General features: G+C 39.8%; 3 protein-coding genes, 1 long non-coding RNA gene and 2 pseudogenes across 4 annotated transcripts in view; all 6 read left to right on the top strand.

Annotated features, from left to right (window-relative positions):
- Positions 1-2,839, top strand: part of LOC101723812 (olfactory receptor 2V2) — a 3,992-nt gene extending 1,153 nt beyond the window's left edge. The window contains exon 1 of the mRNA XM_087181880.1: positions 1-2,839. This exon is cut by the window's left edge and continues 1,153 nt beyond it. Within this exon, the coding sequence (XP_087038006.1) occupies positions 1-237 (237 nt within the window). The 3' untranslated portion in view covers positions 238-2,839.
- A 32,172-nt stretch (positions 2,840-35,011) lies between these two features.
- LOC101724184 (elongation factor 1-alpha 1 pseudogene) lies at positions 35,012-36,621 on the top strand (annotated as a pseudogene).
- A 5,615-nt stretch (positions 36,622-42,236) lies between these two features.
- LOC101726628 (vomeronasal type-1 receptor 4-like) lies at positions 42,237-43,207 on the top strand (annotated as a pseudogene).
- Positions 43,208-57,759: 14,552 nt separating this feature from the next.
- LOC101696492 (putative vomeronasal receptor-like protein 4) lies at positions 57,760-58,680 on the top strand. The gene is given in 3 exon segments (XM_087181082.1): positions 57,760-58,249; positions 58,252-58,321; positions 58,323-58,680. Coding segments are annotated over 3 exon segments (903 nt in total). The 5' UTR covers positions 57,760-57,774.
- Positions 58,681-60,911: 2,231 nt separating this feature from the next.
- Positions 60,912-68,724, top strand: LOC147826258 (uncharacterized). The gene is made up of 2 exons (XR_015439401.1): positions 60,912-61,646; positions 66,798-68,724. It is a non-coding gene; the product is annotated as an uncharacterized LOC147826258 (long non-coding RNA).
- On the top strand, positions 61,645-68,724 carry LOC147826257 (uncharacterized). The gene is given in 3 exon segments (XM_087181879.1): positions 61,645-63,506; positions 63,509-63,724; positions 63,727-68,724. Coding segments are annotated over 3 exon segments (4,398 nt in total). The 5' UTR covers positions 61,645-61,988; the 3' UTR covers positions 66,391-68,724.
- Positions 68,725-69,268: the final 544 nt, after the last annotated feature.

Genomic DNA, 69,268 nt, shown 5'->3' with positions numbered 1-69,268 from the left:
GCTCTGACCACATGCTCTTCTCACCTGACAGCTGTCTGCTTCTTCTACGGTGCAGCCATGTTCATCTACCTGAGACCAAGATACTACCGGGTCCCTAGCCAGGACAAAGTGGTCTCTATCTTCTACACAGTTCTTACTCCTATGCTCAATCCTCTCATTTATAGCTTGAGGAACAGGGAGGTGTTGGGTGCACTGAGGAAGGGGCTGAACCACTGCAGGATCAGCAACAAGCACTAAACACCAGGGCAATTGGGGCCTGGTCTCAAATTCCTGGGTTCAAGTAATCTTCCTGCTTCAGCCTCCAGAATAACTGAGATAAGCTACATCCCCTGGGCAGTAAGAGGGGAGCATAAGCATTGGGTAATTCACTCTTTTTAGGACTGAGGTTTATCAATAGTAAGAATCATGACACCTGCGGGCTGGGGAAATTCTTTAAAACCCTAAACCAATCTCTCTCTCTCTCTCTCTCTCTCTCTCTCTCTCAAAAACAAGCTTTTTTCTTCAATCTGCCTCAGACTATCTTGTAAAATACATTAAAGAAGAATGGAGGAATTTTTAAACTTAAGTACTGTGCAGAAATAAGAGACTGGGATTATTAACACTTATTATGTAAAATCAGAATTACTTTCGTTAATAGATGGGTCTCTGAGCAGAACTTGCTGATTCTTCTTACTAATGTAGACCATTTATTCAGAGTGTATCATGTTCAGGCACTGTATAAAGCTATGTGCTTTATTTATTTTTACAGATATTACTTACCTTTTATTTATATCATGTCTCACGCTAATATAGACTCTCACTAGTGTCTTGATGAAAAGATTCCAGATAGAATAAAATCAGCCTACATAATTCTCTTTGATGAGTTCCTATTCTTATGCCATGAATCTGGAAACTTTATAAAGACTACTTTAAGCCAGGCATAGTGATGCATACCTGCAATCCTAGCACACTGAGGCTGAGGTAGAAGGACTGCAAATTTAAACCCAGTCTGGGCAGCTTAGCAAGACCCTAGCTCAAAATAAAAATCAAAAAATGGCTGGAATGTACCTAGGTGCAGAGGCCTTGGGTTCAATTCTTAGTAGAGGGGGAAAAAGACTACTTTCAAGAATAGAAATGAAAAGTCCTTTAGATTCATAAGGAACAGGATAAAGGCTTATTTATTTGTATATTCAGTGTCTGGCACACTGGAAATACACATGAGAGCTGTGTATACATACAATACTCTAGGAAAGTTTGCCATTCTGTATCACTTGGGTTTTAGTTTGTTGGTTAGTTTATGTTTTTTCTTTTCTCCAGATCTGGCCTAGCTATGTTGTCCAGGCTGGCCTCAAACTCCTGGGTTCAAGTGATCTTCCTGCCTCAGGGTCGAGAATAGCTGAGATAAGGTGTATCTTCTCAGGTATTAAGACTGGAACATAAAACTAGGCATGGTAGTACATGCCTCTAGTCCCAACACTCTGGGAAGCTGAGACAGGAGGATTAAAAGTTCTAGCCCAGTCTTGGCAACTTACTGACTTAATGAGATCCTGCCTCAAAATTTAAAAGTCAAAAATGTCTGAGGATATAGTTCAGTGTGAAAGCTCCAGGTTAATCTCTAGTACCAAAAGAAAAAAAAAAGACTGAAATATAGAACAGAATTTAATCTTTTATTTGAAAAGTTATCTTCAAATATTTGTTTTCAAACCATTTATATGGTTTGTATGTAACCCATTAAGCTTAGAAACAGTCTTTCATGCACAATTCCAATAAGATTACCTTTTCTTAGATAAAAAATTATCTCCATTGAAAGCCTAGAGAAAAGGAGGAGCAGAGTTGGGTCCTGGGAATTAGGCTAAGCCACAGGAAGGTGTTCACTTGGTTTCAGGATTTGAGATTTACCATGGAGGGTTGTTGAGCTGTAGCTAAGTGGAAGTGTGCAAGCTTAACATGCATGGGGTCCTAGGTTCAACCTCCAGCACTGCAAGAAAGAAAGAAAGAAAGAAAGAGAGAGAGAGAGTCTTACAATAGGTGATGACTTTAGATAGTTAACTTAGTTTAATTTGCACAACAGACACTCTGTAGTGAATACCATTACTAACTTACTCACTACTGGGACTGAGGAAATCAAGACTTGAGTGTAAGCACCCAACAAACAAATGCTTACTTTCCTTTGCCTTAATTAGTCCAAAGATAGCACATCCATGTTTGATTTTATTTGGGGTTTTTTGGCATGGACTTTGTGTCTTTAACTCATTTCTTGAACAAAGGCCAGGGTTTATTGTTTTGGCAATACTAGGGATCAAACCTAGGACCTGGTGCATGCCAGAAAAGTGCTCTACCACTGAATTGCACCCCCAGCCCAAAGCCAAGGTTTCAATTGGCAAATACCTGTGAAGCACCTGCTACTGCTCAGAAATGTAGTGCATTCTTGAGCACAAAAGAGATCTCCCTATGTCCAGGCCCATAATTTAGTTGCCTAACCAATGATCCTTATGAAATAAGATTTGTGTTAATTTCATAGCTAGTGTTAATATATAGAATTAAAACCTTAGGAATTTGCTAAAGTAAGGAAAGAAGAGAGAAATATAATATGTATCAATGCATAGGAAAATAGAAGAAATAAGAATCTTGCCAAGATGTACAGAAGTTTGTAATACTTGTTTCAGTTTTGTATATGCTTGAAATTTTCTATAATAAGCAGTTTAAATTCTGACAGGCCGTGCTAGCTTCGGTAGCACATGTACTAAATTCTGACAGGCCACTATTATTTGCCAACTACTTTATTATATATTTTTCTAGCTCAGCTCACTGGGGGATTTTTGTACATACATGTGATAAATCTCTATTGTAATCATGTCAACCCAGGTCAAATTATAATGAATATTTTTTAAATTGCTTTATACCTGCAGTTGCAAAGACTGTATATGTATTTGTGTAATTTAATAAAGCTAAAGTGAAATCGTCATAAGAATAAGGATTGTATCTGTTAAAGTCACATAGTATCCCGTAACCTGGCCTTCCAGGAAAAATATCTGCTGTAGTGGAGTTCAGAGAATCAGATTAACCTTTCCCACTCAGAAAAACAAATAGCCACAGGAGGGCAGCAGAGAGCCAAGCGCACAACCTGTCCAGACAGTAAGGTTTGGGTAAGATCTGGTTTGGTGAAGGGAGGGGAAGGGGAAAGGAAAAGAGGGAAAGGAAAAACTATAAGAAAAGAAAAAAAAATGGAAATGAAATCTATGTAAATAGGGAAGGGTGGATGGGACGAAGGGCGCACATGTAATGGGGAAAAAAATAAGAACCAAGATATATCATGTACAGGTACAAACACCGAATGATAAATGTAAATGAATTGTTGTAGGGAACAGGGGAAGGGGACGTCACCAGAACCTCTGCAGTAAGTCCTAGTCTCCTGCGAGCCACGGCAGCACACGGCGAATTACAGGAAAGGTAGACAAATGAGACTGAGAAGAAGCTGAGTTTTGGTTCTGATCAGTGCTGCTCTGGGCGGCAAAGACAAGAAGCCCTAGCTTGCAGCACCTTTTATTTAGTACATCCGAAGAAACAAATGTAACAAATGAATAATGTAGATGTCAGTATCACATTGGGATGAACAAGGTGTAACAAAAGACTGGGTGGGGGCGGCGGAAATCTAAGAACAATGAGGAACTCTGCAGATGAAGATTTAGTTCCTCCCAGGAACTACACAGATGAAGATTTGGTTCCTCCCAGGGCGTCTCCCGCAGGTGTGGTCTTGTCCTGGAGCATTATAGCATCATGGGATCATTGAGATCTCCCTTGTGACCTGAGGCCAAAATGGAATTATGTCTTGGAGTGTTATAGCTGGCCTGTAGGCAGGAGAACTAGGCCTACTCAAATGATTTTTCCCTAGAATTATGTAGCATTGCTCCTAACAAATTGTATACCTAAAACGTACCAATAAAAGAACTAAAAAAAAAAAAAAAAGATCTGGTTTGGGTTTAAGGGTAATATTACACACAGAAATAGAGTTTTTGTTAAATATATATTTTATCTAATATGAGAGATCAAAAGTATAAAAATTTAAAGACCAAAATAAAAAGACATGTTAACAAACTGAGAGGCAGACACTGGCAAGACAGAAAAAGAATCGGGAGGGAGAAGAGGGGTGTGGGGTAGGGGCAATAAAAATAAGCATGATGTTGGGCCGGGGATTTAGCTCAGTGGTTTCGCTGCCTGCTGCGCAAGCTCAAGGATCCGAGTTCGATCTCCGACACCAAAACCAAAAAAAACCCAAAAATAAACATGATGTGATATGTATCTGTATCAGTCCTCCAAGCTGAACATAATTGTTATGCATCACAAACATATACCAATAAGCATTTCTTTAAAATAAAACGTATTTATGGAAATCCATACGTCTGCAACTGGGCGGGGGGGGGGGTGCGGGATGATGAGGGGATGAAAACAATCAAAGTGTGTTATATTGAATATACGAATCTGCCAAAATGAAACCCGTTAATCTGTATAATCAATATGCACTAATTAAAAAAATAGATGTGAAACAAAAAGAAAGGAAGTTTGCGTTTGATTTTTAAACCTGATATTAAAATATGACACTTATCTCTGAAATATGCAGGGGCAATTTTCATAGAGATTAGAGCTTGACCTTGAAAAATAGATGCTGTATTAGGTGGAAAAGTGAGGAGGGCAGCCTAAACTAGTCTACCTTTCTTATCCGCTACCCTTGGCAAGTTCCAGAATATCTCTGTGGCCAATGTCCTTATCTGTAGAGCTGGGTTACTAGGAGTTCCAGGGATGAGTGTGTAGCTCAGTGTTGGTGCATTCACCAGGTATGCATGGGCACTGTAAGGAACAGCAGTAGTAGTACCCACTTTAGAGGGTTGACATGAGAATAAAAGCAAAGCCTACGAATGTAAGCATAGGTCCAGCACACAGAAACTCTATGTTGTAGTTGTATTTTGTTTTGTTTTGTTTGCTTGTTTGTTTGTTTTGATGCTGAGGACTGAGCTCAGGGCTCTGTGCATACTAAGTATGTGCTCTGTCACTGACTATGTCCCCAGTCCTATCTATTTTTATAGATACATATGCTCCTTAACTTATGGTGGGCTTATGTCTAATAACCCATTGTAAACTGAAAATATACTAATTAAAATGTATTTACAGCTAGGTTGTTGGAGCACACCTATAATTCTAGTCCTATGGAAGGCTGAGGCAGGAGGATGACAAGTTTGAGACAATATTGGGCAACTTAAGGACTTAGCAAGATCCTGTCTCAACATAAAAAAATAAAAAAGAACTGGGGATGTAACTCAGTGAGAAGGCCCTGTATTCAATCCCCATTACCACATAAGAAAGAAAATATGTTTAATATACTTAACCTATAGAACACAATAGTCTAGCCCACTTTAAACATGCTAACTTACATTTGCCTCCAGTTGAGCAAAATTATCTAACCTACAGCCTAATTTATTATTTATTTATTTTTGGTACCAGGGATCAAACTTGGGTCCTTGCGCTTGCAAAGCAGGCGGCAGAACCACTGAGCTAAATCCCCAGCCCCTAAAGCCTAATTTATAATAAAATGTTTCAGATCTCATGTAAAAATGCTGGCAATAGTACAAACAACTGTGCACCCACATGATCACATGGCTGACCCAGAGCTGTGGCTACCAGTATCTTGAAAGGTTCATACAATGCACTAGTAGCCTGGGAAAGGGTCAAAATTCAAGTTTTAAGTACTATTTCTAAAGAATGGATGTCACTTTTATACCATTGTAAACTTAATTTTAAACATAGTGAGGACCAGGGATTTAGCTCAGTGGTTCCGCCACCTGCCTCACAAGCGCAAGTTCCCAAATTCGATCCCTGGTATCAGAGAAAAGAAAAAAACAGTAAGTGAAACCTTCATAAATCTGGAACTGTCTGTCATTATCAAAGGTACAATAGTTGTATTTGTATATCTGTGAAAGTGGCACTTTGGGAGGTAGTGGTAAACAAACGTAGGCAGATAGAATGAATCACAATTGTGGGGACCAAGCACTTTGGAAAGTTGAAGCAGAAGGGTTGCAAGTTAGAGCCCAGCCTAGCCAACTTACCAACTTAGTGATACTTTGTTTCAAAATCAAAAAGGACAAGTTTAAATAGTGTGTGGTGTCTCTTATTTGAGAACCCTAATACATGAATAAAGTGCAAAATAAGCAATAAATAGTAGGAAACAGCAAGATGGACCTTTATATGGTATATGGGAAGGGAACTGAAAGATGGAGGGAGAGAAGGGAGGGGAGAGAAAGGAGATTAATTTAAAAAGGAGGAGGGAGATTGTGAAGGGCTGTACACATGCATCAAGTTCTTATGATGAATGTGATCATCATGTACTACAAACATATATGAAGGGGTCCAAGAGGTACAATGAGAGGGAGGGAGGAAAGGATATTAAAAAGAAGAGTTGAGATATGTCATATACATGTATGGACTCCCCATTATGAATGTCATTAGAATGTATACAAACATGGGCCAGGAAAAATTTAAAATTTTTTAGCAAAAGGCCCTGGATTCAATCTCCAATACTGCAAAAGAAAGAAACACACAAGGAGCTTGTTCAGGCTAGTGGAAAGGAAGCTGCCATGGGGAAACTGCAGAGGGCCCCCTGAGGATGAGAATGTCATATCTGGCCAAGGCTCTCAACAGCCAGCACCATGTCTGCATCTCCTGGGGGGCTTATCTACCTGCCTCCTACAGACCCACTGCATAGCTGTCAGAGAAAACCAAATCTACTGATGCCTTAACCTTGGGCTTCTAGCCTGGAGAACTATGAGAACATGTCTTTTGTAGAAGCCACCCAGTCTGTGGCATTTTCTTCTGGCAGTTTTATGAAACTAGAACAGGTGTTTCCACAGAGAACTAAGCATTGTCAGACTCATTCCCAGGGTGAAACCTCAAGAGAACTGGAGCCTAGCACACATCTCAGGCACAGTTCAAGGGGGTACCATGCTAGCTGGTGGTCACATGGTCTGGGGCTGGACTTTTATCTCCTCAGAAGCCACCTCCTCCAGAAAGCTTGCCCCCACCACCTGCAAAGCTCTCAGCATCTTCTCTGTCCCTTTTCGTTTCTGCTTCACCATCTCAAGGATACTGTGTTTACATTCCATTAAGTTTTGGGAAACTAGTGAACATACTAAGCTCTCTCCCATCCCCAGCCCCGAAAGGGGATGATGCTCCCCATTAAAAAGCATACCAAGAAAAAAAAAAGCATACCAGGGCAGAAGTGAAGGAGGAGGTGGCATATAGGGCACAAATAGGAGCTGCTAAAGGAGTAGTATACACACGCACATGCACACACACGCACATGCACACACACACACAGAGGAAAAGTCCTACAGAAAGTTCCTGCCTGTGCAATGGAGATAGCACTGCTACCCTGCATCCTGGAGTATCTAGCAGGTCTCCTTGGAGTTGTTTCTGAGATGGTAGAAGGGACACCTGGCTTCCAGCCAAAGGCAGTTGGTTGCTCTGGGCACTCCCAAGTCTTCCCACTGGGAAGAGAAAGTGTGCTCATCCAGAATCATCCAGGGGAGGGACTCCCTCAAGCTGACTCAGGCTTAGGAGGCTTCCAGGGGGATGTGCTTCCTTGAGTAGCCCAAGAGTACTCATTAAATGCTTATTAGAAACTTGCCCATTAATGAGTCCTGGAGGAAGGCGTGCAGCACAGAGCAGGCAAGGGACAGAGAAGCTGGGTCCCTCAGCAGGTGAGACTGAGGACCAGGGACTGGCTGAAGAAGGAGCCAGGGATGATTTTGATCCACCTCATACTGTTCCCCTGTCTTCACCCAGCTCTGAGAGCACCTGGCCTTGTATCACATGCTTCCATATGCTTTCTTCCTTCATAGAAAAATAGAGGAAGCCCCACCATGTCACATGCCTATAATCCAAGCTACTCTGGAAGCTGAGGCAGGAGGATCAAAAGTTCAAAACCAGCCTGAGCAAGATAAGAAGAATCTTTTTCCAAGAGAAAAAAGAAGGAAAAAGAAAAAGAAAGAGCCAGGCATGGCAGCACATGCTCATAATTCCAGCATTCTGGCAGAATGGGGGAGGATTGCCATTTTTGGCCCAGGCTGGGCAACTTAGTAACTTAATGAGACCCTGTCTCAAAATAAAAAATAAGTAAAGTGTTGGGCAAAGGCCCTGGCTTCAATCTTCAGTACAAGGAAGAGAGAGGGAGGGAGAGGGAGAGGGAGAGGGAGGGAGGGAGAGAGAGAGGGGAAGAGGAAGGAGGAGGAGGAGGAGGAGGAGGAGGAGGAGGAGAAGGAGGAGGAGGAGGAGGAGGAGGAGGAGGAGGAGGAGGAGGAGGAGGAGGAGGAGGAGGAGAAGAAGAAGAAGAAGAAGAAGAAGAAGAAGAAGAAGAAAGAAGGAGGAGGAGGAGGAAGAAGAAGAGGAGGAGGGGGAGAAAAAGAAAAGGAGAAGGAAAAAGAGGAAGGAGAAGGAGAAGAAGAAGGAAGGAGATAGAAAAAAGCAAGGAAGGAAGAGAGAGAAAGAAAGACAAAAAACAAAAGAAAGCTGGGCATGGTGATAAACATCTGTAATTCTAGCACTTTGGGGGGTTGAGTCAGCAGGTTCACAAGTTTGAGCTCAGTCTGGGTAATCCTTTTTTTTTTCTTTGTGGTACTGGAGATTATACAAGTGCCTTTGCACCTAGCTACATCCCTATCCCAAGACTTTTTAAAAAATACTGAGACAAGATCCTAAGTCACTAAATTGCCCAGGGTGGGCTGAAACTTGTGATTCTTCTGTATCAGCCTCCCTTATTGTTGGAACTAGAAGCATGGCCCACCATGCCCAGCTATTTTTCCTATTTTTTTAAATAGTTGTAGAGTGCACATAGTATGAAAGCACCAAAATTATTTTAAAGCTAGGCATGATGGTACACATCTGTAATCCTAGAGCAACCAACTTTCTTTCTGGGCTCTTGTCCTGAGTATGACAAAGAATGAAGATGACAGGATAGCAGTGGGGAATGAACAAGATGTGATTTATTAGAAAGAACAAAGAGAAGCCCTTGCTATACAAGGTGGGCTCTAAAGGAGGATGTCAAGGAAACACCTAAATCTAGGGGCTATATGCAGTTCTTGGCACACAAAAAGGGCAAATAGATGTGCAAAAATGAAGGAAGCCAGATCCTGCTGTGGTCAGCAGCAGATTTTAAGACTTCTTTGTCTTTTGTTCTCCAGTTTCCAGAGGCTTATCTCACGTTGCCTTAACTTTAACCAGGCCCTTGCACTTTGTCCTTTTATCTCCTGATCTCACCAGTACTCTGAGATGCTAAGGCAGGAGGATCACAAGTTCAAGATGAGTCTGGGCAACTTACAGACTCAGTGAAAGTCTATCTCAAAAAAAAAAGATTGGGAACATAGATTAGACCAGAGGCCCTTGTTTCAATCTGTAGTAGCTCCAAATTTTTTTTGATAAAATTTAAATGAATGTAACAAAATAAGTGATTCACAAACTATAGCAGAACTAGAAGAAAATACTGGAAACTGCTTTTATAATCATGCCTCACAAAACCCCCAGAAACAGAAAGGGAATATGGCAAATTTTTGTATATATAAAACTCAAATCTTTGTTGTTAAAAGGTAAGGGACAAGAGCAAGGTGAGGTGGATCCATCTCAAGTCCCATCTTTGAAGGCTGAGGCAGGAGAATCACTTGGGCCCAGGAGTTTGAGGCAACATAGCAAGATCTTGTCTCCAAAAATAAAAATAAAATAAATAAGGGTCATTTCAACATGGTTGGATAGAGGAGGAGCCAAGTTGGAGATACTCAGAGAAAATCAACTAAAAACACAGGCAATTGGAAGAAAGGGAGGGACATATATCCTGATGCCAAAATCAATCTGAAATAAGAAACTTGTAGATCAAACAAAACATAGGCACAAGCTTCATAAAACAGTGTACCAGCCCACGGGGCTACCAGTGGCACTGCCACCTGCATGCTGAGCAAGAATCACCATACTGGAGGGTCTCTAAGAAACTGATGGACTGAAAAACTGTGGCTAATTCAAGCTGCACAAGATAAATTTGGGATATAAAGCCCTCTATCTCTTTTGTCTTCCTCCACAGAGGATACTGCAGCCTAACAGAAAATTTTTTTAAATTTTATTTTATTGGTACATTTTAGGTATACAATATAATGACATTCACCATTGGAAATTTGCACCTTTACATAATCTCTCTTGGTTCTTATTTTTTTCCCCACTCCCCTGCCCCCCCTTCAACCTCTCCATCCCTCCCTATTTACAAAGACTTTATTTCCATTTTTTCATTTTCTCATATTAATTCCATTCCCTTCTTTCCTTTCCCCTGCCCCTCCCACTTCCTCTTCCCCTTTGGCCCTTTTCTTCCTATTTCACATTATCTATTATACCTTTTAGTCCTTATTTACACTTTCAGGTTCTCATACTAGAGAAACTATTCAGTATTTACACGTGTGTCCTATTTATTTCACTTAAGAGTATCACTTCAATGTGCATCCATTTAGCAATAAATGTCTCTAATTTCTCATTTTTTATGGCTGAGTAGTACTCCATTTTATAAAACGATCACATATTCTTTATCCAGTCTCCAGCTGATGGGCAATCGGTCTGTTTCCAAGTTTTAGCTATCACAAACTGTACTGCTATGAACATCGGAGCACATATATCACTGTGGTATGATTCTTTTAATTCTTTGGGGAAGATACCCAGCAGGGGAATAGCTGAATCAAATGGGACTTCCAGTCATAGTTCTTTGAGGTATCTCCATACTGATTTCCATAGTGGTTGCACCAGTCTACACTCCCACCAGCAGTGGAGCAGTGTTCCTCTTTCCCCAGAGCCCTGCCAGCATTTGTTATTGGTTGATTTCTTGATAGCAGCCATTTTTCCTGGGGTGAGGTGGAATCTCAGCGTTGTTTTCATTTGCATCTCTCAAATGACCAGTGATGTGGAAGATTTTTTCACATGTTTATTTGCTATTTCTACTTCTTTGTGTGAGAAATGTCTGTTTATTTCAGATGCCCATTTTTAGATTGGGTCTTTAAATTTGGGAGGGCTGATTTTTTTAAGTTCTTTATAGATTCGAGATAGTAGACCTTTGTCTGAGGGGCCACTGGTGAAATTTTTTTCCCACATTGTGGGTTGTCTCTTCACACTGCTGGTGGTTTCTCTTGCTGTACAGAAGCTTTTTAGTAAGAAGAGATCCCACTTGTTGATTGTTTGTGCTAGTTCACAGGCAACTGAGATTTTGTTCATAAAATCTTCTCCTACACAAATGTCTTCAAGAGTTCTACCTAACCTCTGTTCCAGCCAGTTCACTGTTTCTGTTGTAATATTTAGATCTTTAATCCATTTAGATTTTAGTTTAGTGCATGGTGAGAGATATTGCTCTAGTTTCGGTCTTTGGGGAGTGGAAACCAAATTTTCCAACCCCATTTATTAAAGAGGCTATCTTTCCTCCAGTGAGGGTGTTTGGCTCCTTTGTCAAGATGAGGTGGCTGAATGTGTCTGGGGTTGTTTCTGCATCTTCAAATCTGTTCCACTGGTTCTCAGGTCTATTTCTTTGCTAGTACCATCCTGTTTTATCACAGTAGCTTTGCAGTTTAGTTTCAAGTTGGGGGTTGTGATACCCACTGCCATGTCTCTGTTGCCTAGGATTGTTTTGGCTATTCTAGGTCTCTTCTTGTTCCAAATCAATTTTTGGATTTTTTTCTCAAGGTCCATGAAGTGTGCTGCTGGGATTTCAATTGGGATTGCATTGACTCTATATAGCAGCTTTGGAAGTATGGCCATTTTCACTATGTTGATCCTTCCTATCCAGGAGCAGGAGATGTCTTTCCATTTTCTGATATCATCTTCCATCTCTCTTTTCAGAGTGCTTTGTTTTCAGAGAAGAGATCTTTGATTTCTTTTGTTAGGTTGATTCCTAAGTATTTCAGTTTTTTGGATGCTATTGTGAAATGAACTCTTTGCCCTATTTCTCTCTCAGTGAGTTTGTTGTTAGTGTAGAGGAAAGCTATTGATTTTTGTGTGTTGACCTTGTATCCAGCTTCTTGACTGAATTTGGTTATTAAGTCTACAAGACTTTTGGTGGAGTTCTTGGGGTCTTCCATATAGAGTATCATGTCATCTGCAAAGAATGACAATTTGACTTCTTCATTTCCTATCTTTATTTCTTTTATTTCTTTCTCTTGTCTAACTGCCGTTGCTAATGTTTCCAAAACTATATTGAACAGGAGTGGTGATAGTGGATATCTTTGTCTTATTCCTGATTTTATTATGAAGGGTTTCAGTTTTTGACCATTTAGTATGATATTGGGTGTTAGTTTTTCATAGATGGCTTTGATCAGATTGAGGTAGACACTGTCTATTCCAATTTTTTGTAGGGTTTTTATCATAAATGCATGTTGGATTTTGTCAAATGGTTTTTCTGCATCTGTTGAGATGATCATATGGTTTTTGTCCTTGGCTCTATTGATATAGTGTATTACATTGATTGATTTGTGTATGTTGAACCATCCCTGCATCTCTGAGATGAATCCCACTTGGTGAGGTTGTATGATGTTCTTGATGATCTTCTGCATTCTATTTGCCAGTATCTTAGTAAGGATTTTTGCATCTATGTTCATTAGTGAGATTGGCCTATAGTTCTCTTTTTTCAGTTGGGTCTTTCTCTGCTTTGGGGATCAAGATGATGCTTGCTTCCAGGAATGAATTTGGGAGTATTGCTTCCCTTTCAATTTCATTGAAGAGTTTAAACAGTAGTGGCAGTAGTTCCTCTCTAAATGTCTTGTAGAATTCAGCAGTGAAGCCATCAGGACCTGGGCTTTTCTTAGTTGGTAAGTTTTTAATTATATTTTCAATTTCATTGATTGATATTGGGTTGTTTAGAATTTTTAGGTCTTCTTTGTTCAACTTTGGTAATTCATATTTATTTAGGAATCTGTCCATTTCTTCTGTGTTTTTCATCTTATTGGCATATAGGTTCTTGAAGTAGGTATTGATGAACCTCTGGATTTCTGCTGGGTCCACTGTAATGTCATCCTTTTCATTCCTAATTGCATGGATTTGGGCCTTTTCTTTCCTTTTTCTGATAAGGTTGGCTAAGGGTTTGTCAATTTTGTTAATTTTTTCGAAGAACCAACTCTTGGCTTCATTGATTTTTTTTGTATTGTTCTCTTAGTCTCCATTGGATTGTTTTCTGCTTTGATCTTTATAATTTCCTCCCTTGCATGAGCTTTGGGTTTGTCTTGCTCATCTTCTTCTAGAAGCTTGAAGTTCAGCATCAGGTTTTTTAATTGGGCTCACTCTATTTTCCTAATATGAGTATTCACTGCTATGAATTTCCCTCGTAAGACTGCTTTCATTGTGGCCCATAGATTCTGATATGTTGTATTGTCATTGTCATTTAATTGAAGGAACTGTCTGATTTCTTCTTTAATTTCCTCTGTGACCCATTGGTTATTCAGAAGTGTGTTGTTCAATTTCCATGTGTTTGTGAAATTTTTGTGGTTTCTTTTGCTATTGATCTCCAATTTCATTCTACTATGGTTTGATAATATACAGGGGATAACTTCATTTCCTTTGCACTTACCTAAATATGTTCTATGAGCAAGTATGTGGTCTAATTTGGAGAATGACCCATGTGCATCTGTAAAGAATGTGTATTCTGATTTTGTGGAATGGAACACTCTGTAAACATCTGTTAAGTTCATTGGTTCAAGAGTTTGATTGAATTCTAGTATTTCGTTGCTTGTTTTTTGTCTAGTTTATCTATTTTTGACAATGAGGTATTGAGGTCCCCCACTAGTATTGTATTAGTGCTTATATGATTTTTCATGTTCGTTTGTATTTGTTTTATATAGTTGGGTGCTCTAGTGTTTGGTGCATAGATATTTATGATTGTCATCTCTTCCTCTTGGATTGTTCCCTTTACAAGGATGTAGTGTCCTTTTTTGTCTCTCTTAATTGGTGATGGTTTGAAATCCACTTGGTCTGCAAAGAGGATAGCTACACCTGCTTTTTCTTGGGTTCCTGTTGCATCGAGTATTGTTTTCCACCCTTTAACTTTCAATTTATGAGTTTCTTTTTGAATTAAGTGTGTTTTTTGTATGCAGCATATTGTTGGATCTTGCTTCTTGACCCCTTCTGCCAATCTATTTCTTTTGATTGATGAGTTAAGACCATTAACATTTATGGTTATAACCGATACATATCGAGTTATCATTGTCATGACTTTTTTGTTGTTGTTGGATTCTCCCCCTATGCTTTTAATTTCTTGTTGTGCCCAGTGGATTCATTCTGCTGGGCTTCCTGGGGTTGTGATCCTCATTGTCTTTTCCTAGGATATTGTCTAAAATTTTTTGGAGTGCTGATTTGGTATTTATGAAGTTCCTAAGGTGATCTTTGTCATGAAAGTATCTTATTTCACCATCAATTTTGAAAGATAATTTTGCAGGCTACATCAATCTGGGTTGGAGGCTGTTTTTCTTTAGGGCTTGAAATACATCACTCCAAGCTCTTCTTGCCTTGAGGGTTTGCATTGAGAAGTCTGCTGTGATTCTGATGGGCTTTCCTTTGTATGTGATTTGTTTCTTTTCTCTGACTGCTTGGAGAACTTTGTTCTTCTGTTGAGTTTCTGGGATCTTAACAATTATATGCCTATGTGTAGATGTTTTTTGATCAAGGCTAGCTGGAGTCCTATATGCCTCACTTATCTGTATGTCAAGTTCTCTTCCGCTGCTTGGAAGTTTTCTGTCATCACTTCTGTGAACAATATTTTTATGTCATCTGCACTCTCTCCTGTTTCTTCATTGACTCCGCACTGTCTTATGTTATTCTTCTTTGCATTGTCTGGCAGCTAGTGGATTGATTTCTCATGGTCCCTTACTATTTTAAGGCAATTTTTCTTTTCCTGGTCACTAATTGCCATCCTATCTTCTATATCTGAATTTCGATCCTTGCACTGGCTCATTGTGCTGTGTGAACTTTCAATGGGGTTTTTAATCTCCTGGAAATCTGTTTGCATCTGTTTTATGGATTCCATTTGTTTCCTATGTTGGGATTCCATCATTTCCTCAGCTCCTCTATTTTTTTGGGGGGGGGGGTACTGGGGATTGAACTCAGGACGTTGCACTTGTGAGGCAGGCACCAGAACCACTGAGCTAAATCCCCGGCCCAGCTCCTCTATTTTTTAATCTGTGTCCTCTCTAGATGTATTAATCATGTCTTGCACTATGGGCACAATCTCTGCTGTTATGTGGGAAATTATTTCTGATTTCATTTTTTCCAGATCCTCTTTGGTTGCTAGTTCAGGGAGTCCATGTGGTTGAGTATCAGAGTGTTCCATCTCGTTTCCCTTTGGGGTTGCTGTAAGTGATCTGTAAGTCAGGTTCTGAGGCTTGTTTATGTATCTTCTCATTTCGACGGTGGGCATGGAGGGTGGTTTCACCTCCTCTGTGCTGGGAGCAGTGGTAGGTTAGCCTGAAAGCCTCCTATTCTGCACTGGGAGCTGTGGCATGTTGACCCAGAAGCATCCTCCTCTGAGCTGGGAGCTGTAGCACTTCAACCCAGAAGCTTCCTGGCAGAAAATTTTGCCGGCACACACAAAGGCAAGCAACCAGAAAACTGCTCCCTCCCTGGTGAACAGGCTGGCAGGTTTTTTTGTTTGTTTGTTTTTTTCTCTGTCATGCATCCTAGTGGCTAACTGAAAACCCTGGTGACAGCAAAGTTAAGGACCACAGTGCAGCAGAGATGGTGCAGACAAGAGAGATTTAAATAGCCTTGGAAGGTCAGCATTCAACCCACTGGAGAGGAGGACTGATCAACATTGGACTGTATTTGAGGCAGCGGTAGCACACCCCTCTGCCATGCTACAACAATTGTTGGGACAGGATTGAGATGTGCCAGTAGGGGTGGAACAGAGGAGACTGTGCAAAGCCCAGGAGGAGCCAACTCTACACAGACTGGGAGCAGCCCCAGGCTGTCCCTGCCTGAGGGTGCCACAGCATCTCATGGCAAGGAGATGTGGGTGGGCCATCAAGGAACATCCAAAAATCAGCTTGCTGAAGACTGGCCCAAGCTCCCACATCTGGAGGCCAAGATCAGGCCCATACCCAGCACTAATCCTACTCCAGACTCGGAGGGTTACACGAACACTTTTGGGACACTACCTACCGTGGACAGTACCTCAGACCTATGGACACCAGAGGAATATTTTTTCTTGTTTGTTTCATTTTCCTTTTCTGTCTGGTTGGTTTTTTTTAAATGTTTAGGTGTTTACCTTTATTTTTATTTTATTCTACTCATCTTTCTTTCCTCAACTATCTCTTTTAATTTTGTGATATTTTCATGTGAATGAAAATTATATCTTGTCTTTCTGGTTCACTTTGATATTCTTTTGCTTTATCCCTCATTCTTTCTTTCCTGCCCTCTTCTCCAGTTTCCAAAAGCTTGGGTGATTATCCTTTGTCCTCCAGCCTTGCCTCTACTATACTTCCCTCCATTTATCTCTGTTTTGTTTTGTATCCCTCTTAAATTTCCCCCCATAGGGTAAAATCACTCCACTAAGGGGAAACTCATTGCATACAAGTTCCAGGTTTATGTTGGATGTTGTTATATTACTGTAGATCTTGCTCCTTTGGTTAAAGGTGCCAAATTAATAGTTATCATAATTTATCAGTTTCTAGGCTGTATTTGATGCTATTGTTATTGCTAACTGTACTACTTTAACTAGGATATCATACCTGTTGTAATCAGTTGATCTCCCTTTATGACAACACTGAAATTGTCTGGGGTCATAACTATCACCATGGTCCAGTACCAAAGGACTGGGTCCTTAGCCAAATAGATAGTAAATTCTCATACTTAACAAATTAGGAAGGTAGGATCTTGAAACAGACACAAAGACCAAGAACCACACACACCCAGAAGACATCTCTGAGGAATAGACATTTACTAGGGAAGCCTCAATGCTAGTGATAAAGCTATCTGCCTTTTAAAAAATTTACAGGCATCAACACAGAAAACAAAAAAATTTTAAAATAGAAAATGACAAGATGTAGAAGCAAAATGTAATCCCAGACCTCCACCCCACCCAGGACAAGTCCAGGGGACAGTGAGATAGAGGAAATTGGAAGACACCCACTTGAATTTTCTGAAATGATAGGAGTAGAAGTTAAAAACAGATGCATGAGGCTATAGAGGAAATAATTTCTCAGGTAAAAAAACAAATGATGATCAAAATAAAGGACATGCTCACTGAATCTAGAGTAGTCATAGATTTTAAAAAATAGAGGAGCTTGGGAAAATGATAGAAACCATGAATTCTCAACATAGGAAATGAATAGAATCCCTGAAATAGATTCAAACAGACATCCAGGAGATTAAATATTCCATTGCAAGTATATGCAATTTATTCAATGAAGGAGAAGATAGAATATCAGATCTAGAAGACAGGATTGCAGTTAGTGACTACAAAAAGAAAGATATCTTAAAAATAGCAAGGGAACCATGAAAAATCAATCCTACAGCTGTAAGATGGTGCAAAGGAGAATAACATAAGACTGATCAGCATCACTGAGAAAGCTGGAGACAGCAAAATGCCATAAAAAACCTGTTCACAAAAGTAATGGCAGAAAACTTCCCAAACATGAAAAAAGAATTTGATATACAAATAAATGAGGCATATAGAACTCCAGTTAGCCATGACCAAAATAAATCTACACCAAGACATATAATTATCAAGATTCCAGAAATTCAATATAAGAACAGAATATTAAAAGCTGTTAGAGAAAAGAAACAAATAACCTATAAAGGAAAGCCCATCAGAATCACAGTAGCCTTCCCAATGCAAACCCTTAAGTCAAAGAGAGCTTGCAGTGAAGTATTTCAGGTCCTGAAAGAAAATGATCTCTTGGCCGGGGATTTAGCTCAGTGGTTTCACCGCCTGCTGCGCAAGTGCAAGGACCTGAGTTCTATCCCCAGTACAAAAAAAGAAAAAAGAAAATGACCTCTAACCCAGATTGATGTACCCTGCAATACTATCTTTTAAAATCAATGGAGAAAAAAGAAAGTTCTATGACAGAACAACTGAAGAAATTCATGACCACCAAACTAGCTCTACAAAATGCCCTGAAGGATATTTTGGAGAGTGATAACAAAGACCAAAGACCTAGTGAATAGCTACAAAGTATTTCATCCCACAACATTAGAATACACATTCTTCTCAGCTGCCCATGGAACATTCTCCAAAATGGACCACATACTAGTCCACAGAACATGCTTAAGTAAATACAAAGAAAATGAAATTATCTCATGCATATTATCTGACCATAATGCAATAAAATTGAAAATCAATGGCCAAAGAAACCACAAAAACTCTATAAACACATAGAAATTAAATAACATCCTCCTGAACAACCAGTTGGTCATAGATGAAATTAAAGAAGGAATTAAACAGTATTTACAATTAAATGATAGTGCCAATACAACATACCAAAATTTATGGGACACAATGAACACAGTCCTAAGGGAAATTTATACTGGTGAATTCTCATCAGGAAAACAGAATGAGCTCAAATAAGCAACCTAATGTTGAACCTCAAATGTCTAGAAAAAGGAGAACAAGTCAAGCCCAAAGCTCATATAAGGGAGGAAATTATAAAGATCAGAGCAAAAGTTAATGCAATTGAGACTAAGAAAACAATTCAAAGAATCAATGAATTGAAGTCAATGAATAAATCAATGAATTGGTTCTTTGAAAGACTAAATATAATTGATAAACCCTTAGCCAACCTTATCAAAAAAGGAAAGACTCAAATCCATGCAGTTAAAAGTAAAGAGGGTTAGTTGGGTTTTCAAGCTAGGAATATACTTTCTTCCCCCCCCCCCCCATTAACTTTATTGGTACATTTTAAGTATATAACACAGTTACATTCATCACTGGGGTCTTGTACCATTACATGAGTATCTTGGTTCTTATTTTTCTTCCCCTTCCCTTGCCCTCCCTTCACCCCCTCCACCCTTCCCTATTTGCAAAGAACTTGTTTCCATTTTTTTCCTCTTCTCATATTTTTTCCTTTCCCTTTTTCCCCTTCCCCTACCCCTCCCAATTCCCCTGCTCTTTTAGACCTTTTCTTCCTGTTACACAATATCAGTTATACATTTTTTAAATTACAATATTAAGATCTAGGAGACATTGTCACAGATTTTGCAGAATTTAAAAGGATATAGAAAGCATACTACAAAAATCTTTTTTGACATAAATTTGCCAACTTCTAAGAAGTACCTTGGAAGACAAATTAATGAAACTAACTCTGGAGGAAATATAAAATTTGAATAGCACCTATTAAAGAAAGTATATTCCTAGCTTGAAGACCTACCTATATGACAACAGCAGGCTCATAAACATTTTAACTGATCAATTATATCAAACAATTAAAGCAGAAAAAAGAAGGAACACTTCTCCCCTCATTCTAGGAACTCAACATTGTGCTAATCCTAAAACTGGATAAAGACAATAGAAGAAAAAAGTATGAACATAGATAGAAATTTGTTTAACAAAACAAACTATTGGAAGTCAGATCTGGCAGGATGTAGAAAGTGGTTTTGTTATAGGGATGGCAGTGTTGGTTCAGCATTGGAAGATCCACCCCCAAAAGTCATCATTTAAACAGAGGAAAGGAAAAAGCCATATGATCCTGTCACTAGTTGGAGAAAAAGTATTGGACCAAATTCTACAGCTGTTCATGGAAAAACTATCAGGAGACCAGAAGTAGAACAGAAACTTCTCAACAAATTAAAGACATGTACTCCATACTTCCAGTGAGAATGCCTTGTATGAATGGAGAAAATACAATGCTTTCTCCTTAAGGTGGTGAACAAGGGCAGATATGCTTACTCTTTATCTGTCCATTAAACTTTGAAACCTAGTCCCCACCAAAATAGTCTGGCAATAAAACGACACAACTAGGATAGGATTGGCACAGCAGAAGCAAAACCTTTATATGTAGATGAAATGATCATCTACAGAGAAAATACTAAGAAATCTCTAGGAGCCCCTAGAACTCGTACTTGAATTTAGCAGGATTAGAAAACACAAGGTATATATAAAAATTCAGGTCTGTGTATACTTGCTATAAATGAAGAACTGGATATTGAAATTTTAAAGTTATGTAGGAGTACAAAGGACCCAGAAAAGCCAAAAACAAAAACAAAAACAAAAACAGTGTTGGAAGACATTTAACACCCAATTTTAAGACTTCTTCTAAAGCTACAGTAATAAAGGCAGTGTTGGTGTAAGGAAAGACATATAGATCATTGGACTAAAACAGAGAATCTAGAAGTAGAACCACACATATATGGTCCACTGAGTTTTGAAAGATTATTTAACATTAGCATTTTATAGAATATAAATTCAATTCAAGAGCCGAGGAAGAGACAGTGTTTTCAGCAAACGGCACTAGAACACCTGGTATCCATATATAAAAAATTAACTTCAATCCTTTTTTTCCATACATGAAAATAACTTGAAGGGATCTATGAACCTAAATAAGAAAGCCTAAAAGTATAAAACTTTAAGAAGAAATTATAAGGGAAAATATTTATGAATTCAGAGTAGGCAAGAACTACCTAGGATACAAAAAACTTGATGTATAAAAGAAAAACATTGATAAATGAGATTCCATCAAAATTTAGAACTTTAAATGACATCATTAAAATGAAAAGTAGTCCTTAAACAGACCATATTTACAATGCATATAACCTATGACCAGAATATATAAAGAATTCTTGGAGTTCATTAATAGACAGCCCAATTAAAATGTAGACATAAGAAGATGATAAATAGCCAGTATAGCACAAGGAATGGTGTGCAACTCTAGAATCAGAAAAATTCTAATCAGTACAATAATAAGATTGAATTATACACTCATTAGGGAGATGAAGTTAGAAGTTTAAAAAGCCTTGTCATGACTTTTTCTTTTTGTTGGATTCTCCCCCTTTGTGTTTCATTTGTCACACCCAATGGATTCATTCTGCTGGGTTTCCTGGGGTTGTGATCCTCATTGTCTTTTCCTAGGGTATAGTCTAAAATTTTTTGGAGTGCTGGTTTGGTATTCATGAAGTTCCTGAGGTGCTCTTTATCATCAAAGTATCTTATTTCTCCATCAATTTTGAAAGATAGTTTTGCAGGGTACATCAATCTGGGTTGGAGGCTGTTTTCCTTTAGGGCTTGAAATACATCACTCCAAGCTCTTCTTGCCTTGAGGGTTTGCATTGAGAAGTCTGCTGTGATTCTGATGGGCTTTCCTTTGTATGTGATTTGTTTCTTTTCTCTCACTGCTTGTAGAATTTTGTTCTCCTGTTGGATTTCTGGAATCCTAACTATTATATGCCTATGTGTAGTTTTTTTTTAATCAAGGCTAGCTGGAGTCCTATATGCCTCACTTATCTGTATGTCAAGTTCTTTTCCCCTCCTTGGGAAGTTTTCTGCCATCACTTCTGTGAAGAGTTTTCTTATGTCATCTGCACTCTCTTCTCTTTCTTCATTGACTCCAATCAGTCTTATGTTGTTCTTCTTTACATCGTCTAGCAGCTGCTGGATTGATTTCTTGTGTTCCCTTACAATTTTAAAGCAATTTTTCTTTTCCTCCTCACTAATTGCAATCTTATCTTCTATATCTGAAATTCTATCCTCACATTGGTTCATTCTGCTGTGCAGACTTTCGATGGAGTTTTTAATCTCTTGGAAATCTGTTTGTATCTATTTTATGGATTCCATTTGTTTCCTATGTTGGGATTCCATCATGTTCCTCAGATCCTCTATTTTTTTATCTGTGTCCTCTCTAGATTTATTAATCATGTCTTGCACCATGAGCAAAATCTTTGCTGTTATCTGAGTAATTATTTCTGATTTCATTTTTCCCAGATCCTCTTTTGTTGCCAGTTCAGGTAGTCCAGGTGATTGAGTATCAGACTGTTCCACCTCATTTCCCTTTGGGGTTGCTGTAGGTGATCCAGAAGTCTGTTTTTGAGGCTTGCTTATGTGTTCCCATTTCCACGGGGAGAGGGGGGTGCTTCTGGCACTCATGCGGCTCACCTTCTCTGCCCTAGGAGCTTGGGATGGCAGCAGGGGAGCTTCCTTCCAGGTTCTGGGACCGGCTCAGCTTCTCTGCCCTAGGAGCCTGGGATGGAAGTGGGGAGCTTCCTTCCAGGTGCTGGGACCAGCTCACCTTCTCTGTCCTAGGAGCCTGGGATGGCAGCCCCTCACTGGTTTTTGTACAAAATCGAACCTTTGATTCATCATCTCATCTCTACATCTCATTTTAACATAATCTTTTTTTTTGAAGCAATGGTTTATATATCTGGCTTAACAACATGATTTTTACATTGTTTATGTGTTTGGACACATACCTGGTTATAACCTTTAGCATGCAGAAACATGATAATAAGCACACAATCACAACTATGACCATAAAAAAAAGCTCTTTTAACCATTGTATGTCAGACAACCATTGGGTTAACCAGTGGAGCAAATCCCATCCTAAGTTTTCATTGTGTACTTTTTCTGCCAATTTTTAATTGTTTTTTTGTATCCCTGGTCTATTGTTGGTCATATTAAAACAACACATATTTTTTACTGTTTTACATCTTTGATGATGGAGTAGGAGCAAGTAATCTATGGCTGCCCTGTTGTCTAGTATGGCTTGTTGGTGTTTTTGTAATTTCTGATTAATTAATATCAATGCAGATGAGGCAGCATTTAAACCTTTGACCACCTTACATTTCAATTTTTGTACTACCTTTTCAGCATGAACCCCTATGGAAGGCAGAGCAACCACAGATTCTATCATAGATATTACTTCAGTATTTGTTAAAAGACCTACGTCATCATCACATCCTGGTTCAGTATAGGGTGACCATCATTTAACTCTGTTGGGCACTATCAAATCAGTTCGATATGGCAATATTATGGCCAATCGACTTAAGCAGCATCGGAGCTCAGACAAGTGGGTAGGGATATAATTAAATGTTACTCCTTTACATGTATAAAACCATCCTAATGGTAAGGGTATATAACCCTCACCATATATGATCTCTTGTTTTTCATAACAAGTCAATTTTTCTGATCTTTTTAACCTTAGACATCTTGTAGTACAATTTTTATATAAAGCACATTGAGTATGATTTAACAGAATCACCTGAGGTGTATATAACTAAATAGCATTTTTTGGTTTAAAATAAGAGGGAGTTCCCCAATTGTAACTATCTTTATACATAAGATTTTTTCCTGGGATGTCTTTAAATAGAGTGTAAGCCTGTATCAGACTTAAGGGAGTACACACCAGGATGACACAACTCCCTAGTATATAATGGAAATTTACATCTATATTTAAACAGAACTCAGACAGATTAAGTGATTGTGTCAGCTGAATCCAAACATTACCAGTAACATCCAATTGTCTTTGGGGTAATATTGCCAATGTTTCAGAAAATAACGACTTAAAAATAATGATCACAACAAATGTTGAATTATGGGTCAATACAGCAAGCATTATTTGTCCCTTTTCAGTATTAGCTTTTTGTCACCTGGTTGACTGATGATCTTTCATTTGACCTCTGGGGTGTCTTCAGGAGCTGCTTAAATGTGGCAGTGGTGTATCCATGGTGTCTTTCCTGCGACCTTCACTGTAGATGGCGTCATTAAGATCATTTGGAAAGGCCCTTCCCAATGTGGCTTTAAAGCCTTAGATGAATGTCTTTTTACCAGTATCAGATCTCCAGGCTGAAATTTATGATGGATGACCTCAGGTTGAGGGGCTGGCCTGGCCTCCCGAACTCGATTCTGTAGCTCCTGTTGGATTACCTGGAGGGCTTTTAAAGAATTTAACAAAGTATGATTTTTTTACATTCTGATACATTTTCCAAATTTACCCTCAGCAGTAAGGGAGGTAGTCTCCTGAACATGATTTCATAAGGAGTTAGCTTTTCTATATAAGGAGTGCACCTAGCCCACAAGAGGGCCAGAGGGAGGAGGTCTGGCCAGCTTCCTCCAGTTTCCAAAACAAACTTAGTTAATGTTTCTTTTAAGGTATGGTTCATCTTTTTCACTTGCCCTGAGCTTTGTGGCTGGTAGGCACAATGAAGTTTCCAATCAATGTTGAGGGCCTTGGCCACCAATTGGGATACCTTAGCCATCAGGGGATGAGCTCCTGTAATAACTTTTTACTAACTATTGTAGCTGTCTCTCCTTTAGTTGGGAAGCCTTCTAGCCATCTAGAGTAAGTATCTACCCAAACCAACAAGTACTTATATCTGTGGCTGGGCTTAACTTCAGTAAAATCTAATTCCCAAATTTCCCCAGAATGCTCACCTTAATGTCGGGTTTTCTTGCCTCCAAGCGTTGTCTTGGCATTTACCTGGGCACATGTCTGGCATCGGGCACAAACATCGTGGATCATGGCAGCCAGTTTAGGGGTTAGGAACCTGAAACTTATCAATTGTCTGAGGTTTATTTTCTCTTAGGTGAGTAAACTGGTGTATCTGTTGAATTAGCTGTCAGCCAAGAGCCTGAGGCAAGCAAACTCGGATGACTCCACCATCCATTTTTATCTCATACAGCCCCTGCCTGGGCGTATTGTTTTTTTTTCTGATGAATGGTGTGGCATAGATGGCAGCTCAGGAAAAGCTTCAGGGTGGGGGCTGTCCCCACTGGTTTTCTGGCAGCCAATTTAGCAGCTAGATCAGCCTTCTGATTTCCTATGGCCTCCAGTGTATTGGGCCACTGATGACCCTTGCAGTGTATTATAGCCAGTAATTTAGGCTTCTATACTGCTTTTAGCAGAGCTAGAATCTCATGTTTGTTTTTAATGTCTTTCCCTCCTGATGTAAGCAGGTCCCATTGTTTATATATTTCTCCATGAACATGTACAGTTGCAAAGGCATACCATGTTGACAACCTTCCCTTCACCCAGGTTTAAGGCCTGAGTAAGAGCCATCAGCTCTGCTCATTGGGCTGAAGTTCCAGATCCCAGAGCAGCAGCCCACCCTGTCACTCTCTGGCCATCCACCACTGCTGCCCACACATACCTGACTCCTTGCTCAATGAAGCTGTTTCCATCTGTGAAGAACATCTCCTCAGGGTCTTTTAGGGGCACATCCTGCAGATCAGGTCTGGTCACGGTTATGTCCTGGAGGGTCTCCTGGCAGTCTTGTAGAGGGGTTGTCGGGTCTGAGGCAGGCAGCAGGGTCACGGGGTTTAAGGTAGTGGCCTCTGTGAACTTGATCCAGGGCTGGTCAATCAGGAGTGCTTGATATTGAGTCAGTCTGGCATTTGACATCCATCGCTCAGAGCCTCCTCACAACATGGAGGAGACTGCATATGGGGCGCTGATCGTGAGCCCCTGACCCAAGCTTAGCTTGTCTGCCTCCTTCATGAGGAGGGCTATTGCCGTGATGGCTCTGAGGCAGTGTGGCCAGCCAGTGACCACAGGATCAAGTCTTTTGGATAAGTATGTCACAGGTCTTTTTTAGGGTCCTAAGGTTTGAGTAAGGACCCCTTTTGTCACTCCATTTTTTTTCAGCCACAAACAGTTGGAAAGGTTTTTCAATGTCTGGGAGGGGCAAAGCTGGTGCCTGAACAAGGGCTTGTTTCAGGGTCTCAAACGCCCTCTGTTCAGTCTCTATTCACACTAAGGGTGTGTTTCCTCCAGCCGTGGCTGCATATAAGGGCTTTGCAATCTCTGCAAACCCTATAATCCAGAGTCAGCAGTAACCAGCAGTTCCCAAAAACTCTCACACCTGTCTCTTTGTGGTGGGTGTTGGGATCTGTAATATAGCTTGTTTTTGTCCTGAGACAGTCGTCGGGTGCCCCCATCAATCTCATACCCAAGGTAAGTGACCCAGGAGGCACAGATCTACGCCTTTTTGGCTGACACTCAATAACCCAAATTTTGTAACAATCCCAGCAAGTCCTTCGTACCTGCCATACAGGTGTCCTGATTATCAGCCACTACTACAAGGTCATCTACATACTGGAGAAGGGTCACTTCAGGATGAGACGCTCTGAATGGAGCCAAGTCCTTATTTAGAGCCTCATCAAACAGGATGGGAACATTTTTAAACCCTGTGGCAATCTCGTCCAAGTCAGCTGTCCCGAGTACCCTCCTTCAGGATCCACCCATTCAAAGGCAAAAAGGGGCTGACTCACCTCAGCCAATGGCAAACTGAAGAAGGCATCTTTGAGGTTCAGCCCAGTGTAGACTTGTCATTGGGGGGGCAGGAGGCTCATCAGGGTGTAGGGATTTGGCACAGTGGGGTGTGCAGTCTCAGTTCTTTGTTTACCTCTCGGAGGTCTTGGACAGGCCTGTAGTCAGAAGTACTGGGCTTTTGAACAGGCAGGAGCATGGTGTTCCAAGGAGATTGACATGGCTTTAAGATTCCAGCATCTAGGAGTCAGTTGATGTGTGTCCCAATCTTTTTTCTTGCCACCTTTCTGATAGGATTCTGTCGGACAGAAATGGGCTGGGCATTGGACTTTAGATTTACCACTATTGGAACTTGATGGCCAGCTAACCCAAGGGGATTAGTCTCAGCCCACACATGTGGAAACTCCATTTGTAGGTTTCCAATCAGCCCAGCTGACTTGTCCTCTGGCTCAGAGAGCATCAGGTATTTGGAGGCCAATGGGCAAGTCACCATAACTTTGATGGTCCCCTGTGGGATACCTAGTCTCAGGTCTGTCTTTTCCTCTGTAAAGGTAATTGTTGCACCCAATTTCCTTAGTGGGTCCCTACCAAGCAAGGGGTATGGACACTCTGGAATCAGCAGAAAGGAGTAGGTCACTTGCCTGTGACCCAAGTCTACCATTCATGCAGTTGTCCATTTATAATCTTGAGCACCCTTGCCAGTAGCCCCCTGTGCCAAAGACTCTTGTGTTGTCAATTTTCCCAAAGGTTTAGTCAGTACCGAATGGGCCACCCCAGTATCTACCAGGAAATTAGTTGGTGTGCCCCTGATTTTTAATTTTACCATGGGCTCACGGGGGCTCAGTTTGAATGAGCCCTGACTTTCTTATTCCATATCTTCAAAGGTCAGGACCTCCTGTGTCTTTTTCTGGTCCTGTCCCTCTTTTTCCTTCTTGAGGGGGCACTCATTTTTCCTAATGCCCAGTCTGTTTGTTATAGGCACATTGGTCCCTTCTAAGCTTAGGCCATGGGGGGGGTCTCTCCGGCTTAGGTCTCCCAGTCTGTTTGTCTCATAGTTTTTGAGGGCAGCAATAGTAATTTTTCCTAGCCACTTGGCGATTGTCTCTTTCGGGGAATCCTGGTTGTTAAAAACCTTTTGTGCTATACTCAGGAGCTCAGACCTGTTTTTTCCCTCAAGCCCTTCGAATCTCTGAAGTTTTTTTCTAATATCTGGGGCCAAGTGTGACACAAAAGCCAGATTTATCGCAGCTGTGTTTTCTGGAGCATCAGGATTAATGGGTGTATACACCCTATATGCCTCTAGGAGGCGCTCCAGGAAAGCCACGGGGGACTCTGTCTTTTTCTGTTTTACCTCACTCACTTTAGTTAGATTAGTCAGCTTCCTAGCCACTTGGCAGAGTCCCTGTAAAAGGTGCTGGTGGTAACTGGCCAGGTCTGTCCTACCTGCATCGGTGTTGGAGTCCCAATCCGGTCGTTGGGTCGGCACTTTAGCCTCTGCTCTCTGCAGATAAGCCAGAGTACCCGGGGCTGGGATCGGGGTTGGGACCTAGGGCTGCTTTGATGGCCTCCTGAAAAATTTGGTCCCATTCCTCTATGGTGAAGAGGGTATGGAGAAGTTGTTGACAGTCATCCCAGGTGGGCTGATGAGTATGGAAGACAGACTCTAGAAGATTAATTAAAGCCTGGGGTTTTTCTGAAAAAGGAGCAACTTGATTTTTCCAATTATAAAGGTTACTAGTAGTGAAAGGAACATAGATGAATCCTCCACCTGGTTCAACCTGTTTTAAAGGAAGGACAGTGGACGTTACCTGGCTGGTTGCCCCTTGAGACTCATAGGACTGTCCTGACTGGGTATGAGGAGGGGATAGGAAATCAGGTGGTGCAAAGGGAACAGAGGAATCACAGGGCGCAGAATCAGAGGGAGAGTCGGGGTCTTCTTCAGGCCCTTTTCCATGAGCCTGATAAGGGGGCAGGTGAGGCCGGAAGTCATCCTCATCCTGTGAAGCCTGAAAAACCTTGCACTTTGGAAGGGGCTTGGTGACAAGAACTACTGATTGTCCTCGTCTGTTGTGAATCTTATCTTCCACAAACCTCCTGTGTCTCAGTCCTGGGCAATCAAGGGAGGGAGGAGGGTCCTCTACAAGGTCCATACATACATCAATATAGGGAAACTGGTCAGGATGACGAGGCTCTCCCTTCCCTGTGACCCTGTTCCAAACCTGCTGGGTAGTCTGAATATCGAAACTTCCCACACTCGGCCATCCCACCCAGAATGATGGCCACTCTAGTTGACATACGGTCTGGAGTCCTTTTTTTTGAGAATTTGATGCCATATTCATCTGCCTTCTGTGGGGTATAAATTTGTGAGAAATGTTGTAAAACACACTTAAGGGGGGTTGACCGGGTAGACAATCCGGATCCCATGGCTCACTGTAGAACAAAACTGAAAGCAAAAGGCACACAGCGCAAGGTGACAGACAACAAACAGACAACAGGTACACAAATATTTTAGACAAACTATACCCACAAATATTTCGACAGACAAACCAAGCCCCAGGGTAAACTGACCAGAAGGCTTCCTGTCTTCACAATGAAGCCCTGGGTGGGGGAATTACTATCGCGTCCAACTGTCCTTTCACCCTCCTCTGGATCCACTGACTGATGATTGAGATTCATAAGATTCTTACCTGACCTCCGGAGGTTTTCCAGATAAACTCCTCTCAGTATGGCTAGAATGACCCGAATCCTCCACTCAAGACCCAAGCCCCCAGGGCCCTGACCAAATGGTCAGGGTGGCCTCCCCGGGCCTCTCTTGGGCCACAGCGGCCTGAGACAGGGGCCATCTGCTGGACAGAAGTCAGCGAGTGATGGTGATATCTCACTGGGGCCTCCAAGAATGTTGTACCAAGCAAACTGGTAAATCACCAAACACTGGGACAAATGACAAAGTTAAAACTGAAAGGAGTTTATTCCTGTGTGTGGACTCTACTCCCTAAGTGAAGTGAAGCCCTGAGTCCAGGAACAGCACAGTTTATATAGGATGTTATAGCAGCATAGCTTTTATAGGTGCTATTTTAAGAAGAGAAGTTCAACGGGAGGTTAACATGTTTTTGACTAGTTGAAAAAGTAATTTTTCACAACTCAGCTATCTTGCTGTGTCAGGTACAGTAAAGGGAGGCACCAGGCACTATCTCTTTCCTAGAAGCGATGAAGCAAGTTTACAAAAGCAGAACAAGCAGTTACAAAATCATCTAATTTATAAGGGGAGGGGTATGAGGGGAGTTCATCTTCCAGCCAAGATGGCGTTTCTTGGATTTATCCTGGTCTCACAATCACCTCCCATTTGAACCTGGACTATTTTCAGGGGAAAGACAGCTGGAACCTGTAATAGAACCTTGCAGAGTTTAATCCTGCAGGAGGACAGGAAGCTCAATTTGGGACTTGCAGCCAGAAATCTGCCTGAATCTCACGGGTATGTGACTGGCTTACTGAGACTCATTGATTTCTAACTAACAGTACCAAAAACAAAAATGAGAAGATATTTAAGCAAGGCACAAACTCAGACTTCCACCCCACAAAAGGCAATTTCTGGGGGAAACAAGTGGAAAAGTGTGATAATCAACCACCTGGAAACCCTGAACTGATAGCACAGGAAGTAACAAAACAGATGAATGAAACTCTAGAAAAATTCAAAGCAGAAATAATCTCCCAGAGAACTACAGAGATTGTGAGCAGAATGAAAGACATAATTAGAGGGTCTAGAACAGAAACAGATAAAAAAAAAAAATAGATGAGCTCAGAAACATGCTGGAAGTCATGAATGCCCAGCATTAGAAAGAAATGGAATCCATGACCACCCAACATAAGAAAGAAATGGAATCCATGAAATAGATTCAAACAGATATTTAGGAGATTAAAAACATCATTAAAAGCATGCATAGCAGACTAAGGGAATCTAAAGATAGAATATCAGATATAGAAGACAGGTTTGCAGTTAAGGACCTTGAAAACAGAGATTTCTTAAAAATAGTAAGGGACCACAAGAAATCAATCCAGTAGCTACTAGACGATGCAAAGAAGAATAACATAAGACTGATAGGAGTCCACGAAAAAATACAATTGACATAGAAAACTGTTCACAGAAGTAATAGTAGAAAACTTCCCAGACAGAAGTGGAGAATTGGACATACAGATAAGTGAGGCATATAGAACTCCAACTAGCCATGATCAAAAAAAAAATCTATGCTTAGACACACAATAATCAAGATCCCAGAAACCCAATAGAAGAAAAAAATCCTATAGGCAGTTAGAGAAGAGAAGCAAATCACCTACAAAGGAAAGCCCATCAGAATCACAGCAGATTTTTTTCAACACAAAGCCTCAAATCAAAGAGAGCCTGGAGTGAAGTATTTCAAGCCTTAAAAGAAAATAACTTCCAACCTAGACTGTTGTATCTTGCAAAATCGATGGGGAAATTACATACTTTCAGAAAAAGAACATCTGAGAAATTTCATGAACACCAAACCAGCACTCCAAACAATTCTAAGCAATATCCTAGAAAAAGACAATGAAGATCACAACTCTATGAGGCTCAACAGAGGGAAGCCAGCAGGCAAGGTAAGAAACTAAAGGGAAAGGGGGGGGGGGACAAAACCAAGAAATAAAAGAGCCAACGACAGTAAAACATCATGACAGGGATGAGTCAATATCTATCAAATATAACTCTCAATGTTAAGGGCCTCAATTCACCATCAAAAGAAATAGACTGACAGAATGGATTAAGAAGCAAAATCCAGCAATAAGCTGTATACAAGAAACACACCTAACTCAAAAAGAAACTCATAGACTGAAAGTAAAAGGATGGAAAACAGTTCTCCATAAGATGGGAACCCAGAAAAAAAGCAGGGGTAGCAATCTTATTTGGAGACAAAGTAGATTTCAAACCACAACTGATTAAGAGAGACAAAGATGGTCACTACATCCTTATGAAGGGAACAGTCCAAGAAGAAGAGATGGCAATACTAAATGTATATGCACCAAATATGAATGGCCCCAACTATAAAAAACAAATATTAATGGACATGAAAAACCAAATGATCTCTAATACAATTGTAGTGGGGGACCTCAATACCCCACTATCACAAATACACAGATCATCTAGACAAAAAATTAACAACAAAATTCTAGAACTGAACCAAGCTATTGAACAAATGGACTTAAGAGATGTTTACAGAGTGTTCAACCCCACAAAATCAGAATACATATTCTTTTCGGCTGCACATGGGTCATTCTCCAAAACAGACCACACGTTAACTCATAGGACATGTCTAAGTAAATGTAAAAGGAATGAAGTTACCCCCTGTATATTTTCAGACTGTAGTGCAATAAAATTGGAGATCGATGACATAAGAAACTGAAAAACTCCCACAAACACATGGAAATTAAATAACATCCTCCTGAAAAACCAATGGATCACAGAGGAAATTAAAGAAGAAGTTAAACAGTTTCTACAAGTAAATGATAATGCCAGTACAACATACAGGAATCTATGGGACACAATGAAAGCAGTTCTACAAGGGACATTCATAGCAGTTAATGCCCATATTAGGAAAACAGAGAGAACTCAGATAAATAACCTAATGCAGACTCTCAAGCTCCTAGAAAAAGAGCATAACAAATCCAAAGCTCATACAAGAGAGGAAATTATAAAGAACAGAGCAGAAATCAATGCAATGGAGACTAAGAGTATGATACAAAAAATTAATGAATCAAACAGTTGGCTTTTGAAAGAATAAATAAAATCGATAAACCTTTAGCCAACCTTATCAAAAAAAGGGAAGAAAAGGCTCAAAGCTATGCAATCAAGAATGAAAAAGGTGAAGTCACAACAGATCCAGCAGAAATCCAAAGTATCATCAATACCTACTTTGAGAACCTGTACTCTAATAAAATGGAAAACACAGAAGAAATGGACAGATTCCTAGATACATATGAATTGCCAAAGTTAAGTCAAGAAGATATAGAAATTCTAACTACCCCAATTATAATGAGTGAAATTGAAAATGTAATTAAAAATTTACCAACAAAGAAAAGCCCAGGTCCTGATGGCTTCAGTGCTGAATACTACAAGACATTTAAAGAAGAACTATCACCATTACTCTTTAAACTCATCAAGGAAATTGAAAGGGAAGCAAAGCTCCCAAATTCATTCCTGGAAGCAAGAACTGCTTTGATTCCAAAACCAGGGAAAGAGACAACCCAAAAAGAGAAATACAGGCCAATCTCCCTAATGAATATTGATGCAAAAATCCTCAAAAATATACTGGAAAACAGAATACACAGGGTCATCAAGAAAATCATACACCCTGACCAAGTCAGATTTATCCCAGGGATGCAAGGTTGGTTCAACATTCATAAATCAATAAATGTAATACACTATATTAACAGAGTCAAGGACGAAAATCATATGATCATCTCAATAGATGCAGAAAAGGCATTTGACAAAATCCAACACCCTACAGAAAATTGGAATAGAAGGTCTTTATCTCAACTTGATTAAGGCTATCTATGAAAAGCCAACAGTCAATATCATACTAAATGGTCAAAAACTGAAAACTTTCACCCTAAAATCAGGGATAAGACAAGGATGCCCACTATCACCACTCCTGTTTAATATTGTTCTCAAAACATTCGCCACAGCAATTAGAAAAGAGAAAGAACTAAAAGGAATACAAATAGGAAAGGAAGAAGTTAAACTGTAATTATTTGCTGATGATATGATATTTTACATAGAAGACCCAAAATACTCTGCCAAAAGACTTCTAGACTTAATTGACAGATTCAGTAAAGTAGCTGAATATAAGGTTAACACTCAAAAAACAGTAGCCTTTTTATATACAAATAACAGACTCACTGCGAGAGAAATTAGGGAAACAATTCATTTTACAATAGCATCCAAAAAAAATGAAATATCTGGGAGTCAATCTAATAAAGGAAGCAAAAGACCTCTACACTGAAAACTAAAGCACTCTGAAAAAGGAGATTGAGCAAGATATAAGGCAATGGAAAGACATCCCTTGTTCCTGGATAGGAAGAACCAATATAGTGAAAATGGCCATACCTCCTAAATTATTATATAGGTTTAATGCAATGCTGATTGAAATTCCAACAATAAATTTCACAGAACTAGAGAAAACAATCCAAAAATTCAGTTGGAACCAGAAGAGACCTAGAATAGCAAAAGAAATTTTAGGCAACAGAGATACTGCTGAGGGTATTACAATCCCCAACTCGAAACTATACTACAAAGCTACTGTGATAAAAACAGCATGGTACTGGAAAAGAAACAGACCCAAGGATTAGTGGAATAGTTTAGAAGATGCAGAAACAACTACAGATATGCTCAGCCACCTCATCTTTGACAAAGGAGCCAACCATCCTCATTAGAGGAAAGATAGCCTATTTAATAAATGGTGTTGGAAAACTGGATTTCAACCTGCCAAAGATTAAAACTAGACCAATACCTATCACCATGGACTAAACTAAGATTGAAGTGGATTAAAGATTTAAATATCAAGACAGAAACACTAAATTTGCTGGAAGGTAAGTTAGGTATAACCCTTGAAGACATTGGTATAGGAAAAGACTTTATGAGCAAAACCTCAGTGGCACAGGAACTTGTACAAAGAGTCAACAACTGGGATCTCATCATATTGAAAAGCTTCTGCACTGCAAGAGAAACCACCAACAGAGTTAAGAGACAACCTACAATGTGGGAAAAAATTTTCAGCAACCGTACCTTAGACAAAAGACTACTATCTAGAATATATAAAGACCTGAAAAAAATCAGATCCCCCAAATTCGAAGATCCAATTCAAAAATGGGCATCTGAAGTGAACATACATTTCTCAGACACAGAAGTAAAAGCAGCAAATAAGTATACGAAAAAATGTTCAACATCACTAGTTACTCGAGAGATGCAGATGAAAAGAACACTGAGATTCCACCTCACCCCAGAAAGAGTGGCTGCTATTAAGAAATCATCTAATAACAAATGCTGACAGGGGTGTGAGGAGAAAGGAACCCTTTTCCATTGTTGGAGGGAGTGCAGACTGGTGCAACCACTGTGGAAATCAGTATGGAGATACTTCAAGGAACTAGGCTTAAAGGCCCCATTCGACCCAGCTATCCCCCTGCTGGGTTTGTTCACAAAAGAATTAAAAGAATCTTACCACAGAAATATATGTGCACTCATGTCTATAGCTGCACAGTTCCTAATAGCAAAAGCTTGGAAACTGCCCAAATGCCCGTCAACTGGAAACTGGGTAAAGAAGCTGTGGGCGTTTTTTATAAAATGGAGTACTACTCAGCCATCAAGAATGAGAAACTAGAGACATTTATAGCTAAATGGATGCATATTGAGGCCATCTTCTTAAGTGAAATAAATAGGACACACGTGTGTAAATACCGAATAGTTTCTCTAGTGTGAGAAACTGAAAGTGTAATTAAGGATACAAACTGATGAAATGGCCTGATAACATATTTCTCGGATTGTGTTTCCATCACATGTCATATGACTGTATTGAAATTTAAATTAGGGAGAAGTTTTGCTTATGTGGAGTATGCTAGCTAATTGGAGGTTGTTTCTTTTTTCCAGACCACTATTTGTTCAAGGTTGGTTTTGGGGATCTTTCTGAAACAAATCACATCCTCTGGGGTCTTATTGGTACTTGAGATTTTTTTTAAGTTATATGGAAAAATGTTTAAGTGCTTTTCAGTTTTGTTTTGGTTGAGTTCTACTATATTTGAACATTATTGTAGTTTTTTTCCCTTGCATTGTTCCTCTTTGAAAGGTTGTAATTTATGTATGTGTGTGTTTTGGGTAATAAAGTTATTTTTTTAAAAAACTGGTAATTATATTAAACTAAATCAGCAAGACTAGGACAGATGTCTCTCATATATAATATCTTAAAGAGCTTTTTCACAACAGGTTAGCCACAAGAGCACAGGTGTAGTGAAATCACTACACCACTAAATCAAAGCCAATATGAGAAAGGAAATGACTCATATCAATATTATCATCGTCAGGCATGTGGATTCAGGCAAGTCCACCACTACCAGCCATCTGGTCTACAAATGCGGTGGCACTGACCACTGAAAAATTTGAGAAGGAGGTTGCTGAGATGGGATCCTTCAAGTATGCCTGGGTCTTGGATAAACTGAAAGCCGAGAGTGACCGTGGTATCACCATTCACATCTCCCTGTGGAAATTCGAGACCAGCAAGTATTATGTGACTATCATTAATGCTCCAAGACACAGAGACTTTATCAAAAACATGGTTACAGGCACGTATCAGGCTGACTGTGCTGTCCTGTTGTTGTTGCTGGTGTTGGTGAACTTGAAGCTGGTATCTCCATGAATGGGCAAACCCGTGAGCATGCTCTTCTGGCTTACATGCTGGGTGTGAAACAACTAATTGTTGGTGTTAACAAAATGGATTCCACTGAGCCACCCTACAGCCAGAAGAGATACGAGGAAATTGTTAAGGAAGTCAGCACCTACATTAAAAAAACTGGCTACAACCATGACACAGTAGCTTTTGTGCCAATTTCTGGTTGGAATGATGACAACATGCTGGAGCCAAGTGCTAAAATGCCTTGGTTCAAGGGATGGAAGGTCACTTGTAAAGATGGCAATGCCAGTGGAACCACATTGCTTGAAGCTTTGGATTGCATCCTACCACCCATTCACCCAACTGAAAAGTCTTTGTGGCTACCCCTCCACAGTATCTACAAAATTGGTGGTATTGGTACCGTCCCTGTGGGCCGAGTGGAGACATGTTCTCAAACCTGGCATGGTGGTCACCTTCACACCAGTTAATGTCACAACTGAAGTAAAATCTGTTGAAATGCACCATGAGGCTTTGAGTGAAGCTCTTCCTGGTGACATTGTGGGCTTCAACATCAAGAACGTGTCTGTCAAAGATGTTTGTCATGGCAATGTTGCTGGTGACAGAAAAAATGACCCACCAATGGAAGCAGCTGGTTTCACTGCTCAGGATCCTGAAGCATCCAGGCCAGATCAGTGCTGGCTATGCCCATGTACTGGATTGCCCCACAGCTCACATTGCTTGCAAGTTTGCTGAGCTGAAAGAAAAGATTGATCACCAGTCTGGTAAGAAGCTGGAAGATGGCCCCAAATTCTTGAAGTCAGGTGATGCTGCCATAGATGACATGGTTGCAGGCAAGCCCATGTGTGTTGAGAGCTTCTCTGACTATGCACCTCTGGTCATTTTGCTGTTCGTGATATGAGACAGTTGTGGGTGTCATCAAAGCAATGGACAAGAAGGCTGCTGGAGCTGGTAAGGTCACCAAGTCTGCCCAGAAATCTCAGAAGGCTAAATAAATATTACCCCTAACACCTACCACCCTAGCCATAATTAGTGGTGGAAGACTAGTCTCAGAACTGTTTCTCTCAATTGGCCATTTAAGTTTAATAGTAAAAGACTGGTTAATGATAACAATGCATCATAAAACCTTCAGAAGGAAAGGAGAATATTTTGGGGACCATTTGGTTTTTGTGTGTGTGACAGTCTTAAGTTATTCGTTTTTAAAATCAAAACTTTTTAATGGAAACAACTTGACCAAAAATCTGTCACAGAAATTTAAAAAAATAAAATCTTAAATAAATAAATAAATAAATAAATATATACAAACAGAGAATGATGATGTCAAGGTAGTAGTGAAACTATTAAAAAGGAGGAAGGGAATAAGGAGAAGGAAGAAGAGAGAACAAGAATGGTAATGGGGTAGAAATAATGAAAGTATGTTATATGCAGGTATAAATCTGCCAAAATAAAGTACATTACAGTGTTTAACTATGATGCACTAATTAAAAAGTAAAAGAGAAAAAAATTTCTTATCAAAAAACATTAATACAGAATATTAAGTACATTAAGATATCTATTAGAGACATTGCAAAAGTAAGACAACAAACTTATCTTCTCAACTATACCTACAGGTGAAGTACGAAGACTTGATTATATCATTTGTCACACATAGTTCACCATAAAATCAGCTGCAGGGCTGGCTGATTCTCCTGGCTGTATCAAAATACGAATGAATAAACTTCTCATAACTGACTGAGAGGAGTGTTTTGGAACAAGGTGCCAGGGAACTCCCGCATGACTTCATAAACTTGGAGATTGGGAAGGATGTTCTTGGATGACTGAATTGTGAACGAGGGCTCCAGAGCATTGAGAAAGGATTCCTGGGGTATAGAACTGGAAAGGACATTACTTAGATTCAGAAAGATTTCCATATGATGCAAAAGGGCTAGGAAAGACAAAACTTACCCGTGTGTATCCTTAATTTGGGGGGTTTTGGGGATCTTTCTGAAACAAATTACATCCCCTGGTGTCTTGTTGGTGCTTGAGATGCTTTTTTAAGTTATATGGAAAAATGTTTAAGTGCTTTTCAGTCTTGTTTTGGTTGAGTTCTACTGTATTTGAATATTACTGTTGGTTTTTTTCCCCTTGCATTGTTCTTCTTTGAATGGTTTTAATTTTTTGTATGTGTGTGTGTTTGATAATAAAGTTATTTTTTAAAAAAACTAAACTTGGGCCGGGGATTTAGCTCAGTGGTTCCGGTGCCTGCCTCGCAACCGCAAGGCACCGAGTTTGATCCCCGGTACCAAAAAAAAAAACCCAAAAAACTAAACTTACCCCACTTCTACAGAAAATGTTCAAAAAAAGAGAAAAGAGGATAAATCTCATTTTTTTCATTTTTCTGTTTATATTTAGTTACTTGTATCACTGGGCAAACTAATTAGGTAACTGTACCTAGATTTTCTTATTCAAAATTGGGATTAAAAAATAGTACTTATTTCAACAGGCTATTCATTTTTGGCAAAAGTGTATTTATTGTACATTAAGGTTCAGGTATACTTTCACATAATGAGGATGCTGTTGTTAGAGGGCAGAATTTGTGTAATAACAGGAAACTGTCTGGTTTTTGATCCCATTTGTTTCCTAACAGTCATGGAATAAACCAACCACAATGGCAAAAGACATGAACAGTCAATATGCACGGGGAGATCAGTATGACTATTGTTCTGCCCAGGTGCATGGTTGGTGCCTGCTCAGAAAACAAGTCCATAGTGCTGATCATCATTTACTATGTCCTTTTATTTCAAGAAGGCCTAAGAAGCATAGGGAGGTGACTCATTCTGTGTCTCAAAAGCTGTTTCCTCTTCTGATTTACAGGTTTGCAACTCTGGGAAAGTAATGAGAGGTCTGGAGAAACGGGAATTTCTAGATAAAGAAACTTTGCTAATTACTCACAGTCTTACTTCACATCTTTCCGTTAAAATAATTACATCACAATTAAGCCTGAGATAACTTCTAAGACAAACAAATGCTATAATTGTGGAGGGAGAGGGAAAGAGGTACATCAGGGACTGAGATTTTGCAGAGGGTTTCCTTCTCCTGGGAGGGTGACAACTTTAAAAATGGAAGTCCTTGTGACAACTTATGGTAGCCAAGAGCTCTACAGATCCTGAAGGTACAAATAGAACCTGAGGAGTGTCACCTTGTCACAAGGACTAACCTAATGCTTGTCTGCACATTGATGCCAAGGTATGTGGAACTGACAAATCTTTGGCTTACTCACACATGCCAGGTACTGTTTCCTCAGGAGCTTAGATTTAATATCTCTGGCTAAGCAAGGGATTTGATGGGAGGGTTTGTAAGGCTTAGGATGTTCACTCTTCTGTTGGCCTTTACAATGTAAATATCCAAGGCTGAAAAGATGGAGACAAGTTCCAGGAAGGAAGATTTAAAAAATGCTTAGGCATCTGTCTCCCTGTATATAGGACCTTATAACATCAGTGAGCACAGGGGTGGGGCAAGCTTTCCTCTTTGCTTCTTCAAGAAAACAGAAAATTTTCATGGTTTCATGACAAATTCTATTTTCTTCCACCTCTAATTTCATTTGCACCATTATTTTGTCAGCATTATTTCTTTTTATAAAATTTGAACATCTGATTTTCGGTGCATTTTTGTATTTTAAATTTTTTTCATTATGAGAAATCATTATCATGAATTCTCTAATGACCTTTTGTTTAATTTTAAGGTTTCCTCTCTGCATCAATACAGAAATTCTCCATGACACATAATAATGTGCCATACTGCTAAGGCAACTTACTTCATTATATCCCTGTTCAATAGGGGAGCTATTAAAAACTATTAAGAATAAAAATTATGTTGCTCTTTGGAGAATTCTTACCATGAAATATCAAAGGTATGAGTTACTATAATAAGAAATAAACCACTTAAATTTTATTCTGGTGATATGCAGCAAAGAGAAATGATCTTATCTTTTAGTTGAGGAAATAACCTGAGATGAATGCATTTACCTGCCTAACCTATTTGGTGTTAGAGTCACTGGACCATTTTATATCTATTTAAATGCAAAGTCTGACTTTTTTTTGGTACTGGGGATTGAACTCAGGTCCTTGCTCTTGCACAGCAGGTGGTGAAACCACTGAGCTAAATACCCAGCCCAAAGTCTGACTTTTTAAGTGGTTTACTGAACAAGTTCCCAAGACGGTCTGGAAGATTAACCACATCTCTCTCCTCTGACATTTTCACTTCAGTCAGAAAGTAAGGAATGTCACTTAGTGGATTTCTGAGTGCTGGTCCCAAACTGAGCTCAGAGATTTGAAATTTTAGGAAAGAAAAACAGGGATGGAAAAAATCATAGCCCTTAAAATGAACATGCACAAATAAAACACAGACAAGAGAAGATTTGAAAACCGTATCAGGACACTGAGCAATTTTTAACAAATTCCAATCTGTGTTAAATACTTAATCCTTTTACTGAAGAATTATTTGTCAGTGCTGCTGTGCTTGACAAACCTGTATCATATTTCATTATGTCCTGGGCATTTAGGATGTGTCCTGTCTCTGTGATACACTGGTATAGGCAGTGATTTTTCCACTTGTCAGTTAATGGTTGGAAGGCAAGAACTGATATTCAAAACATAGTTTTATGTATTTCATGGTGTCAGAAAACTTTCAAAACAAAGAAATCTAAACAATAATTTAATATTTTGTAGGAAGCAGGGGGAAAGGCTTACAGAATGGCATTCCAAGTTGTCTTAGTTACTTTTCTCATTGCTGAGACAAAATACTCCACACCCAAAGTTAAAAGAGGAAAGGTTTATGTAGCTCACATTTTGTAAATATTTCAGTCCATAATCAGTTGGCTCCTAGGCAAGATGACATAACAGACAGGTATTGCAGAGGAGAAACAGTTCAAGGTGGCCAGAGAGTAGCAATGCAAAAGCAAGCAGTAGACGATCTCTTTCTACCCCTTATATCTTATTCAGGCTACTTAGGGTGGGTAGCACTCACATCCTTAATCCTAGTGCCCTCCATCCTAGCATTGCATCATGAATCAATTCCAGCTTCACACATTCTAGATCCAGCCACCTCTGAAAAAACCCCACCTATGGCTGCACGAGGCTTTGGGAGGACTTCTAGACATAAGCCATAACAGAAGTATACAAAACAAATGCAAATCTTACAGATTAGATAAAATAACCTGATTTATTTTATTCTGGAGAAATTGTCCATAGTTTCACATATATTACAAGTGGTAAATTATATTGGAGCTCTTAGATGTTAAAGAGTAAAATCCTATCCAGTTCTAAACATGAAAAGCATTTTGAGCTGACAAAGACCAAAGTGGTCCCATTATTAACTAGGTTGGGAGAAAGACACAGGTAAAACAGGCTATAAAGTTCGCTGAAATGGTTTTTCTACATTTGTCATGCAGCTATACAAGGACATCATGACCCCCTATTTGACTGATTATACTTTTATACCAGTGATGTGGCAACCAGTTTTGCTACATACAACCAATATCAGAGATCTTTAATTCATAAAATTCTAGTGCCTAATGACAGCAATAACATCTAATTAATCCCCTTTTCCTAATCCACTTTCACAAATGTCAGCACATGCAAAACTGATCCAGGCCCCCTGACAGGCTGCTGAGGCCACTCACTGAAAACTCAGATCTCGCCTAAGACCCTTATGGAGAGTCATTTCATTGTTGCTCTAGGGCTTCTTCCCTGGCTACAGCAGTTCAATTATCTGATTTTTTTAGATAAGACATTTATTTCTAATTGTCTTTAGCTGATTCAACTTTAACCATTGAGTCCTTTCTGGAGAGCTAGGCAGTTTGACTTGATATTGAAGACTGAAAAACAAAATAAATATTTATATGTGAAATTATGGAATCAATTTGGAGTTTTGAAGAATAGAAACATCAATATAGTGTGTATCAAAGATATGAAAACTAAAAGCAACAAACAAACACAAACCAGCAAGTTGTTATGTTCGCTGAATTATAGAGAGAAAGAAATATTGAACAAAATGAGACACTATGGAAGGAGAAATGTGGCTAAATTTGAAACATATTAATGATGTTGAAGAAATAGGATTTGCAAGTGTCTTATATAGGGCTTGGGGAAGGCAAACGGGTTAAGCAGAAGACAGTGGGTACTGGAATTAGATTATAAAAGTATGATAGAATGAAATAAAAATCACAGGGAGAAATTCTGGTTGGAGAACTGGGAGTTCAATTTAGCTGTACTGAAATTGAACATAGGTGGGACCTATAAGGATTTAAACAAGTGTGTGGACTTTCTAGTATGGAGCAAAAACAATCTGGGTTGAAAACTTAGATTTCCAAATGCCATCTCTCAAGCTGGCATTTGAGACTTCATAGAATAATCCACAGAAAAAGGGGATAGAGTCTTTCAAACAAAAATTTGTACACTATATATATCACAACTGTACCATTTCTCAGCTTTTTGGCTAAGATCATATATCATGACTGTCCCTTACATTCCAGGGAATTGTGCCATAAAATATTTTGTATAGATACATATGATTATTACTAAAGTTTTCTTCAAAGAGACATTTGCTGGATCCAACCTTTTTTGCCTATGAAGTAAGAAATGGCTTTGAACCTTGTCAAGGGAACAATTTTAGCCTTTGTAATTGAACTTGGCACTGTGGGGAATATCTGTGTCTTTGTAAATTATGTGCTCATGTTTAGAAACACTGAGATGAAATCTATACATCCTATTCTCATCCATTTGGCTTTTACAAATCTTGTAATGCTTCAGTGCAAAGGAATACCAAGGACAACAGCAAATTTTGGTTTGAGAAACTTCCTAGATGACACAGGCTGTAAGATTGTTGTTTACCTGGAGAGAGTGGCACGGGGCCTCTCAATCTGAACAAGTAGTATCCTCACAGTGGTCCAGGCCATCACCATGAGTCTTAGGCACTCTTGGTGGAGGAGGCTCAAGCCCAGATCTGCACAGCACATTCTTCCCTTGTTTCTCTTCCTTTGGATATTCAATTTCTTGATGACCATCAACATACTCCTTTATACCAAAAGTACCAGCATGAATACATCACAGGGTAATAAGATTGACAACTATTGTGATTTTCAACCAGAAAGTCAGAAAATAAGGTGGATTATTCTCACTCTCATGGTCCTACGTGATGGTGTGCTTCAAAGTGTCATGGGTGGGGCCAGTGGCTACATGGTATTTCTTCTCCATAAGCACCATCAACATGTGCTCCATCTGCAGAACTCCAAGTTGGTCTACAAAACTCCTCCTGAAATCAAAGCTGCTCAAAGCATTCTCCTGCTGATGCTTTGTTTCCTTTTCTTTTATTGGACAGATTGTGTTTTTCTACTTTTACATATCTTCTTGAAGAATACTTCCATGATATTCACTATTCGAGAATTTCTGACCCTTGGTTATATAATTATCAGCCCATTTGTACTGCTTCACAGAGATGGACACCTGGCTGCATGTTGGCATGCTCCATGGGAGAAACATTAATCCTATTTCCTTGATCTTTTCAGCAAGTAATTTTGAAATAGTGTCTTTTTTGTATTATATGTAATTAAAAACTCAAGTGAGAATAGCTGAAAATTATAGTTACATTTTCACACAATGGAGCTAGCAACAATCCTGAGCTAACCCAGAGGTCATAGAAATAAGACAAACTATCTTCTAATTTCACAGCCTGCATTCTTAGACTATCATTAAGCCTGTAATATATGGCTCTTTCACTACCAGCGCTGCTGGTAGTTAAGAAGAAGGGGGAAGGTCATGATCAAGGGATAATGTCTGGTGCTTGGATATATCACAGTGACCCCATTAATTTGTACAATCAACATATATACATGATTACAATTTTAAAATAAAGCCATTTAAATGTGATAGAACAACAATTTAGTAAATTATGTCAAATTTACTTACATATTCACTCTTTGACCCAAGAATTTCATTCTAGGATCCAGTTGTGCAGATATGATGGCTCATGTAGTGAAAAATATCTATTGTGGTGCTATTTTAAAGATTAAACTAAATATCCACTAAACATCCATTTTGCTTGGTATTTAAAGACTTTGAATATATTCATTTACCCAAGGGGTTTTTCTTTAATTGAGTTTGTGAGAAAAAGGGGCAAGTTCAAATTGCATTAAGGTGTATTTATACTTAACTTTAAAAGTCATGCAAACTAATAGTATTTAAAAATGGAGTACAATAATATATTTAACTTTGTGTCATCTTTATTATGAACCTCTGAAAGAACACAAATGCCATTTAAAGTGAGGTTGCCTGTTTTGAATTTTAGAATTTCACTATTTACTTTGCATATTTTCTAATTTTCTTACCTTTCTTTTTTTGGTATCGGGACTCAAACTCAGGACCTTGAGCTTGCGAGGCAGGTGCCGGCACCACTGAGCTAAGTCCCTGGCCCCTTTTTTATCTCTTAAATGTGTTTTGAAACTAGTGAATGAAATATTAATGATGAACACAATTTGTGGTTTGTTTCAAGACATAATCTGTTAGTGATTTTACACTGTCTAATGCCATCAATCTCTGTGTCTTATACATCCACAGAATACTATGATTTTATTTAGTAAAGAATTTGGTTTTCATTTTTTTAGGTTGAAATTAAAAATACATGTTTGTGTAGAAATAATAATCGTGTTTAGAAGTTCTATATGAAAACATTTTGAAAAATCTGAGATGATATTTTGAGGATTTCACACATTCACAAAAGAAAATATTAGAATTCATAAGGAGAGACTCTTACTCTGTCATTAAAAATGCCCCTAAAAATGCCCTTTATGGGCCCGTTTATTAGGATGTTTTACTTATCTAGTAAACAATGGTGAACATTTATTTTTCTGTTAGGCTGTTCCATGTTTATACAGATTTTAAGGAGGTAACTAATGTTATTATGCCACACTCTAAAATGTTTAGAGAATTATCTTTGTCATATAACTATGACCTGCTTGAAGACAACAGTACACTCTTTATCTTAGCTTCAGTTTTCTTGTGATTGCCTTTTTGTAATATCTAACACAGAGAAGAAGATAAAGTTAGCAATCTCTGAGTAAATAATTAGCCATCTATTAGAAAGAAAAGAATGTAAATTCTGGAAATGCAATTAGGAAAGACATTGGAAAATTTAATCATGAAGAACAGATAGTGGAGCAGTAAGAGTGGATAGAAAGTACCTAGATGAATAAGTAGATGTTTTGTGACTGTTCCCCCAAAATGGTTAAAGTCTGTCTTTGGTTTAGCTTCCCCGATTAAGCAATATTCTGTTTCCCTCTAAAACGCAGGATTTCTGTCTGGAAAAATTTAAATCACCATTAGAATTATAAGCTGAAAATAATTAAAATAGAAAAGCATAAGCTTAAAATTACTGCACATCTAAAGGAGTGGAAGATAGGAAACCAAAACTGTAAGTAATGATTGTTAAACACTTTCATGGCTGGTAGCTTATCAACTAGATTTGACCTCTTGTATTTTTACAGATTTTTACTAGTAAAAGAGAATGAGGTAAATTGCATCAGTTTTCCCTTTGAAGTTTACATGATTTTTTTATTAGCACCTGTTAGCAGTTTACAGTCATCTTGGGAAATGGGTACATGTGCATAATACAGCTTGGTTCTCTTTTTAAATCCCCTTCCTCTTCCCTCCCACCTCCATCCCTCATCCTTTAAATCTCCTTTCCTTATTTTTGTTCTTGTTGATATTATTACTCTTATTTCATGTTTATGACATAATGCTTACATTCATTGAGGTTATTAGGTTCCTGTACATGACATGTCATTATTCTACTTATTTCCTCTTCCTCTCCCCCTCTCCTCTCACCCACGTTCTCTTGGATCCCTTCTCATTTGCAAGAGATCTATACCTTGTCTCCTTCTAGCCATCCTTTATTGTGCTCTTTGTTTGTAATTTGCCTTACTCAAATGAGATCTTATGTAGCATTTAAAGATACTTGCACACTCCCCCAATTTGATGAAAAGATAAACCTTCAATTTCAAAGACCCCAAAAGACCCTACATGGAATTAACAACAATCTGGACCAGTAATAATCAAGTTTTTAAAAATTGAAAAGAGAAAAAAATCATGAAATCAACCAAAAAGAATGCATTACATACTGTGGCAGAATGCCACCTGGGATGCTAGAGATGAACGGAACAAATTACTCAAGAGTCCAAGATTGCAAGGATGCTGAGAGGCCAGAGGGACTGCTCCAAAGGATGGAGAGCAGTCCCAGAGTGAGACCAGTTCAGATTTTATTCAAAATATTAGGAAATGAGAGCAAAAGGACAAATGAAGAAAATGATCACTCAAGGGACAGAGTACAGGCATGCTAGAGGCATGCTGGTGCTAATCTCAGCACTCATTGAAACAAGATGAAGTAACACTGCAGTCTTGTTCTGCTCAACTAAACTGAGCAGATTAACTGATATTTCCATCTTGTTCTGTCCTCTGCACGTATGTTCTTTCTGCCCTATAACCCTGAGCAGAACAGCTTGCTATATTCAACATGTGCCATTTCCAGTGCTTAGCCTTCTGCTACAGAGAAATGTAGCAGAAGCAGTTTGGGGTCTTAAGGACAGCTGCCAAGTTATAGTGTGCCCACAACATATAATGCAATAATGATTCCTAAATGTGACTGCATTTCACATTAGAAGTCCTGGACCTATGACAAAACTCAATTGATCTCTGAATTTCTTCTCAGACTGGCTGTTCGCAATGACACTTTGGATCTCCAGCAAATATTGTCAGTTAGTATTCAGTGTCCATAAACCTCTGAAATGTATAGTTTTACCCTTTCCCCAACTAACCATCCACTGTAGTAAATGATTGCATGTCTCTTTGGAGAAGAGTAGGAGAAAGATGATGAATGCACAGTGTACATTTTTGTCTGTGTAGTAGAGATTCCATCTAAGGATCCACATTTCTGTCATTGAAGGAACTCCAGGTCTGCAAGTGGACTCATTAATGAGAATTACTGAGGAGCCATGATTATCTGTTCTAGTAATATAATCAGATTTCTGTTCTCAGACATAGATCTTTACCCGTTACACAGATCAAGCAAGATATTGACAGTTCTCAGATATTTCATTTCTATATACACCATGATCAGCTAATCACTGTGAAGGACCTGAGTCTCACAATTTAGATTATTCTTCATTATGGTTACCATGGCCACCTTAAACTTGGTAAATAACTGCCACTATGTAGCACACATGTGACCTTAGAAACAGATTACCCCTCTTATGTTTAGGCCTTCCAGCTTAATGGTAGCAGTTCCTAATTTAATGTTTCATCCATAGAGAAGTTACAGCGGAGTTTTTATAGTCTCTTAAACTATTCTCACAAATTTCTTCAATATGTGGTATTGAGGAAAATGGATATCCACATAAAAAAATGAAAGTGGACTCATATCTTACACATACCGCACACAACTCAAAACGGATTATACATTTACACATAAGACTCAAAGTTATAGAGGCCTTCAAACACAATATGGGAAACATTCCTTCATATTAGACTTGTCAATGTGTGCTTTGGATATGGTACAAAAAGCAGATGAACAATGGAAAAAATTATCAAGTGGCATAAAACAAAACTAAAAAGCTTCTACAGACACAGAAAACCAACAGAACAATGAAAGGCAGCTTGTGGAATAAGAGAAATATTTTCAAACGATGTGCCTTGTAAATATTACCCAAAATATATAGGAACTCATATAAATCTATAACCTAAAGACCCAGATAACCTATTTTTAAATGGCCAAAAGCCCTGAAAAGGTGATTTTTTCAAAGAAGACATACAAGCAGCCACCAGGCACATGTACAGGTGCTCAAATCAATAATCATCTGGGAAGTGCAAATCAAAACCCCAGTGAGATAACACATTGCACCTGTTAGGATAAGAATTATGTAAGAGATAATTGATAACAAATGTTAGGCCAAGCAAGGAGAAAAAGTAACTTTTGGATACAGAAAATGGCTTTTTGGATATATTTTGTACACTTGGTGGGAATATAAATTATTATACTGTTCATGTAAAGCAGTATGGATTTTCCTCGAAAAATTAAAATGTGATCAAAGAAATAATTCACATAAAGAATCAAGCAGAACGAGAAAGGAACCCTTCTCCATTGTTGGTGGGAGTGCAGACTGGTGCAACCACTGTGGAAATCAGTATGGAGATACCTCAAAGAACTAGGACTGGAAGTCCCATTTGACCCAGCTATTCCCCTGCTGGGTATCTTCCCAAAAGAATAAAAGAATCATACCACAGCGATATATGTGCACAAATGTTTATAGCGGCACAGTTTGTGATAGCTAAAACTTGGAAACAGCCCAAGTGCCCATCAACTGGAAACTGGATAAAGAAGAGGTGGGTTTTTTATAAAATGGAATACTACTCAGCCATAAAGAACAAGAAACTAGAGACATTTATAGCTAAATGGATGCATATTGAGGCCATACTCTTAAGTGAAATAAATAGGACACACATGTGTAAATACCGAATAGTTTCTCTAGTGTAAGAAACTGAAAGTGTAAATAAGGATTAAAATGATTAAAATGAATAATTGATAATGTGAAATATTAAAAGGTCCAAAGGTGTAGGGGTGGTGGGAGGGGAAGCGGAAAGGAAAGAAGGGAAAGGAAAAAATATGAGAAAAGAAAAAAATGGAAATGAAATCTATGTAAATAGGGAAGGGTGGAGGGGGTGAAGGGTGCACAGGTAATGGAGAAAAAATAAGAACCAAGATTCATCATGTACAAGTACAAGCACCCAATGATAAATGTAAATGTATTGTATACCTAGAATGTACCAATAAAAGAATTTTTTAAAAAAAAAATCAAGCAGAAGACATTATTTACAGTACCTAAATTCAAGATGTACTACAAAGTGGTAATAATCAAAATATGTTATTTGCAGAAAAACACACATAAGAGTTCATGGAATAGAACAGAGAGCCAGTGAGGGAACCCACACACCCACAGTCAACCGATTTTTGACAATGGTGCTAAGAACAGGCATTAGAGAAAAGACAGTCTTCAATAAGTGGTAGTGGAAAAACAGATATTCATATGCAAAAAAACTAGTCCACTAACTGTCACCAATCACAAAGATATTAAAAATGAATTAAAATTTTAAACGTAAGACCTAAAATTATAAAACTAGTAAAAGAAAGTATAAGGGAAAGACTTCAGGATATTGGACCTGGCAAGAATTTTTAAAATAAGGCACTGAAAGGGCAGAAACACAAGCAAAAGTAGACATATGGGATTATATTAAACTAAAAAACTACAGCACACCAAAGGAAGCTGTCAGCAGAGTGAAAAGATAGCCTAAATAATAGCTGAAAATATTTTAAACTATATGACTGATAAGGGATTGATAAATAAGAATCACAAAACTCAATTAGCAAAGATTAGGGTATTGCTCAATGGTAGAGCATTTGAAAGTATCCTATGAGAAACGAGAGATTATTTGTAAGGGAACAAACGTTCTCAAATAACATTGTATTTCTCATATGAAACTATGAAGCTGAGAAAATTAGAACTGAATGATCACCTTTCCTCATTAAATCCCTACTCTGAATGCACAATGACATTGTGGGTCTCTAGAAATTCATACCAGTGTCCATTCATCTCTGAAAAGGACGAATGAATTTCCATTCCCACTACACAACATCATAGTAAATGACCATAGGCCTTTTTGTGAAGATCTAACACAAAAAGAAGGGAGATGAATGCTGTACACTTTGATTACTGGAGTGGGAAGGGCTCTGGCTTCCCCTTAATTCAAGGGATTAAGAGACTGTAACTGATTCAAATATTAGAACTGATTGATAATCTAGTAATTTGAGTCATATTTCTGTTCACTTGATTCTGTCTATTATAGATCAAGAAAGGCACTTTTACAGCTCTCATCTAATTCAGTTCTAAACATGCCAGACTCCATGATCAATGGGCTAATGCCCAAGACCTATGAGTCAAGCCATTCTAAGGACTGGCGATGAGCACAACCATATCCATTTTGTCTATGGTGATTAAATCCTATAACTTGTGCCCTGTAACCTTGGAATCACACCATTTCATTGAGTTTAAGGATTTCATTTCAATAAAAAATATCCACCAGAGAGTGGATCTAGGATGCTGGACTATCCTCGAGAGATTATTTGTCACAGCCAAGGTGAAAGCCTCCTGATTTGAATGAGCAGGTTTTATGTGAGAAATCAGTACAGCATTTCAATCTTTCTGAGGCTTTAGATAATTTCCTCTAGGGTACACTGAAGAGGTCCTAAAGTTTCACCTTCATTCAGTATAGCAAATTTGGTTCACACAACCTAGAAAAACTTGAATACAATCCTACCTCCTTGACCTACAATATGAAAATCATAATCGCTGCTTAGTGTTCTCATATCAATCACTGTGATCTGATTCATTACAATACTTTCACACATTTTTGATACATTTTCACACATATGCCCCTGGATGGAATAACAAAAAGTCTAGGAACTTTTCCTGAATGATTTTCAACAGTTTATATGGCTTTGTTCTAGATACTGTCGGCTCTAAAATCCATTCCAGGATTTTCATGTGTCCATAGAACATCATGAAATGTCTGTCCTGTTGATCATAATTGGATAATCTAGTCCTCATTCCCTAGTGGAAAATTTGGGGATCAGAGCCAAAACATCATACTTAATCCTATCAAACCTATAAATCTGGTGAATTTTTGGAAAATATAAGATATAAGTGTATTTAATTATCATATAGGAATGAATAAACTTTAGATCTAAAAAATTCAACTCCCAAAATGTCCTGATTTCTTCAGGAATTAAATGGAATCAGATGTTTTGAAAAGAATGAGAATTTTATAGATATTAACAACCTAGGATTTTTTCCTAGATGGCAGTTTAAATTTCAGCAGCATATCCCAATCTCTGCACAACCTGGACTTGCAAAACTGGGAAACAAGTTAGGACAGAAAAAAAGAAAGAAAAGCTCTGGGAAGCAAGAAAGAGCTGATCTAAAAAATAGAAATAATAAAGGAACTGGAGAAAATGAAGAAAACACAGAGAAAAGAAGGAAGCAGACTGCAATAATAACCTCAGTTCCCAGGGAGAAGAGAAATCTCTACAAACACAAAGTAATCCCAGAAAGGGTTGCCAGCCCAGGGAGGAAAAAAGGACCAAACCTTTAACCCTAGCCCCAAGGAAAGCCATTGATACTGTAAACTACAAATACAGCATGTGGTTATATTCTGAAAATGATTCCTTCTGCACACAGCCTAAAATTGAAGAAGAAATCCATTCCAATGCATGCCATATTTGAAAATTATTAATCAGGAACCATATTGGGAGGAGATTAATTGTTTAAGACTGAGTTACTCTAGGAATCAGAAGCCAAAAAATAACCATATTTTTTTGGTTTGGGGGGTTACCCTGCCATAGTGACTGGTTGGGAGATGGACACAAGAGACAGTCACAGAGAAGGTTCAGGCTAGATATAAACCCTCTGGGAAATTTAACCTCTGAGAACATAGTGGACCCAACTTATGTGGTGAGAAAGCCAGGTCAGCCATGTGTTGTTATCAGAGTGAGCTGTGTCTGAAAGTGCTGGCATTAAGTCCAGCAGACTGCTTGACTCCTTCATTCCCACCCTAATGCCTACATCCAGCACAGAGCTCAGTGGTCTGTTTATATCTCCCATCTGCCAATGTGATCAGGGATATGGCTTAGCTTGGATGGTTGTCACAGACTGGGGTATAAGGACAAAGGGACCTCTGGAGCAAGGGAGGCACCTCAGTACGACAGCCACAAAGCTGGGCTGACAGGGGGGCACACAGAGAAAGGGACACTGAGAGTGGCTGAAGTGAATATAGCCCCAGGGCAAACACCACAGCATTGATCCCACCCATAAGGGAAGGTGGGACAGGGCAAATAGTGAATATTCCCCATATCTGGCAGATTCCAATATGGCAGGCACTGGAAAATGCAACTCTTTCAAACACATGAAGGAAGTTTTGGGACTCACTTCTTTTATTCTTTGTTAATATTTGGGGGTTTGGGATTTTTTCTTTTCTTTCTTTCGCTCTTTGCTTTATCAGTTCCAGATAACTGGGTGCTGGTCCAAATACATTATACCTTCCCTTCCCCCAATAAATGGAGGCCACTTACATTGATGGTTATTACTGAGAAGTATTGAGTTATTCCTGTCATTGTCATTATTTTTCTGTAGCTGATTCCTTTATTTTTCCCTTCTGTTGAACTGCTCACCCTGCCCACAGTATTCATTCCATTAGATCTTTTGGTGTTATTCTTTTCATTTTCTCTGCCTACAATATCCTTGAGAGTTTTTGTAATCCTGAATTGGTGGTCATAAATTTTTTAAGGTGCTCTTTGTCACAGAAAGTCCTTACCTCTGCATCAATTTTGATAGATAGTTTAGCAGGATATATAAGTCTGGTTGGAAGTTGTCTTCTTTTAGGGCTTGAAACACTTCCATTTAAGCTCTCCTGGTCTTCAAAATTTGTGTTGAAGACTCTATTGTAATCCTAATTGGTTTATTTTTATAAATGCTCTGGTTTTTTCCCTCTAATAACCTTTATGATTCTGTCCTTTTGTTGGACTTCTGAAAATTTGACTACATGGGATTTTGTATGCCTTGCTTACAAATATGTTGAATTATTTCCCCATATTTGAAATATCTTCTACTAGAATTTTTATGAACATATTTTTAAGCCATTTTTCCTGTCTTTTGGGTTTTCTCTAAGACCAATTACTCTTCTATTAGTGTTCTTTGTGCCTTCTAGCAGCTGTTGGGTCCATTTCCCTTGTTCTCCTATTCTTTTTTAATTTTTATTTTTATTAATACATCTTTGCAGTACATAATGATTATATTCATCAGAGGGAGTTGATACATTTATATGACACACCTTAATTCTTTTTCCATCCCTTTCTTCTTGCTTCCCTTCCCTTGCACTCTATCTCTTGCATCCCTTTCCCTTTTGCAAAAGACCTATCTTCCCTGTTTCCCATTATCTATGTTTCATTTTTCTCTTTAATTTACATATATTTTATGAAATGAAAGAATGCCTAAGCAAGAGCCGAAAATCATTCTGTAGTTTTTTTACTTAAAACATCTTCCTCAGGTTGAACTGAATCAGCTGTTCAAGCAACTGTGAATTTGCCTAATTGCTAGTTAGGCAGTGAAATTTAGCAATCTTATGCACAAAGATATTAGAGAAGACTCCCAAGAGTCTTGCTAAAATCAAATATCCTATATTTATATCTCATATTCTGGCATGATTATTTTACTTTAACCATCAGGATGCAACATGACAAAACAAACAGCCTCTGGTAGTGTTTGTGTCTCTTATTGTCTTGAAGGTATCTCTGAGTATATAAGCATTGCCTCAGCCCTATCTTCTAGTTCTGGCACTCTGTTCTCACACAGGTCACTTCTGTCACTCATACATTCAGTAGAAGTTTTTGTCTTCTGCTTTTCTGCTTGATATCTTTTGTGGACACTAATTCTTTGCTAAACTAGTCATTCAGGTTTTGTGCTGTATTTTGTAAGTCAGCTAGCTTTTTCTTTATGTCTTCTGCAAGCTCACTGATCATTTTGTGTATTAACTCTATACCTGAATAGCTAAATCATCTTTTAACTTGCTGAGCACCTTATCAACCTACTTTTATGTTTCTTCTTTTATCATTTTGTATAATTCGGCCATTTGGCTTGTGATTTCCTCCCCATCAGAGCTCCACGGATTAGCCCTGGAACAGCTGGCATTTTTTGGAGCCATTTTATTGCCTTGTTAACTCATGTTTCTATTTTTGTGTACGTGTTCTGAGAATAGGTGATTAATTATAGTGGAAAGATTTTGTTGCTGATGTGGAGATTACTTTAGTTAATGTCTGCTTTGTAGTGATGTACTCTGGATGTGGCTAACTGTAGGCTTTTGTCTCTGTCCCAAGATAGATCACCTCCATTTATTTGGGGAGGGGCAGGTACAATGTATTTGGACCAGCACCCAGTTATCTGGAACTGAGCTGCAGCAATGTTGATAACACAAAACAAACCACATATAGTTTCACAGTAAAATCCAATTAATAGTAACAAATATACCACCCTTGGCAATAGCAAAGAAATGAGCAACAATAATACAGTGAAAGACAGACTATCTTTTGACATACCAAAAGAGCCACTTGAAGCTACCATTGTACCAACTTTAACAATAGAAAAATGATCAACAGTAATAGTATACACACAAAGACAAACCAAATAGTACTGACCCACAGTAAATGTCTTCTAAATGCAAAAACTACACTATCATTAACAATAGAAAAGGGTACAACAATAATAGCACAGAATCAACTAAATGTCTAAAAATTAATAAAGCTTAATAATATCTATAAAAATGAAGGAGGAAGGAAAGGGAAAATGAAGGAAGAGATAGTTTTAAAAAAGAAAAGGAAGGCCAGGGATTTAGCTCAGTGGTGCTGTGCCTGCCTTGCAAGTGCAAGATCTTGAGTATGATCCCTGGTACCAAAAAGAAAGAAAGAAAGAAAGAAAGAAAGAAAGAAAGAAAGAAAGAAAGAAAGAAAGAAAGAAAGAGAGAGGAAGAGGAGTGAAAGTGAGATTAAAGGATACAATTAAAGAATTAAAAATTAGTGGAATTAGGTAAAAATAGGTGGGAAAAACAAATGAGAAAAAGAATAAAGCAAAGAGTGAAAGAAAGAAAAAAAAAACCCAAACCCCTAAATATTAACAAAGAAGAAGAGATGTGAGCTCCAAAACCTCTTTTATGTATTTGAATGAGTTGTATTTTTCATTGCCTGCAGTAATGGAATCTGCCAGATATGGGAGATTATTCACTTCGCGCCCTGCCCTGCCTCAATTTCCCAATCAAAAGACACAGATTGGTAGAATGGATCAAAATACAAAACCCAACAGTATGCTCTTGTTGTTTGTTTTTTTTTTTGATGCTGGGGATCAAACTCAGGACCTTGTACTTGTGAGGCAGGTGGCAGAACCACTGAGCTAAATCCCCGGCCCTCCAACAGTATGCTATTGTAACAGCAGGGAGCCACATACATGTGGCCACAGAAAGTTGAGATTTGGATCTGCACCAACGGTGAAGAGCCATATTATGATTTTATTTAGATAAAGTAAGTTTATTACGAAAGTACAGCAGATATGAGCATAGTCCAATAATATATTACTACACAACACCTTGAAGCAAGGGACAGAACCAAAAGATAAAGGAGAATCCTCTGGAGAAGGATCCTCCATGAGATGAAGCTTTCAGCAGGCAAGAGAAAAAATATCAACCTTATATCCAGTTTATTAGTTTCTTAAGTACTGTACTCAGACAAATGTGGCTTGATGCCAACAGGCTGCATAACTGGAAGGGATTGTTCCCAGCATTGGCCAAAGCCTGGCAATGGTCAGTACTGTGTGGTGTGTGTGTGTGTGTGTGTGTGTGTGTGTGTGTGCATGTGTGTGAACAGTTATCACTATACACTTCTTTTTCAGGAGATAGCCTTGCAGAAAGACATGCAAGCCAAGCTCATTCAGTGAACACTTGCATTTCTATTACTCTCATCACTTTTAACCCTTTCCCTGACAGCTATATAAAAGAAATCATTGACTAAAAAAGTCAAAGGATGGAAAAAAAATATTCCATGCAATAAAAACCCAAAAGCAAATAGGAAGAGCTATCTTATTTCCAGATAAAGTGAATTTCAAGCCAAAATGTATCAGAAGAAGCAAAGAAAGTGCTTATATATTAATTATTGGAACAATTAAGCAGGAAGAAATAACAATTCTAAATATATAGTATCAATTACCCAATTACATAAAACAAACATTACTGGACATAAAAGATCAGATATATAACAGCACAATTATGGGGGGGGCAATACTCCACAATCACAAAGAGACAGGATAATTAGTCAAAATTCAATAAAGAAATAGCAGAGTTGAACTACATCTTTGACCAAATAGACTTAATAGATATCTATAGAATGTTTCACCCCCGAAAAATAGAATGTGCATGCAGCACAAGGAACTTTCTCCAAAATAGCCAACATACTAACCCATGAAGCATGTTTAAATAAGCATGCTTAAATAACAAATGAATCAAAACTGTTCCATGTATATATTCAGATTGTAGTGCAATGAAAGTAAAAAATGAAGTCAATCACAAAAGGAGCCACTGAAATTATGCCAACACGTGGAGATCAAACAAAATACTCTTACATGATCAATGAGTCACAGAAAAAGTCAACAAAGACATGAAGTTCCTAGAATCAAATGATAATGCCAGTAAAACATACCAATTTCTCTTCTCCCTGGGAACTGAGGTTAGTATTGCAGTCTGCTTCCTTCTTTTCTCTGTATTTTCCGCCACCTGCCTTGCAAGCACAAAGACCCAGAGTTCAATCCCTGGTACCAAAAACAAAAACAAAAGTGAATTGACACTTCCAGGCTATTCAGTCTTGACATTCACAAGGAAACACATTAAAATATCTCTCCAAACTGGCTTGTCAGTTCATCGCTGTGACTAATGTAGAGTTTTGCAACAATAAACCTCATTTCATAATTTATTTATAAACTAGATTGGAACCTTTATTAGTAGGTGCTGTGCTAGGCAATTTAGACACCAGCTAGGAAGGCAGTGTCTCTCATATTTTGCTCTGTACAATGCAGGAAGGAAGCAGACACACAGAATAGAGAGTGTGCAGCACAGGCAGCACATTTTAGAGATAAGAGAAAGTGGAAGAAACAAAATCCTAAACTAATTTGTGATCAGTGGGCAGCAGTTAGCTATGAAGGATAATGGTAGGCAAAGAGCAACCCAGAGGTACTGCACATATTCTTGTGAGAGAAGTGCCAGTGTTACATATTTTGGGGGTAAGAGATAGTTTAGTAAGGAGGACAGGATGGCAAATTATGAAGGATAAGTACAGTTGTAGTTGACATGCAAAGCTTCTATTATATGTAAAAAGTAAAACAAAAGATTTCTTGTTCAAAAGCTCACTTTGGCTATAATAAAGAATGCCATGAGACAAGAAAGGGCATACATACCATTTGTAAAGCAATTATACAACTTACATGTGAGACATTAGGGAGGCTTGATCTACAAGATGGGCCTGATGGAACTGAGAAAATCAGAAGATTTGACAAATACTAAAAGTTAGAGCCAGGGATTTAGCACAGTGGTTTCACTGCCTGCTGCACAAGTGCAAGGACCCAAGGTCGATCCCTGGTACAAAAAAAAAAAAAAAAAAGTTAGAGTAAGTAATACATGTCTTTGTTGCAGTCCACATAACCAGGGCCTAAGAGGGAACTTTCTCTCTGATGCTTTACTGGGAAAGTGGTCTCAAGAGAAATGGAGAGTAAGAGCAGGATAAGTAGGGGGAATAAAGAAATCAGCATCAATTGAGCCCACCTGTGTAGAAGACTGGGCAACAAATTTTACCACTGATTTAGCCCCACCTGGAAGCAAGAAGGTTTGACTTTTCTACTCTCCTACCTAACAGCCTCTGTGTCACCTGTGCTCAAGACTTACCACAGGGTTCGAGGAGAAGGGTAATAATTCTTTGGAAAAGCTGCAGTGATTTCTTAGCTCACTACTCACTTGAGGGATGTGTGTGTATGGATCTAAAGTGAAATACAAACCCAATAAAATGATGTGATTGACTAGGTGTGAAAAAGAAGAAGGCATTGAAGGTGATATTTAAATCAAGGCTTAGAAATTGATTTTATGGTGCTGCTTTTAGCTTTTGTCTAGCAGGAAAATAGTCATATAAATTTTAGAGATGAATGATACAAAGAAAGCCCTTTTAGGAAGATGGCCAGATGCATTAGAATGAAATTTATACCCAAAGTGTAGTTGTCATTGTAGTTGTCACTTCCATAGAAGAGGAAGCAAGAAAAGAAGAGGGAAAGGGGCAAAGAATGAGTTCAAGCACCAGCTAGGGAAGAGCTGTGTACAGTTACATATCTCAGAAACAGTTCTTTACATTAAAGTCAACACAGAGAAAATGCACAGACAAGAAATGTGTCATCTTTACTTATTTGTGTTTCTCAAAACATTTTTTTCCTAGTCCTATCCATGACATCAAATTGGAGTAACCTCATCCAGAGAATCATCTTCCTCTCTCTTAGTGGACTTGGAATTATTGGGAACATCCTTATAGTTGTAAAACACATATATGTTTTTGTCATGATTACTGAGAAAAGACCCATAGACTTTATCCTCATCCACTTGGCTTTTTCAAACACAATCATTATATGTAGCACAGGGATCAGAGGTACAATCACAATTTTTTATTTCAGAAACTTCCTAGGTAGTGTTTGTTGTAAAATTGTGATTTATCTTGAAAGAGTGGCTCGTGGTCTTTCCATCTGCACCACCTGTCTGCTCAGTGTGATCCAGATGATCACCATCAATCCCAGGATCACCCTGTGGAGAAAGTTCAAACCACAGACTTCATGGAAAGTTCTTCCCTGTCTTCTCCTCTTTTGGATCTTTAACGTCCTGCTAAGTTCCAACTTGCTCCACTACATCACAGCAGTCAGTAGTATGAACCATCTGGGCTTAGAATGTATGTTGGGCATTGTTACATGCTACCATCTAATCAAATAGTTACATGGATTTTCCTCTTTCATGGCTCTTCGAGATCTTATCTTCCAGAGTCTCATGGGCTGGAGCAGTAGCTACATGGCTTTCCATCTGTACAAACATCACAAGTGCGTCCTCTACCTGCATAGCTCCAGGTTTGCAAACATTTCCAGCCCGGAAGTCAGAGCTACTCAAAGGACTGTCATTCTCATGATCTGCTTCTTTTACTTTTACTGGGCTGACTTCATTTTCTCCTTTTGCATGGGATCTATTTTGCCACATGGTTCCACAACATTAAATATTAAAATATTTTTAGCACTTGGTTATGCAGGTGTCAGCCCCTTTGTCCTGATGAGCAGGGACATTCATGTTGCTAAATACAGGAGTACATGCTGAGAACCTCACTTCTATACCCTTCCTCCATAAACTAAAGGTATACATAACAGGAACTTCTCTGACCTAATGATCTAATGTATCACAGCATTATTATAATAGTTATTAATATAGATTTCTTTTTGTTTTAAGAAGCCTGGAACAAGGCAATCTAAGGCTGGATCCCAGGTTCCAGGAAGGGGAAAGGAAACATTCTTAGGAATCTCTTATTCCACCATCCCTATCATGTGGATTTTAGCTTCTTGTTTGCACAGGGGAAAATATTGAAAACTATGCTGTTGTCAGTAATCCCCAAGTCAGATCTCTTAAGCAAAGCTCCAGGAAGTTACCCAGTTTTGCTATCTATCTAGTGTTCCCTCAAATGGAATTCAAAGCTTATCACCTCCCAGAAGTCACTTAACACTAAATGTGTGCCAGGAGCTTCCAAGGAACCATGAACATTAGAGAAGTATGGGTAGAAAGGATTTCAGGCCAAATCGTTTATCTGAGGTCGACTTGCAGGACAAAGTGGGGATGATCGGTAAGCTGTTAACTCATGGTATCGTAGACAGCTAAGTTAGGTAGGAATATTACAGGAAGTCAGCCAGGGCTAGGCCCTTGAGAGAGTCAGGAAAAAAGTAAAAACACATTACAACTGTGGCTGGAGGCACATCTCTTGGAGGCTAGGCCTCAGAAAAAAAACAAAATGACCAGGCCTAAGATAAGTGCTAACACTTGGTCTAATGAAATCTAGACAGACATCAGTCACCTCGTGGGTAACCAAGACCCTCAGACTCATGCCTTCCTGAGAAGTTCTTTATTCTTTCCATGTGCACTTGCTATGTGACTTGCTGCCACATTGCGTCAATATTACCTGAGCAACTATCCTTATAATCTTATTGGTTGATCATAGTTGTAACCCACATTGTACCCGAGTGGTTGTGCTCTGTAAAACTTCCTCTGAGAAGTGGGATCCTCAGCAACCCACTTTCAGAGCCCCTCCTGCCTCTCAGGAGCTGTATCTTTCCCCCTCAATAAATATTTCCTACTCTTAAGATGGGAAAGGAAAAATTATGAGAAAAGGAAAAAATGGAAACAAAGTCTTTGTAAATAGGGAAATGGGGAGAGGATGAAGGGAGCACAGGGAATGAGGAAAAAATAAGAACCAAGATACATCATGTACAAGTACAAGCACCCAATGATAAACGTAAACGTATTGTATACCTAAAATGTACCAATAAAAGAATTTAAGAAAAAAATATATATATTTCCTACTCTTAACTTCCATTTTTCCTAGAATTCATTCTTCAGTTTTAGAGAACACAAACAACATATTAGACATCTAACAGGTTAGGAGTTATATTTCCCTTATATCATATTTGGAGGTCCTAATATCATTACCTGTGTTATTGGCAGCACTAGGGATTCAGTTGGTAGCTGTTTCCCAACAGAATTCCAAAAGCATTAAAGAAACTGGTGAGAATAAATGCAGCAGGATAATCCCAACTGCATCATTGTCAGGTAGAGTTACAAAATACGTAGTAAAGCATGGAGGGTAGAAGTTCTGCAGTTTGAAGATAATGTTCCAGATGAGGCTGGAAATCCACAACCTTGCAAGCTAACTGGTTTCCCCTTCCTGTGACTCATTGCACAGCCTCTCCAGGACGGTGGCTCCTTTGCTCAAGTCACAATGGTCCAGGAACCCATAGTGCCACCCACTCAAGGTGGGGCTTCCCTATTCAGTAAATCCATTCAGCCACACCCAGAACTATGCTAATCCAATTAGGGGACTAATCCAGACATCACACCCTTCATTCATATTCACACACCTTGAATCCAGCCACTTCCTAAAACCTCCACCTATAAGCAAATAAGGCTTTGAGGGAACATCTAGATACAAGCATAGCACCATGTAATAATTTTTATTAAATGTATTGGGGTGGGACACAATAAGGCTCTGGGGAAGACTAGAGTGGTGACTATTAGTGGACTATTAGTAGAGAAAACTGAAGCAAATTGTTTCATGCAGCTCCCTTTTCAGGCATGGACAAGCAGTTTTGTCTGGTAGTTCCTCAAGCCCAAGGGGCTCCCCTTAGGGGAAATTTTCTTCACATGTATATATATCTATAATTTTAATATAGAATTATATATTACAGTTTTAATTCTTAATAACTTCAGAAATTCAATCTTAAAACTTATGTATAAATAATTTATAAACACATTTAATAGATCAGGCCGGGGATTTAGCTCAATGGTGCTGCTCAAGCACAAGGACCACAAGTGGCCCCGCAAGCCCAAGGTCCAGAGTTCAATTCCAGATTAAAAAAAAAATTAATAGATCAAAATATCTTGTCTATTTATAAATCTTAAGAACCCAAGAGCACTTGTGGGACCAAAATGACTCCATTTTGGAGCCGTCTCCTTTGTTCTCTCAAATTTGTGCTTATCTACTCAAAATTCCTAAGTTTATTACCCAGCCATCTGTGTACTCAGGGAAAAACATTCCGGACACACTATCTATGGGATAAGCAGTTAATGGCTAACTGCCCACAAAAGATAGATGTGACCATTAGTCAGTGGATCTGCTAACCATCAGCTTATGACAGTCGACCACTAACCTTTGCCCCCCTTCTCCCTTGCAAAAATCTATACGTAACCCCCTTAACCCCCCCTAAGCCTAACCAATCAAAACCCTACACTTCATATGTATTTAGTATTAACCAATCACCTGGCTACTAACAACCAAAGCTTGTTGTATACTCAATAAAAACCCTGCTAGTTTTGAGGCTCGGGGCTCTCAATCTCGATCCGCTGCGTCGGTGACAATTGAGAGTCCCTGCTTAAGCTTAAATAAACGACCCTCGTGTGCTTACATCGGAAACGGCCTCCTGGTGGTCTCTGGGACTTCACGATCTGGGCACAACATTTGGGGGCTCGTCCGGGATCCCAAGACCTTCAGGACTCCCGTACCGGAGGGTCAACGCCGGCTGGTGAGTGTTTTTTGTGTTTGTAAAGTCTGGGCCTATTTTCTGGGAAGGTCGGCAGACGGTCTAGGCGGACGCGCTGCAAGGGCCGCCGACCCGGGATCCTGGAAGACGTTCCGGATTCCGCTGGTGGGGACGGAGTGCCCCAAGAGTACGAGTCAGTGAGACTCCTGGAGGGACGGTGCGGGTCGCTCCCGCGGCACGGCAGGAGGCCGTCGTCCCATTTGCATTGCCTCCGATCAGGCGGAGGACAATTTTGTCTCTCGTGTTTTTCTGTTGTGTTTGTCTGTGTGTTGTACTGACTTGGACTGAGACGATGGGACAGACTGTGACTACCCCCTTTCCCTCATGAAAGATCATTTCAAGGAAGTTAGGGAGAGCGCTCGTAACCTAAGTTTAAAAATTAAAAAGGCTAAGTTCATCACCCTCTGTAGCTCGGAGTGGCCCACCCTTGGGGTAGGATGGCCCCCCGAGGGAACTTTTGATTTGCAGATTATTCGCAGAGTTCGTAAAGCCATCCTCCCCCCCGATCAGATACCCTACATCGCCGTTTGGGAATTTCTGATTTCTAACCCGCCCCCATGGGTTAAGCTCTTTTTGCCTTCACAGCAGCAGCAACCGGAGTTAATCCTGACGGCCAATGAAAAGGCTCCTAAAAAGCGCGCGGATGAAAAACAAACCGAAACCAAGCCAACCGCGCCACTTTACCCTGTCCTCCAGGGAGGGACCGAAGAAGATCTTATATTTCCTCCCCCCTATTCCCTCCCCTTTCTTCCGCCACAGCAGGCTGGAGGAGGTGACCCAGTCCCAGCCGGGGCTAGGGAGCCCGCCCCGGGCGCCGCCGACAACCGTGATGGTCCCGCCCAAAATACTCGTCACCGGCGCGCCGCCTCGCCGGCAGGACCGGCAGACTCAACTGTCTGCCCGCTGCGAGCAATAGGGCCCCCTGATGAACATGAAAACCAGCCTCATCATTACTGGCCCTTTGCTACCAGCGATCTTTATAACTGGCGCCGACAACACGCCAATTTTTCTGATAACCCTAGAGATTTGATTAACCTGTTAAAAACCGTTTTGTTTACCCATCAGCCCACTTGGGATGACTGTCAACAGCTTCTGCAGGTCCTGTTCACCACTGAGGAACGAGAGAGGATCCAGAATGAGGCCAGGAAATTGGTTCCTGGTGACAATGGTCAACCCACCACCAATGCTGACACTATCAACACTTCTTTTCCTCTGTCCCGACCCAACTGGGACTTCAACACGGCAGAAGGTAAGGAGAGGCTTTGGGTCTATCGCCAGGCTCTATTAAAAGGTCTGAAAGCAGCAGCGAAGAAGCCTACAAATTTGGCTAAGGTAGGGGATGTACAACAAAAGTTAGATGAAAGCCCTGCTGCTTTCCTAGAAAGAATTCAGGAAGCTTTTCGTAGGTACACTCCTATGGACCCAGAAGCAATTGAGACAAAGGCAGCTGTAATAATACATTTTGTCAACCAGGCGGCGCCAGACATTAAGAGAAAGTTACAGAAAGTAGATAGGTTAGGAGAAAAGAGTATTCAGGACTTAGTGGCAGTGGCAGAGAAAGTGTATAACAATAGAAAAACCGCAGAGGAGAAATGAGAAAAAGCTGATGACCGCCAGACCCGAGACTTAGCTCGGATCCTTCTGGCTGCCACTGCGGGAGAACAGAAGGAACGTGAACGTAGACTAAGAAAGATTGTGATAAAAGGAAAAAACAAAGAGAGACACAGAGAGCGCCCCCAGTTGGGGAAAAATCAATGTGCTCATTGCAAAGAATATGGACACTGGGCCAGAGACTGTCCCAAAAAAAAAAAAAAAAAAAACAGGAAGGACGCCCCAAGGCCCCTATCCTGGCTATGGATGAATTAAATGATTAGGGGGGACGGGGTTCGGCACCCCTCCCCGAGCCCAGGGTAACCTTAAAAGTGGAGGGGAGACCTATCGAGTTCCTAGTGGATACAGGGGCTCAACATTCGGTCCTACTTAAACCATGTGGCCATGTTTCTGATAAGACCTCCTGGGTTCAAGGAGCTACAGGCATGAAAAAGTATTCATAGACAACCCAAAAAAAACAGTAGACTTGGGAGTGGGCCAAGTAACCCACTCATTTATGATTATACCAGACTGCCCCTACCCCTTATTGGAAAAAGACTTACTGACTAAATTAGGGGCTCAAATTCATTTCCAACCCGGGGGCACAAAAGTCCTTAATCAAGAGGGAAGGCCCATTCAGGTACTAACCATAAACCTAGAAGATAAATATCTGCTACATCAGAAGAGGGCCCCTCCTGATCCTGACATGGAACAATGGCTCATCATGTTCCCACAAGCATGGGCAGAGACTGGAGACATGGGGTTAGCTGCACACAGAGCACCAGTGTTTGTAGAAATAAAACCTGGGGCAGATCCTGTACAAGTTCGCCAATATCCTATGCCCCTAGAGGCCCAGAAGGAAATAACTCCACACATCAGGAGGTTGCTTGCTCAGGGGATTCTTAGGCCTTGTCAATCAGCCTGGAACACCCCCTTGTTGCCAGTGCGAAAACCTCATTCTAATGACTATTGGCCAGTGCAGGATCTCCGGAAAGTGAACAAGAGGGTTATGGACATCCACCCCACAGTGCCTAATCCATACACCCTTTTGAGTTCACTTCCCCCAAGCCATCGATGGTACACAGTCTTGGATCTCAAAGATGCTTTTTTTAGCCTTCCGCTAGCACCCAAAAGCCAACACATCTTTACATTTGAATGGAGTGACCCAGAACAAGGCCTCAACGGACAGCTGACATGGACCCGATTACCCCAAGGATTCAAAAACTCTCCCACCATCTTCGACGAGGCCCTACATAAAGACCTGGGTGAGTTTCGCCTCCAGAACCCCCAACTAACTCTGTTACAATATGTAGATGACCTCCTCATAGCAGCTGAAACGCGGGAAGACTGCCTAAGTGGAACCAAGAGACTCTTGATAGTCATAGGAGAACTGGGGTACCGGGCGTCCGCCAAAAAGGCCCAGATCTGCAAACCCGAGGTAAGCTACTTGGGGTACATGCTTAGGGAAGGGCAGAGATGGCTGTCGGATGCTAGAAAAGAGACAGTTCTTAAGATACCCACACCAGATTCTCCTCGGAAAGTCAGAGAGTTCTTGGGATCGGCGGGCTTCTGCCGCCTATGGATACCGGGGTTCGCAGAGCTCGCAAGGCCCCTTTATGAGGCAACCAAAGACAATCAGGCTTTTCAATGGACAGAAAAGCTACAAAAATCTTTCGATCAAATTAAAACAGCCTTGCTGACGGCACCAGCCTTGGGCTTGCCCGATATTACTAAGCCATTCCACCTTTACATTGATGAAAACAAAGGAGTCGCTAAGGGCGTCCTGGTCCAGCATCTAGGGCCATGGCGCCGCCCAGTGGCGTACTTATCAAAAAGACTTGATCCAGTTGCGTCAGGATGGCCCCCGTGCCTAAGAATGATTGCAGCAGTAGCTCTAATGGTCAAAGACGCTGACAAGTTGACATTAGGCCAAAAACTATGCGTGACCACCCCTCACGCCATTGAGGGAGTCCTAAAACAGCCTCCGGATCGATGGCTCAGTAATGCTCGCCTGACCCACTACCAGAGCTTACTCCTAAATCCAACCCGAGTTGTCTTTCAGGCCCCGGCTGCTTTAAACCCAGCCACACTGTTGCCAGACCCGAACTTAGAGGCTCCGCTTCACGACTGCACAGACATCCTGGCCCAGGTACACGGAATTCGAGCAGATCTGAGTGACCAACCATGGCCAGATGCAGACAACACCTGGTACACTGATGGGAGCAGCTTTGTTCGTGAGGGCCACAGGTATGCTGGGGCAGCTGTGGTGACAGAAACTGAGGTCATTTGGGCAGAACCATTGCCCACCGGGACCTCAGCACAACGGGCAGAGCTCGTAGCCCTGACCAAGACATTGACTTTAGGACGGGGCCAAAAGTTAAATATATACACAGATAGCCGGTATGCCTTTGCCACTGCACACGTCCATGGGGCCATCTACAAAGAAAGGAGACTCCTGACAGCTGAAGAAAAGACTATTAAAAACAAAGAAGAGATCCTTGCCCTCTTAACAGCCCTCTGGCTACCTAAAAAATTAGCCATTATCCATTGCCCAGGACACCAAAAAGGTGACACTCCAATTGCCAGAAGAAATAATTTAGCTGACCAGACAGCCCGAAAAATAGCCTTAAAGATTAATCTGACACTGGCCACTCAGCTGCCCGATCCGGGAAGTGCAGCCCTACCAGAAAAACCCCAGTACACTGAAGAAGATTTAAATTGGATAAAACAATTACCTATGCCTCAGTGCCTCAACGGGTGGTGGAAATCTTCTGATTGTAAAGTCATCTTGCCTAAGACACTGGGAGAACAAGTTCTCTCCAAGATACACCGGACCACCCACATGGGCACTCGAAAAATGCAAGATCTCCTGAGACATGCTGAAATTAAGATCCGTGATGCTAATTCTAAAATTGAACATATTGTTGCTACCTGCAAAGCCTGTCAATTGACAAATGCCACCCACAATAGGGCCAACCCAGGAAATAGGCTGAGGGGAAGCCGACCTGGAGCCTATTGGAAATTGGACTTCACCAAGGTAAAACCTGAAAGGTATGGTTATAAATACTTGTTAGTTTTTGTAGACACTTTTTCAGGATGGACAGAAGCGTTTCCTACCAAACATGAAACAGCGTGAAGTGTGACTAAGAAACTGCTAGAAGACATCCTGCCAAGGTATGGTTTTCCAGTAATGCTAAGATCAGATAATAGACCCGCCTTTATTTCCAAGGTGAGTCAAACCCTAGCACAGATATTGGGGACGGATTAAAAATTACATTGTGCATACAGACCCCAAAGTTCAGGACAGGTAGAGAAGATAAATAGAACATTAAAAGAGACCTTAACTAAATTAACCTTAGAGACTGGCGGTGACTGGGTGACTCTCCTTCCCTTCGCCCTCTATAGGGTACACAATTCACCCTATAAGATGAGATTAACTCCCTTTAAAATCATGTTTGAAATTCCCCCTCCCATTATTCCCAACCTTCAATCAAATGTGCTTGTTAAATTTGATGACCAAAAGTTGTTACTTTCTTTAAAAAGCCTCCAAAGTGTGCATGAGGATATCTGGCCTAAATTAAAAGCCTTATATCAAACTGGACCGCCTCCCGAGCCCCATCGCTATCGACCAGGAGACTGAGTCTTCGTCCGGAGACACCGACAAAAGGACCTTGAGCCCCGTTAAAAAGGACCCTACGGCACAGTCCTGACCACGCCCACCGCTCTCAAGGTCGACGGGATTGCCTCGTGGGTGCACTACACCCACGTTCGCCTTGCAGATCCTCACGCTGTCCTAGAGGACTTCGTTCCATCATGGCAGGTGTCCAAAGACCAAGACAATCCCCTCAAACTCAAGCTGCGTCGTCGACGGTCATGATTGTGATAACTGTACTTTTGACACCGATTTTAAGAAGACAGAACCCACATGCTCCCCTAAATTTAACCTGGATGATCATCAATACCGCCACAGGTGACATTATTAACAGCTCGTCCAAAGTGAGCCCACCATTAACCTGGTGGCCTGCTCTAGAGTTTGATCTCTGTCGGCTAGCCACTGGCAGCTGGGATATCGGACACTGGAGCCTAGAGTCACGGGGAAGGCCTGAATGTGGGAAAACAAAAAAGGGGTGTACCCTCCCCCCGGTCGATTCACAAACACCGGGTTACAACCATGTAATTCGCAGGGCAATATTACGAGACACCCCCTTCTACAGAGAGGACTCTGCGTTGCCTTAGATAAAAAATGTTGTTTCTATGTAGATCATTCAGGAGTGGTCAAAGAGTCCATGGCTAAAGTTAGGGAGGACATCGCCAAACGTAAGCGAGAAAGAGAACTATCTCAAAACTGGTTCGAATCTTGGTTTAATTCTTCCCCTTGGCTAACTACCCTAATCTCTACCCTGCTAGGCCCCTTGCTTATCGTGTTACTACTGTTGACCTTTAGACCTTGTATACTCAATAGACTAGTTTTGTTCATCAAAAAACGAATTAACGCTGTTCAGTTAATGGTGCTCAGGTCCCAATACCAGCCAATTCCTACCGACTTGATAAAATTAACCCCCAGAGGCCCATGATTGGCCCTCTATAGCATCATGAGAAGGGGGGAATGTGGGACCAAAATGACTCCATTTTGGAGCCGTCTCCTTTGTTCTCTCAAATTTGTGCTTATCCACTCAAAATTCCTAAGTTTATTACCCAGCCATCTGTGTACTCAGGAAAAACATTCCGGACACACTATCTATGGGATAAGCAGTTAATGGCTAACTGCCCACAAAAGATAGATGTGACCATTAGTCAGTGGATCTGCTAACCATCAGCTTATGACAGTCGACCACTAACCTTTGCCCCCCTTCTCCCTTGCAAAAATCTATACGTAACCCCCTTAACCCCCCCTAAGCCTAACCAATCAAAACCCTACACTTCATATGTATTTAGTATTAACCAATCACCTGGCTACTAACAACCAAAGCTTGTTGTATACTCAATAAAAACCCTGCTAGTTTTGAGGCTCGGGGCTCTCAATCTCGATCCGCTGCGTCGGTGACAATTGAGAGTCCCTGCTTAAGCTTGAATAAACGACCCTCGTGTGCTTAGATCGGAAACGGCCTCCTGGTGGTCTCTGAGACTTCACGATCTGGGCACAACACACTAAAATTTACATTTAGCAACTGATTACTCAGGTGGTACAAAGATTTATAATACATATTTTTTAAATGTACTTGTCTCTAAAAATAATTTTACATAATCTATGGAAATAAAGATATTAGACAAAAAAATTAATACTTCAAGTATCTCTTGTTAAAAAATCCCTTAAAAAGTTGCTGTGCTTGAAACTTAGAAGCAATGGACAACATAGCTTTACTTTTTAATCAAACTAAATGTTATCTTGATTGGGTAAAATGTATGTTAACAATTTTAAAGACATTCATTGTTCAGTATCTAATCCAATAAAGTAGTACCTTGATCTCTGCCTGACTTGTTGGTCTCACTTCTTTCTTAAGAGTTCATTTTACTGTTCACAGTTATAGACAAGAAACGTTATATCTTCCATCCCCTTTTCATGAACTATTTTGGCCTATTATCACAATCCCACTCTCCTTCTCTTGTTCCTCTCTCTCCCTCTTCCTCTCTGCATTCTCTGTTTATTTTTCACCTCTTTCTTCTAACATTTAGAGCTTTATAAAATTGACCTAAGGGAGAATTCCATAGACATTTCAATAATTTGAAGCTAAATGCCTCTTCAGAAGTCTGCTAAATATTAGAACAATTTGTTATATGAGGTAAAAATTTTTTAAGATGCTCCAGTAAGATTTAAAAACTTAATACCATAAGTACAAAATTACTCTTGCTTACAAGAGCAAAAAGGAAAGTAAAAGAAAGGAAAAAAAGAAAATGAGTTGAGAAAAGCTAGGTGGAAAGAGACTGCATGAGGAACTTAGTACACAGAGAAGACCCTTGTCAGGGCCAGGGATTTAGCTCAGTGGTTCCACTGCCTGCCTCACAAGCCCAAGAAC

This window comes from Heterocephalus glaber, unplaced genomic scaffold, assembly GCF_053883595.1.
Source record: "Heterocephalus glaber isolate CG9 unplaced genomic scaffold, H.glaber_assembly_v1.0 deba00001472, whole genome shotgun sequence".
Classification (NCBI taxonomy): Eukaryota; Metazoa; Chordata; class Mammalia; order Rodentia; family Bathyergidae; genus Heterocephalus; species Heterocephalus glaber.
The sequence above is the reverse complement of the archived record's forward strand: the minus strand, read 5'-3'. Positions and strand labels throughout refer to the sequence as shown.